Raw genomic sequence first — 72,089 nt, 5'->3', positions numbered from 1 at the left:
TACTAATGTCAATTTTTACTTCAAAAGCAATACTACTGCACCCGCCTCGGATATCTAAGCAAGATTCGTGCACCGTCTACCTCCACCCAGCAGAGCACTATCCACCTGCTGGCCTGACCCGACCAGGGGAAATCAGCAGTCGCTTTTTCCTGTCCTCCCTTTTATCTTTCACTTTTCTATCCCTTTATCACAACTCTCCTTCTACCTTCTTGGATTTTTCCTTCTTCCAGGTGGCGAGGGTTAACCTTAAGTGGCTAACCACCCTGCGTTACGTTATATTTGACTATAGTAGCAGTGCACAACTGGCATGGGCGGGACTTTTTTTTTCAATTTCCTGTCCTGTTCCCTTGTTGGGCTCCACGGTGGACAGTTGGCACTGTAGCTGAACAGCACATATACTCTATGGCCTCTAATGCTTCATAACCTGATCGCCCTGATAAAAGGAGGTGGTCCGAAGTCTTAGCATAGTTCCTGCAAAGAGCCAAAAAAAGCTTGTCATTCACTGCGAAATCCAGTAAAAACCAGCCCGAATAGAGTCAAAATGTGACAGAGTCCTTAGGCTTAAGAGGGCTCACCAGCTACGAGGAAACTCAGATTTGAATATTTTCTCTCGATAGATGGCAGCACTTAGTACCACAAAAACGAGGGGACTTCTATTTCCCCTCCAGGTCTGTAAATTCTACCGCGACAGCTCCTTGACTGCGCCACGAAAGTATTAGTTCTTCCGCGAACAAAAAGTAGGGCCGAGAACTTCCTGTGTATATCCTGTCAAAGCTGGGAGACGGAAGCCCAAAAGAATACCCGGCCTCATGAGGTGGTGGTCATAGAATGGACCTTTTCCAGTAACCCACCACTCAGCTGCCACAAGGAAAAGTACTTTTTCCGGTTTGGGTCCCCCCTAAGGTCCCTAGCATATTTTCTGCGAAACTACAGTTACAATATCTGATATGCGCTCCTAATTGGGCCCAAGATGTTAAACTGATTTTTGGAGCGCGGCGGAGCTCTCGGGGCTTGCCCCACCACCGCCACGTGTCGACCCGGTACTGCACTATCTCCGGGACCAGCCCAGCAAAAGGAAAAGAAAAAACCTTTACAATGGTAGGGTGGGGTATACAGCCTGTAGTTAGAAGCAGTGCTGGTTTCGCCTAGCCAGAACGGATAATTGTGAGTCATCTTCTGACACACCTTGGGCACACCTCCCCTTCGGCACTCCGCCCAGCTATTCCGTATCTCGCGTATTCCTCCATCGCCACTCGCGATACAAGCCAGGTGACCGTGTACGATCGAGTGTGGACGCCGATTGGAGGACGCGACCTCAGTGAAACCTTTTTCCGCTCTCATTGTTTGCGCTTTCCAGTCTTTATTTTGCATTGTATTTCCTGTTGTTGACCGTACGTTTTGTTTAAGCATCCGGCCGATGTTTCTTTGACAGAAGTAATGCCGCAAAACTGTTTACTACTTGTTTGTTCGAGTTAAAAACCGTTGGCGCGCGGGAATATCACTGTTATGCGAGATGCAATCAGTGTTATCTGGAAAGATTGCAGCCAGGCGCAACTATTTCGACATTATTCTGGGTGGTTGCAGTTGTTTTTAGCGCCTTATCTTGAAGGTTCCTCGTCGATGACCACCGAACACTTCTTGCTATCGGCGTCTCCGAATTCTTCAGTTTATTTATAGGCGATACTCACTTCAGTAACTAGGTTACTGCTGAAATACTTCGTTTCCCGTCCACTGCTCATAATTTCACAACGAAACAAATCAAACTTGGGTAAAAGGGTGAGATGTGTGGTTCGCAAAAGCACTGAAATCGTCCGGTTGCTGTTCGTGGTGATATTGAACAAAAATTTCGTAATTGCACAAGCGACTTCCAACTATTGTGGACAAAGTTGGTATTCGTAGTTTATTTTGAAAAAATAATAAAAATTGCAGTTTAATAGAAAAAAAGATGGGCGCTGCAACCACGCCAACCGCGTGCGCTCTTTGTGTACACAAAAACGTCAGCGCACCTGAATTTTGATGACGTCACGGGTTTGAAAGCGAAAATTTCATACTTAGTATGGTTTCCGGGAAAGTATCATTATGCGCCCTGCTTTTTTATTGTTTTTATATATTTTATATATTATATAATTTTATGCATTATATATTTTATATTTGTATTTATATAGCGCCCCTTCCGAGCGTTTTTTTATTTAAATATGCGACTTTTGGAAGCGTAGTGTAGGAGGTGCGTCTAGGTGTGGCGCATACCAAGGCGTATCTAATCGGGAAAATGAAGACGGTTGGGGAATGCTTAACACATGCGATACCGGCTCAGAAGCAAAACTGGATGATTTCGCCAGCCAGGCCATGGATGTTTGACATCACTTTATTTACACGACGGAGATGTCTATTCTGGAGTGGGGTGCTCGGAAGTCCGCGAGCTCCTTTCTGCAGACAAGGTACACCCACGCTTACCCGCGTACAGCGCACGACACCTGCACTGATAATGCGAACATTCTGGCAGAGGTATGCCTGGTGGGGGGAGAAATGGGGTAACAGAACGACACTCGACCAAAGATTCGATAGAGAACCGATGATTCGATGCCGATCCAACACATTCTGTTTTCACTAGCTTGGAGCCAGAGGCGAACGTTGGCTTCGACCGGTTTTCATGACGTCGCAGTTGCAGTGCAGCAGAGGCTAAGCAGGAAAAGGAATGGTCCTTTCTCACCTTGATGTGGGCTGTTGCACTGCCACAGATAGTTGTCCGCGAGTATAGCGTGAAATCGCAGGTGATTGGCAAGTGCCTCAGTAAAAGGAGGTCAATCGCTACGTCCTGACAGTCAGTCGACGCCATTGGCCCTATTTACATGAACACGATAGCGTCGGGTCGATTCGGGGGCCATATTGAGCATGGTCAATCCAACTGAACCAGTGCGTGTTTACATGAACTTGATTTTAGCGATTCGAGACCGGTTCAGCTCTAGCGACACCAAGCGTCGAGCAAGCAGTAGCAGCCTCCAAGATTGAGGCACGCCATCGCTGTATCGGAGGTGCGACTGCGCACGTGAAAAAAAAAAATTCGCCTTTATACTCTCCCCTTTCAATAACCCTGCTTTCCGACTCGACAGCGTTCGCAAGCACATCGGGTCAGAGTCGAGTTGAGTCGCCTACCCCTGCGGCGGAGTTTACTGGACCCGGCCCGTCAACTCCCGACTCGGCGCGCGTTTACATGAACCCAGTAGCGGTTTTCGGCCCGATAACTCAACAACCAGGCGTGTTGGGTTCATGTAAGCGCCGCTATTTGGTCGAGGACCTCCTATGAGGAATATTTGCAGCTTCATTCTTGACTTGTATCGACGCCTGGGTTAGTGCGCCTCTGCGCTGGGCAAGGAACAATTCTGTTCTCCCACACTGTCCTGAATAAGGAGCCTCCTTCCTGTTTTGGCACTAACACTGCCTTATTGTGTGGCTGCGGGGAGGGGAAAGGGGGTGCTTTTGGGTGTGGTCTTGTATCCCACTTCCTTTCCGCACCAAGAGCTCCAGCAAAAAATAAAACCAGAAATTCTTTCCGAGTTCAGCCCAAGCAAGAAAAAGGGAAAGAGCTCTAGTGCTTCCATGTTCTGAGTAAGATCCTGAGCTCACGAACACAGACAACCAAGACGTTGGTGGTAGTGTGTAGTAGCGACGAAATATTCTGACGCCAGATGGAGCCACGTCGCGCTAGTTAAATATGGCGCGAATTTCAAATCCCCGCTGAAAAGGCACACACAACTTTCAGAGCCTGTAAAACGCAAACACTAAGCTCGATATGGATGAAAATTGGGTCTTGACAATGAAGAAAGAAAAAGGGAGGAAATGTTGGAGACGAAGTTCTAATATTTGACTTAGTTTCTCACGAGATCACATGAAAGACCGACATACCTAAAGGTGAAATTTTTGTGAATATTTACCTCTGATTTGTAAAAAAAATGAAGCTTGAAAGATAATATCTGTCCGCAACATTTCCACCAATCACTAAAGAAGAAAACTCTTCCAAAGATATCATGAAAATCGAGATATTTTAGACACGCTGCAGCATCAAAAAGTTCCCATGTATTTCCTATGGGCACTGTCACTGGTGAGCCCTCTTAAGGTACAAAGTCAGCAAAATAGCCACTGGAAATTCCTATTGGAACTTGAAAATGAGGCACAGTATACGAATTTCCCAAACATTCAATCTATTGGGTATGTCCTTGTAATCATCGGTGCATATAAAACTTCTCCACATCGCGGAAAAGGAAATGCTAGATGGTCTTGCTGATCAAAACGTGGTCAGTGACCAGAGAATCTTTATCCGTAAAGATGACAACAGAATTCCTTGAAAGCATTTGACCCTCACATTCTATGCAAACACACTACCTGAAATAATAGATGTGGGATGCCTGAAAATCCAAGTCCGACCACACATACCCAACCTTTGCAGGTGCTTCAACTGTCAAAGATACGGCCATGGGCCAAACATCTGCCGCGGTTACAAAACCTGCACGAAATGTGCCTCGAAAGAGCACACAACTGATAATTGCGGTGCAGCGGTTTCCCTCTGTGCCCACTGTGAAGGAGGCCGCCTTCCTTACTCCAGGTGTTGTCCAAGAGAGAAAAACGAAAAAAGAAATAAGACTGAAAAGAAAGAATAACTTTCAGAGAAGCGAGAAAAAACTTGGCGCTCGCAAATCCACTTGCATTCACGGCACAGACAAACTTCGCGAATGTGGTGCGCAGGGGCGGAGCACCACACCAGGCTTCGGCCACTGTCCAGGCAAAGCCTCTGGAAGGCTTGAAAAAGAGGCTGCCGGCCCCTCAGCTGGCTGCCCGCAAGGCTTCGCCCTAGTCGGGAGAGGCCTCGAATCCGTGCACCCACAGGTTCCCCTCGGCCCTCGAGAGCCTCTAGTGCAGCAATGGACACAACGAAGAACTCTCCCCCCCCCCCCCCCCCCCCTGCGGAGGCGGCACAGTTCTCTTTAGCAAAATATAAAAGAGAGGACTCCAGTAAGAGGGCCCTCAAAACCTGGAACGTAGATTTTTAATTGCACACCAAAAAGTATCCACCATGGCGTAACTAATTAGATGGAATTGTCGGGTACTCTTGAAAAACTTCAGTGGATGTGACATCTTTTAAACTTTTTCCCTTGCGGCATTACGCCTTCAGGAAACTAAGCTAGGTTCTGAACATACAAAGATTTTTAAGAAATATAAATTCTTCCGGTGTGACCGAGAGCAAGAGAGTAGGCTCTCTGGAGGTGTTGCTATTATCATACAGTCTGGTGTTGCAATCCGTGAAATTAAGTTAAAAACGAAATATTAAGCTGTTGCAGTCACTGTTGTTCATTTTAAAACCAGCACGATATGTTCCATATACCTCAAGAGGTCGCATTTTAGATTTTATTCTGTGCAATAATGTCTGTCTACTGAATTCATGAAAGCGCACGTACTGTTCCACAAGCACTAGAAAAATGAGCTGTGTAGCTGTCTGCTATTACTCATCTTATATTTGATGTTCTGGATAACCCACATGGAAGTGATCATTTGCCTATCACTATTAGCCTGACATCCTCCCTGTTAATCATCCCGGACTAGGCACTTTTCCATGAAATTGCCAGTCTGGAAAAGCTTCGGATGATCTAGGCGTTGAACTGAATAAAATTTTCATAACCTGTATGGTTACAGCTGCATGCATATCTATTCCTCATTTCTAGGGCGCGCTGAGACATAAGATGTGGTACTCTCAAGATTGTAAATAAGCAAAAAGGAAACAAAAAAGCATGGGGAATTTTTTGTACATGCCCAACACATGAAAACCTTGTAAATTTCAAAAAGGCAAGAGCCAAAGCGATCGGCATATCCGTCAAAGCGCTGAACATGGAGGAAAAAAAACTTAGGAGGCAGCGCGACGCCAAGCGGCCAGCCTTCGCAAGCCAAGCGCTCGTGAAGCCGCTCCCTCCCCCGTTTTTTCGCTCTCCCAGTCAGTCCTTAGTATTTTGGCGTTGGTATGTTTTAGCGCGCGCGTCTGCGCAGCCCGTGGAGCGGCCGTCTACAGCAAGGAGGTTGATCTACAGTCTGCCGCGTATGCGCGCCCCCAGCGGCGCTAGATATCACCGCATGCTATCACGTGGCGTTGTCACGGGGGGACCGACTCTGTTCTTTTCAATGCATTTTTACTTTTTGCGACTAGGCTTCAAGTCCGTCGCCGGATGCCCCATCCTCACTTTTTTTCCCTCCATGGCGCTGAAAAACATCATGACAAAACTATATATCACCTATAAACAGTTCAATCACATCGAACAAAATGCAGGAGCAAGTCCATAAAATAAATGGCAGCTACAACCCCTTCACGATCCCTTTTCTCACGGCCCCAGTACACAAGTAATGAAAAATGCGCAGATTTAGAGTATTGGATTGGAAAACATTTATTCGCCGGGCGAAAGTGGTAAGTCTTGGTCGCGCTAGATGGCCGTGAGCCCGTGGGTGACTGCGACCTTGTTGGCTCTCTCCACTGCACGGAGTTTGGTCTCCGGGTCGGAACTGAGCAGCACGGCCTCCGCCTGCTCGGAAGTTAGGAGCTGAATTAGGTACGTGGGGGGGGGGGGGGGGGTTCCTCCGTACAGCTCCACAGGATGTGGTCTAGCGTGTCTCTGTCGCCGCACTTGTTACATTGGGGGGAGTATTGCCCGGGGTACATGAGTGAAAGTACAGTCGGGTTGGGGCGGGAATGGGCTGCAGACGACGCCAGGTGTCCCCTGGGTCTTTGTGGGCGATTTAAGCGGTGGAGGGAAGGTGCGTCTTACGACGCGAAAGTGGTGTGTTATGCCGATCGTGAAACGAGTTCAGGCCAACCTTCGAGAAACTCGGGTCAGAGGAGCCCACTGCCCGGCCGACAAAACCTCGGGCATAATCGTGGGCTGCCTCGTTCCCCGGTTTGCTCGATCTCCTTTGCGGGGGAGTGGTGGGTGCTTCTGAGGATTTAGAGGGAAATAGGAGAGAGGCGGCCCTCGCAAAGTTGCGTATGGCTGCTTTTGAATCGCTGAATATTATGTCAGCTGAGGTGTTGGCTATGGCTAACGCAATTGCCGCTTCTTCCGCCGTCTCGGAGGAGTTGGTGTATATCGTGGCGGCTGTTAGGGGCGAACCGGTCCCGGTCTCTGCGCCTATCGCGCACGCTGTATGCGGCGTTGCATATTCCACCGCGTCAACGTAAGCGGCCGCGGGGTAGGTCTTGTATTTGGCGTGTAAGGCTCGGGCTGTCGCCTTGCGCCTTCCCTCGTGGTGCGCAGGGTGTATGTGCTTGAGTAAGAGTTTAACAGTGAGCATTCTGTGTACTTCGGGGAGGAGCTGCTCCGAGTCTTCGATTAGGGGTTGAGCGCTGATCCTCATACGGTTCAGGATGGCCCTACCACCCTTGGATTGCGTGACCCGTGCGTATTGGCAGATGAGGTGCGCCACGCACAGTTCGGGTAGTGCGTTCTGTGTACGCCAATGGCTAGCAATCTGTCGGTAGGCGTGTTGTGAGGAATACTGACGCGGTCTTGTAAGCTTGACGGATGAGGCATTCTATATTGATCTTCTCCGCTTTATAGAGGTGCAGGTACGCTAGAGTGTACACGAACCTACTGAGGACGAGTGCATGGATCAGTCGGCAGAGGCCGTTCTCCCTCATGCCACGTATCTTATTGGCCATTCGTTATATGAGCCTGGTGGTTTGATTGACTATAGTGGTCAGTTTGCCTATTGTTTCGGTATTCTTGCGGTTGCTCTGAATGAGCATCCCGAGAATTCTTATGGTGGGTACTTCCTTGATAGGGTGTCCTCCTAAAGTTATGTGTAGTGAGGTGGGGGTGCCTGGTCTCTGAGGCTGCCTCTAGGTCTGTCTCTGAGTACCAGCAGTCCCGATTTGGGATGCGAGCACTCGAGCCCCGTGCCCGAGGCATTCGACTCGATGACGTTCACTTCCTCCTGCAGCATCTCGTCTACTTGGCCGTCGCTCCCCGTGGACATCCACAAGGTGATGTCGTCCGCGTATAAGCTTGTTGTAGACCCTCGGTTGCGGCCAGTTTTGGTGGTAGCAGGATTATAGGGAGAGTTTGAAAACAAACGGCGAGAGGACCGAACCTTGCGGCGTGCCTCTGCTTCCTAGAGGGATAGGATCCCAGGTGAGGCCTCCGAGTGATAGCTCGGCCGTTCTCTCCGAGAAGAAAAAGCAAACTTAGTTGAACATTCTCTATCTTTGGTCGATTAGCGAGAGGTTTGTGAGAATGGCTTCGTACGAGACGTTGTCAAAGGTCTTTTTAAGGTCTAAAACCAAGATGGCCCTCGTGCCTTTCCTGTATGCGGGGTAGGACATCCCTCGAGAGTTGGAGCATGGCGTCTTGTGTGGATCGGTTCACTCTGAATCCTACCATCGTGTATGGGATGAGGTCGTGGTCTTATGCGTAGATTTTTTACTGTTGAGAATAACGTGCTGCATGAGCTTTCACACACGCGATGTTAAGTATATAGGTCGCAGGTTTTCTATAGACAGTTTCTTGCCGGGTTTCGGGATGAATGTGACCCTGGCGTGCCTCTATACCTGTGGGATCTCGCCTTCCCTCCAGTACGAATTCATCAAGCCTGTCAGTGCCGTCACCGACGTCGGGTCTAGGTTTGTGAGCGTCTTATTGGTTACGCCCTCTGGCCCTGCCGCTGAAGTGGTGCGGAGTCGGCCGAGTGCGAACCACACTTTGGCGTCCGTGATGTCCGTGTCTATAGTCTCGTTGGGGAGTCCCTCGTACGCGGGAAGAGGATCTGTGTGCGACGCGTTAAGGTATCGGTTGCGCAGGTCTGCAAGCAGCTGCAAGCTGATCACGTTGGTTGGACTTTGTCTGCGTCGGATCTAGCAGGTGTCGCAGCAGGAGCCATGTTTTCTTTCTGCCCGGTTGTCCGCTTAGACTCGGATATCTGTCCCCATTTTTGTTGCTCCAGTTCTAGCATGTACGCTTCGATCTGGCTTTATAGCTGCGCTGATCGGCGTCTGAGCTGTCTGTTGTGACGCTGGGTCTTCAAGCGTTTGAGTATTCTGGCATTCACCTCCCACATGTGCAGGAGTTTCATGTCCGTGGTTTGATGTGGGTGTATAGTTTGTGTGTCTACCGTGGTGGCTGAGACGTCCTCTTTGAGCGTGCGAGTCCACTCAGCGAGGTCGGCTATGTGCGTGGGTGCGGTTTGTTCGCGGAGGTGTCTGAATCTGTCCGAGTCCGTGATTCTGGTGCGCGTTGGTGGGGGTTTGTGTGGCGTGGTATTGAAAATCGTGGAGACGATGCAGTGGTCACCGCCTAGCGTGCGTCCAGTGTTTGACCATAGCGCTTCGCGCACGTTTTTGGCGAGGGTGAGGTCCAGCGATGTGTCCGTACTAACACTATTGCCAAGCAACTATTGCGGCAGAGCGCTACACGGAGGAGCTAACGAGAGCGGTCGCGCATCGAGGCACCCTAGAGCTGTCACAGACTGCGCCTGGCTGGAACAAACACTCGGTACGGCGTATACGTGGTTGCTCCTCCGTGGCCTCCTCGACCCGTCCAAGACCAAAGAGGAAACCTCCAAAGCGGCCGCCAAGCTCTTACATAACGAAGCGAAGGACACTACCGCACTGCTCCATGTCCTGGAGGCATGCTACATAGTGATGGGTCCCAGACCGCAGCAAAAAGACTGCCCCAATAAAAGTGAATGCACCCCCTAGACGACGACACCAGGGAATCAGGGGTCCGAGCAGTGCTCGCCAGCCTGACAAGGAGCACAGCACTCGGGGCAGACGGCATTACGCAGAAGATGCCCCAGAACCTTGAGGATGGCTAAGTAACCACCCTTGAACAATATTGTAATGAAGCGCGGGGGACTGGCGCATTCCTGCAAGAATGGTGCCACGCTGGCATAGCCTAATTCCTAAACCAGACATGCCACTGGTCCTCCAGAACCTTCGTCCCATATCCCTGACGTCCTGCGTTTGAAAACTGATGGAACACGTTGCGCTCAACTGGCTCCACCCACATTCAGTAACTAACGTCTCCTTCACTGACACAAAGTTTGGGTTCCGGCCGCATCTCTCGACTCAAGACGTGCACCTTCAGCTGAAAAAGGAAGTGGTCAATCACAACGTGAGGACAGACGCCCCTGCTGTGCTGACCTTAGACCTGAAGGGGGCCTTCGACAAAGACGTACGTAGCGAGGTCACTCTTTCGCCAGCGACGTACGACTTCGTGAGGATCTTGCTCTCAGATCGACCCGCTACCATGGGCTTCGCAGACGTGCGCTCAGAACCTATCCGTCTCACAGGTCCGGGCACCCCACAGGGCTCGGTGCTGTGGCCAACGTTGTTAAACGTGGCGATGGCTGGAAATCCACCGCTGCTGTCAAGAATTCCTTATGTGCTCTATGCCGTTTGCCGACGACATGAGGATATCGATGACAAAAGGCTCGGCGGCCACACCACTATAGCCTTCAAGAAGCCGTAGAGGTGACGCGACTGAAAGCCGGCCTACGTGAGCCCCCGAGAAGTCGGAACTGCTCGTTATCCGCGCACGCGCGATGACCCGAGTAGTTGACTTCGATATCGACCACCACCTCGAAGGCGCTCCCATCCCTTGCAAGAGTGGCAGATCGGGCTAGTTGGTATTTTTCCATAATGCGATACAGCGCGAATAAAGACGGGGACTAAGCGAGACAAGACACCACAGCGCTGACTTCAACTGAATTTTTATTGCGGAAAGGGGATATTTATACAGGAAATGGAAGGGAACGCATGATGCCGCTACTGCTGGAATTGATACGCGGGATAAGATATTTAAAGGCGAAAAGAAGAGGCTGCAACAGCGCACAAGGGTGACTGCTAATAACAAACAACCACGCAGTGCAAGTCAAAGAGTCCCTAAAGTGGACATGCTGAGGATGCTAGGCCTGTACCGACAATCCAACGGCTTAGCGATCTACACTGCGTGTACAGCTGCTCCACAAATAGTTTGTAAGTGGCACACTTGATCCGCAGCATCCCCAATCGAAAATTACAGACCGATCAGCTTAATATATATTCGTTGCCTACAAGGTATTTACTACGGTAATCGCTAATATAGTCACGGCAACCTTCGACTTTAATCAACCAAATGATCAGGCAGGCTTTCGTAAAGGATAATCCCCAATAGATCATTTTCACACTATCTTCAGGTGATAGAAAAATGCGCAGAATATAACCAAACTCTATATATGACCTTCATTGATTACAAGAAAGCATTCGACTCACTGGAAACCTCAGCAGTCATACAGGGATTGCGTAACCAGCGTGCAGAAGAGCCTTATGTCAAAATACTGGAAGATATATATAGCAACTGCACAGCTACCACAGTCCTCCATAAAGTGAGCAAAAAAAATCCGATAAGGAAGGGCGTAAAGCAAGGAGACACGATCTCGCCAATGCTATTCAGCGCCTGTTTACAGGAGGTTTTCCGAGGTCTGAATTGTCAACAGTCGGGATTATGAATAAATGGAGATTACCTAAAGAATCTGCGATTCATTGATGACATTGCTGAGTCATTCAGGAAGTGAACTGCAAATCATAATCAATGAGTTAGACAGGTGGAGCAGAACGCTTGGTCTAAAAATTAACATGCAGAAAACCAAAGTAATGTTCAACAGACTGGCAAGGGAAGCGCAGTTCACAATTGGCAGCGAGGGGCTGGAAGTGGAAAAGGAATACGTCTACTTAGGACAGGGAGCGACAGTTGATCTGGATCATGAGAGGGAAATAGCTAGAAGGATAAGAATGGGGCAGAGCGCATATGGCAGGTTCTCATCGATCATGAACGGCAGTTTGCCAACATCCCTGAAGAGAAAAGTGCACAACAGCCGTATCTTACCGGTACTCGCCTACGGGGCAGAAACGTGGAGGCTAACGAAAAGGGTTCAGCTTAAGGACAACGCAGCGAGCCATGGAAACAAAAATGGTAGGTGTTAACTCAAGAGACCGGAAGCGGGCAGAGTGGGTGAGAGAACAGACACGTGTTAATGGCATCCTAGTAGAAATCAAGAGGAAGAAATGGGCTTGGGCCGGGCATGTAATGCGAAGGAAAGATAACGACTGGCCCTTAAGGGTAACGGAGTGCATTCCGAGAGAAAGTAAGCGTAGCAGGGGGTGGCAGAAGGTTAGGTGGGCGGATGAGATAAATAAGTTTGCAGGCAAAGGGTCGGATGCAGCTGGCAAAGAGACAATGGAGGGCATTTGATTTGCTCTGCAGTGGGTGTAGTCAGGCTGATGATGATGACGATGATGGTGATCTCCAACAGACGCGGGGGTTTAAGGAAAATGACACCATGCGAATCGTGCAGGCGTTCCTGATCAGCCGTGTGACATTTCACGCACCTTATCAACGACTAAATTGAAGCGAGCTGAATGGCCTGAGTGCCCTCCTGCGATCGGTGCTCAAGATAGCCCTGGGACTGCCCTCGTGCATCTCGTTCCGTCGCCTGCTCCAGCTAGGCCAACACGATGCGGCAGAATAGCTGGTGGAAGCACAATTAACCGGCCAGCTCACGTGCTTTCGAAACATGAGAATGGGCCGGACCGTTGTACGCCGACTAGGCGACCCGGAGCCGACCACTTTGTTGCAGCAGAGGTACTACACTACCGTGCCTAAACTAGCAGCTAAGATCACAGTCGTGCCGGTCCCGCGTGAGCTCCGCACCGGCCGTATGACAGCCAGCGTTAGGCCACTACTGCGCGAAATACCAGTCCGGCACAGACGCTATTGAACTAGCGAACTGGCGGTACGAACGCCACTGGCTGCGTTAAGGTTATGGGCATGAACTCGAGCACGATGGCTGAGGAGACCGCCACAGCAGCAGAACTCGCTTCCTTACACCACACGGACACACATGTAGAACACCACGCCGGCCCGACACACACAATGATTACAAACTCCCAGTCTGCATGCCGCGCCTTCGCAAAAACTGCGTTATCTTGAGAGGATGCGCGCGCGTTCTCACCAATAGATTCCGTTACATTCTCCACCGTTACTACGGCATCTCTTTCTTCCTTTCTTCTTTCATTCCCTCCTTTATCGCTTCCCTTACAGCGCGGTTTGAGTGTCCACCGAGATATGTGAGGCAGTCACTGTGTCATTTTCTTCAAAACCAATTTTCATTTTCGCATCGTTTGGACACTGGTCACGCCTCCCATCCCGGCAACGAGAGCGCGCACGCGCTCACCCGAGCAGCAGCCTTTCGGGTGCCATCGACGGAAGCAGAGAAGGCAGCAAAGAGGGCGCCTACGCGGCTGTGCGCACTTACACCCACATCACAGAATATTACCGTACACAATGAACAATGCCACCACCACAGCCTGCAGTGATCAAGGCAGAAGTTGTAGCATGGCGTCAACTTCAATATCACAAACACTTGTTCTTCTCCCTCTACCCAGAAAAATTCCCGAGCTGCCACACCGATCTACACTTTACCCTTCAATTTGGGTATGCACAATACTACCGGCCGGTGCCCCACCCATAACCGTCCCCACCCCTTCCTCTTGGGCAGATGCCCTGTCCAGCACGGAGTCCACCGACCAGCTCTGGCTGCTTCAACGTGCCGAGAATATAGCGGTCGTCAACGGCGCCATGGACTGACAGCTCTTCTTCCCGAGACCGCTATGACCAGCGCGAACCCGCAAAACCAGCGACAGCTGCTCTAACGGGCCTGCAGGATCACGGACTGAGGGCTGCACTCAGGAAGACAAAGAAGCAAACTGTACTCAATAAAAGTTTTTCCTCCAGGTCGTTCACACAAGTCCACAGTCCTGCCACCGGCATGCTTCATTTCGGCCCCGATCCTTCCACCGGCAGCCTGGGGTCAACTAGAACCACTAAACTACCGCCGCCGTCCCAACCTGCTTGGACGAACAGCACTCACCAGCGCGACCCTCCTGTTTTCGCGGGCCTTCGTGGTGACAGCGTTGATGACTGGCTGCAGCAATACGGCTGAGTAAGCTCTTTCAACTCCATGGACGCTTCAGCGAAGCTTATCAGTGTCTCATTTTATTTGTCCAACGTGGCCAAGACGGATTTTCAACCATGAAGACGCTATACCTATCTCTGGTCCCACTGCACATTGCAGATTCACCAGATCTTTGGAGAAAAAAAAGGCAGCCCTTACCACCCCAAATGCATTATACGGATTCAACGTTATGCCTTTTGGTTTGTGCGACGCTCCCGTACGTTCGAGTGCGTGATTAATATTGATTAATACTCCGTGGCCTCAAACTGCAAACTTGCTTTTGCTTCCTGGGCGACATAGCCACCTTTTCGTCAACATTTTTGACAGCCTGAAACGTCGGGATGACGTTTTCGCCGCGTTTACAAGCGCTATCCTTCAGCTGAATACGAAGCACAACCTTTGTTCGTAAAGTTTCGAGACTGATTTATTTTCTTCTCTATAAATGATTCCCCAAAACAAATATTGGTGCAGTTGGTGCGTATGTGTAGCGCCATCTTTTCGGGCTAACTAAGCTATTTATGTTAATTGCTGTGGAAGCTGCTAGATGGCACTACATGTAGAAAAATACGTTCTCACTAGTCGCCTGCGCACTCTACTGCGAGTAAATGGGGAGAGATGTGTAGCGGCGCTGGCATCGCCAGCGGCGGTGATGAAGATGAAGTTGGCGCGACCTGCCTCGCGCAAAGCAGAAGCTCTCGCTCGTGCAACAGAGAACGATTTCGGCAACTGGCCTAGCCAGCAACGTCAACAGCGACTGCACGGTCTCTTTCAGGCCCTTCAGCCATTCCCGCCCTCTCGCACTCTTTATATGCCGACGACATCACCCTGTGGACCTCCACGGGTAATGTCGGCACAATTGAAGAGACACTACAAGCGGGGGCAGATGTGGTGACCTCCTAGGCCCATCAGGTCGGCCTAGCATGCTCTCCTACAAAATCGGAACTTCTGGTCATTCGCCCCCATCGGGGAAGACTGGACAAAACTCCCCCACCTGGCATCGATGTCACCTTTGATGCCACTCGCATACCAGAGGTAGACAAAGTTCGCATCCTGGGGATGGTTCTCCAGAACAATGGCAAGAACACTGCCACAACCACCAAGCTCACTGCTACCGTTCAACAAACCGTTCTACTTATCAGACGAATCGCTAACAAACGCCGAGGCATGCGGGAACACGACCTCCACCGCCTGATCCAGGCTTTCGTCCTTAGCCGGGTAGTATACTCCCTGCCCTATCTCTTCCTCTCCTGAGTAGAGAACAAAGTTAACTGCCTCATCCGTCAGGCGTACAAGACGGCCCTCAACCTCCCTCAGCACATGTCGAATGAACGCCTTCTTAAGATGGGCGTACACAACACTCTCGCCGAGCTCACCGAGGCCCATCGATCTGCCCAACTTGATCGGCTCTCCTCCACCCCAGCCGGCCGTCACATTCTTGACGCCATTGGCCTACACCCCCTGGCTATTATACCCACACCTTCTCCCTCCCACACCGCACAGGGAACCTCATCACCATTCACCCCCTCCCCAAGAACATGCATCCCGAGCATCACGCGGCTCGTCGTGCTGCTCGGGCTGCAGCCCTACACAAACACTATGGCGCACAGCCGGAGAGCGTCTACGTCGAAGCAGCTTCTTACACCTCCTCTTCCACCTTTGCCCTGGCGGTAGTGTCCAATTCATATACCCCTATTACGGCAGGCACTGTCATTGCCTCCACTCCTGCGGAAGCGGAGGAGGCAGCCGTAGCCTTAGCCATCGCTACTACATCGGCAACCCACATTTTCAGCGACTCAAAGACCGCGGTCCGTAACTTTGCGAAAGGCCGCATCTCCGAACCCGCTTTCCGGCTTCTAATCCGGTCTCCCGCCCCTACCCGACCTATTCAGCTTCTCTGGGTTCCGGCCCACGCCGGCCGGCCACCCAGGTAACGAGGCGGCTCATTCTTTAGCTTGAGGTTTCGTCAGCCGAGCAGGAGCCGCCGACGCCTGGGGAGACGCTCGAGATCGAATGGTCGCGTATCACGAGATCACTCTACACTACCGTGAGCAACGGCTAACGTATCCCCCTTCGCACAAGTTTCTCACTAAATTGCAGCAGGTGACGTGGCGACAGCTACAATCCCGCACCTTCCTCTCCCCTGCCCACTTAGCCCTGGTTCACCCGGGACTGTTCACGCCAGTATGCACCCTCTGCGGCGCTCCGAAAGCGGATTTTGCACACATTCTTTATTCTTGCTCTGAGCTCCTTCCACCAGCCGATTGGCAACTCACAGACCTCGAGCAATGGGAGGCTGCAGTGTCCAGTTCTGACCCGGCTGCCCAACGGCAGCTAGTGGACTGGGCTTTGGAAGTCGCTGAGAAGCATCACCTCCCGGCCACGACACGCATCCAAGAGCAATCCCATCACTAGGATGTAACAATTAAGGCTTGCTCTACTTTATAAAGTTTTTCACCACCACCACCACTCCACCTTCTCAGCAGCCGCGGCTACCGGCACGTCCAATAAATGTTATTCACCCTCCACATCTGGTGACACCGGACGACAGCCCCGACGCACGCAACGCCGCTCTTACCGGCTCTGCGCTCCTGCCCGTCCTGTCCCTCCACTTGGCCTTGCCTCTGCACGCTCACTGTTCGCACCCGGCTTTCGGCAGCTTTTCATCGCCATGTACGCACCTCCCATCACATCCGGTGAGCTCCTTCAGCCGTATCACCGTCATTTCCTTCCTCGGCTGCCCGGCCTGCCCACGTTTTATGCCAGGGACCCCGTTTTGTGGCTGGCGCTGCTGGACTCACACTTTCATGTCCACAACGTTTCCAGCCAGCTGCTGCGCTATCAGCACGCCAGCCGCGAACTACCACCCGGTCTCCTGGCACAGCTGCGGTTGCCGTCTCGTGGCCACGAGATATACGCCGGCTTCAAGAAGTGCCTGACGGCGTATTTTGGCTTGGAGCTCCCGCCGACTCTCTGAGCTCCTGTTCAGGACTCAGAAACTGCGGCGCCACTCGAACCACCACCCCTGGCCGCATTCCCTAACCGAGCTGTTTCGGCTTTCCCTCCGCCCACTCCTACATCGGCGCCCCACCCCCCACCGGTCTCTCCACTATCGTCGCCACCGTATGTGCCCCCACTCACGGTTCGGCAAGTTCCACGTGAGGACGCGCCAGTCTCTTGCCAACCTTCGCAACCAGTTGCCACAAACTACACCCCGAACTCTCTCAAGTTTGCTTCACCGGCCCCTATGGACGGCCATCCACCTGTGATCTCCCGTCCCACGGCGCCTCCTGCACAGCCCTGCTTCCCAGCTGTGGCGTCCAACCAATGTTGTTCACCCTCCATAGATGGACGTCCACCTCGAACAGCGTGTAAACATAAAATTCCCTGTGAAGCTTGGCAAGACAGACAACCAGACGTATGAGGTCCTTCGTGACGCTTACGGCAACGAGACATTATCGCGGGCGCGAGTTTTCGAGTGGCTGAAGAGGTTCGTTTCGGGCAGAACATCGGTGGAAGACGAAACAAGGCAGGGGCGCCATTCAACCTCACGGAATTAAAACAACGTGGCTCGGGTCAGGGAAATCGTACAGCAAGGCCGCACCATTACAGTCCGCATGCTATCGCGTGCTTTCGACATTAGTAAGACAACTTGCCACCAAATCTTGAGTGAGAACTTGGGGAAACGAAAGCTGAATGCCAGACTTGTGCCGCACTTCTTCACACAGGACCAGAAGGATACGCGGGCTTCAGTGAGCGCTGATTTGCTCTCCGAGGCAGAGAAGGATGCTGAATTCGTCGACAGCATCATTGCTGAAGACGAAACATGGTGTTTTCAATACGATCCTCAAACAAGGAGGCAGAGCGCCGAATGGAGGTCCACAAGCTCTCCGGCGTCGAGAAAGGTGCGGCGACAGAAGACCAAAACAAAGAGGATGCAGATAGTTTTTTCGATGCCAGAGGTGTGATACATCACGAGTTCGTCCCACAAGTACAGACGGTGAATCAGGTGGTTTTTTATCCGCGTGCTCCAATACATGCGTGATGCACTGCGACGCCGTCGCCATGACTTATGGGTATCTGGACAATGAAACCTTCTCTACTATAACGCAAGGCCGCACACTGCTCTCAGCGCAATAAAATTTCTCGCCAAACACAGCATTACTGTTCTTCCCCATCCGCCATACTCGCCTGACAACTCCTCATGCGATTTTTTTTCTGTTTCCTCATGTAAAGAGAGCCCTGAAAAGTCGCTGGATGGGGAGCGTGGAGGCCATTCAGGATGCCACGACAAAGGAGCTGGCAGCCCTTCCAAAAGAAGCGTTTTTCAACTGTTTCCAAGACCTCAAGAAGCGCTGGAATCTGTGTATACACGGCAAGGGAGACTGTTTCAAAGGGGTGCTGCACAAATGATTTCAATGTTAAACGCATTTTTTAATGGAATCTGTCTTGGAACTTTACGAACAAATGTTGTATGTCGCTTTGCTTCCAAATGTATAATAGTGCATGGCAACGTCGTCCGCAAAGATGGGATACGGCCTGACTCCGATGAAATTGCGGATGCTGTTCGGCCCGTGCCGAGGAGCTTCGCAGTTTCCTGGGCCTAGCATTCTACTTTCGTCGATTCATCCGCAACTTCGTGTCCATAGACTCGCCTCTACACAGGCTTCTCACTGACAGAACAAATTTCGTCTGGTGTCGCTATTGCGAAGCCGCATTCGCAAAACTTCAACGCGCTCTGATGCTCGATTCAGTACTATACCAGTTTGGTGACCCTGCTTCGACATTTCGGCACACCGACGACAGCGGGCACGGTCTTGGCGCTGTGATTTTGCAGTGACAAGTTTCATGCACCGAAAAGGTGGTTGCCTATGCGAGCTGTACACTGACTCCAGCCGAGCAGAACTATACCCTCACGGAACAGAAGTTTCTCGCCGTGGTCTGGGCAGCTGAGCAGTACTGCAAAATACGTCGCCTCCTCTGTTCTCTACCAACACCGTAAACGGTGAACGTCTCCTCCTGCGGAGCTGAGCGGATACCGGCCAGTGGCATTAACATCGGCGACAGGTAAGCTCATGGAGCATATGGCGTTGCAGCGTCTGAACGAGCGGGCTGCGGAGGCTGATTTGTTTGACGAGCGGCAGACGGGTTTCCGTGGGATGCGGTGCACGGCTGATTCTATATCGGACGTTGTTACAGCGCTGGAGCATGCCAGGGCGGCAGGCCAGGTTGCGCTGCTGCTACTACTGGACGTCTCGGGCGCTTTTGACAACGTTCACCGCACACCAATTCTCGCGGTGCTTGAGGGGGCTGGTGTGAGCGGGAGCCTTTTGCGATACGTTCATGGCTTCCTGAGCGGGCGCACCATGCGCGTACGAGTAGGGGGTAAGCTCTCCAAGCCTCGCCCGGAGGACATGGGCGTGCCGCAGGGCTCTGTCCTATCACCATTTCTGTTTAATGTGGTCATGTCGGTGGTGCCGGCCTCCCTCCCCACGAGCGGCCGACACCATGTGTACATGTCCATATATGCAGACGACATAGCTCTGTGGTTCCGGGGACCACCGGGCGAGGCGTTCCGCGTGCGGGGGTGCCTTCAGGGAGCCCTGACCGCAATCGATGCCAGGTTGCGCGGCCTTGGTCTGTTGCTGAGCGCGGACAAATCGGTGGCCATGGCCTGCGTTTCGCGCTCGCGCGCGCACCTTGCGCCACTGTCACTGGACGGGACTCCGATTCCTTGGCGTAAATCAGTGCGGTACCTTGGTCTGGACATCGACTGGCGCCTTTCCTTCCGCCCCGCGGCGACCAAGGCCTGTCTGCAGATGAAGAGGATCACCGCCGCCGTGCACAAGCTCACCGCTCGGGGCCAGGGCATCTCCCAGCAAGCCGCGCTGCGGCTATACAATGCCGCAGCTTTGGGGGCGCTGCCGCTCGTCACGGTGCGCAAGCCGTGCTGGAAGAAACTCGAGCTTCAGCACCGCAAGTCCCTGCGCGTGTGCCTAGGCCTGCCCAAAAACTCGCAGTGCGCCGCAACGTTGGTCGAGGCAGGAGCGTGGCCACTTGAGCTCCAAGCAGCGCGCAGGGCATTGAATCACATCGACCGGCTTCACCGCGCACCGGACGGCGGTTCGCTGCTGCAGCGTATGCGCTCGCACCCGCGCTCACGAATGGGCGCGGCGCTGCTCGAGAATGAGCAATTGACCCAAGGCCCACCCCCCTACGGCTCCTGCGCGCCCTGGCCTGCTGCCTCGGAGGTACAGCGACAGATCGTCGGCATTGCAGGAAAGCGGAGCACATCCCTCTGTGCTGTGCAGCAGCTGGCCAGAGCCGTCATACACGAGGAGCTCCAGGACCATCTCCTCGTGTACACCGTCGGCTCAGTGGCCCGCGACAGCTGCTCCCTTGCTGCGGCGGCCACCATCCCCGCCCTGCGACTGCACAGCCAGCAACAGGCAGCCTTCCTGGGCTCCTCCACCACGGCGGAGTTGATGGGGATCCGGCTCGGGCGGGACCTGCTGCTCACCCTCGGCCCTCCGCCGCCCAGGAGTGCTCTGCTGTGTGACTCCCGCGCCGCCCTCAGCCGCCTGCAATCTAACGGCCGCGGCAGCCCACTAGTGGGGGAAATTCGCTCGCGCATCGAGTGCCTCGCGCAGAGAGGTTGTGCCGTGCGTGCACAGTGGGTGCCCGGTCACTGCGGCATCGCAGGCAACGAAGAAGCTGACGACCTCGTGACCGCTGCACACCAACTACCTGCCAGCGATCTGCCCCTTGCGCTGGAGGACGTGCGTGCGGCCATCCACGACCATTTCCGAAAGCAGCACCCCCACCTACGCATCGCGGGAGGTGAACGCATCGACAGTGTCACCGGCTGTCGCGCACTTACACGGTCACAACGTGCAATGATCCTCCGCGCGCGCATTGGCTGCGTGTGGACCGGGGAACGACGGGTGCGTCACGTAATCGCGACGAGTGATGTGTGTGACGAATGCGGTGCAGTGGAAACACTAGAACACCTGCTCCTTCACTGTACCGCGTTCGCCGATGCTCGTCGCGATATGCTCGCGGCCTATAGGGCGCAGGGCATACTACCAGACTCCATCAAGGCGCTATTGTGGCCGCAGGGCAGTGCGCGCACTCGTGAGCGAACTTTGGTGAGCCTCTGTGCATTCCTCGAACAAACGGTCTTGACGTCCCGTCTGTTCTCCGTCAGGTAGTTACACGCAGTGACCAAACGCTCCGCGAGTTCTACCTTGAACGATTAATAACTGGACGCCCCACTCCAGTTGTAACCAACACAGTGCTGTGCGCGTGTGTGATTTAATTCCTCTAAAATGAACTAATCACGCGCACAACCTGGACACATTTCTTATTGTGTGAACAGTGTACATATTACTACTCCCCCTATCCTCTCTTTCTGTCCCCTCAGCTCTTCCATTTCATTTCTTCATTCTGCCTGCTATCCTTTATTTCCGCTGCCCCAGCTCAGGTGCTTCAGTATCGATGGCAGATGCCGGGGCTAGCAAAAATCTAATCCTTCCTTTTTACTACTATTTTTAATAAACCACTACCACCACCTATCACCCCCGAAGCAATGGCCTCACAGGCAGCTTCTGTCGGACCCTTTCGGACAAGCTTTCCACGTATACATTCAACCTGACCGCACTAACAGGGACTCCTTGCTACCGTTTGTTACCTTTGCCTTTGCCTACAATACTGCGCTGCAACGAACAACCTGTTACTTCCCGTTTTCCTTGCATATGGCCGGACCCCAATCTTCGTGATGCAGATCTTTCTTTTCTGTCCGCTTCCTCTCTTCAGCACCCTCCCGCGAACAATTTACTTCCCGCGTCGCCTAGTGCCGCGAACTTGCCCGATTGAACACAGAAGCTTGCCACGCTCCCGGAAACGAAGTTGTGGCTTTGCCCACAGTGCAGTTTCTTTTTCACGTGGTGATAATGGTTTACTCTGGAAACCCTTGCGGACACCAGTGTTATGTGAAAAACTTCCGAGGCTCTATACTGGCCCCTATACAGTGCTTGAACAGACATAAAAGAGACAAGTTCCGCAGCATTAATAAAACGCACACAGAAGACAAGGAACAAACAAGACAGGACTGTGCTGCACTTCCAAGTGATTTTATTTGAAAAAGCTCGACGTTTAATTACATTCAGTTATCATGAGGTGAAACCTAACCACAATCATCCAAAAAAGCCATTTCATTCGCCAGCAAGACAGTCAAGGCGTGCTAACGCAATTGTCACCGGCTTTCCTAATAAAAAAAGCTTCGATAATTTCACGCTGAAGCTTGTCCTTGGCGTGCCCCAGACTCTGCGCCTTCTTAAACATAGGTTTGCATTTGCACGACCGTCAGTGTACGGCAAGATGGCCGCTGACACCATCCTTTACTAGATTGAAGTGTTCTAGCGCTCTTTCATTAAAACAACGCCCTGTTTGGCCAATGTACACTTTTTTACACGTAAGAGGAATGCTATAAACGACCTTCGTTACACATTTTGTGAACTTTGTGACGTGCTTAATACTGCACGGAGCCTTCTTCTTTCTAGTTGTCATTGGACAAATTTTTGACAGCTTGCATGGTGCGGAAAATACAACGTTAACGTTGTATCGGCTGGCGATCTTCTTCAGATTGTGAGATATCTTATGTAGGTACGGTATTACCTGAGTGTTATTCTGTTTCTTTCCTTTATCATCCGTACCTTTACTCCTCTTTCTTTTCTGCATTAGGCTCTCACAAACAGCTGAAATACCATCATCAGGGAAGCCGGACATGCGTAGCGGCTCGACTTGCTGATTGACACTATCGGTCATTTGATGCGGGCAGGTTTTTTCTAGGGCAGCTTTGATGCAGTTCATGGCAATTCCGCGTTTAATTATCTTTGAATGGGCGCTGTTAAAACGGAGAAGGGACTTTTGGTGACCTATGGTTATATTTCCTACATATGTGGTTCGTTCTGAAAGTAATTCTGAGGTCTAAAAACTGTATGTTGTGAGCGCAGGGAAGTTCGTGCGTGAATTTTAAACCTCTTGCTGCAGCTTTAAAAGCCGTGATAATTTCTGCAACTACATCGACAAGGGATGAAATATGCGAATCGTCAAGAATCACCAAGTATTCATCGACATATCTAAAAATTCTTTTAACATGAAGGCCCTTTAGTGAATTGTTAACGCGCTTATCAACAAAACAAAGACAGATGTCACAAAGTATGTGAGCTACTGAAGAACCTATGCAAATGCCAGCCTTTTGGGTATAAAAACGATCATTAAAACTGGTAGCCGTTGTTTGAAGATAAAATTCTAAAAGCGTTAAAAAGTTATTACTGCTGACACCTGATAAATTACGAAAAGACATCTCCCGCCTCTTCAATAAACTGTCTCACTGATTTAAACAGTTCATCGTGCGGTACGGCGTAATAAAGTTCCTCAACGTCTACGGAGAAACCGATGGTATCAGAAGTAATCAGGTTTTGCTCTTGGCTGAGTTCTTCGAAGATCTCGTGCGATGCTCAAACCAGGAAAGGATCTTCAAACTTCAAGCTTGTTAACTGCCTTTGCAGGTATTGTCCAACAGCAGATTGCCAACCGTGCTTTTCTGAGAGGATGACTCGAAACGGAAATTCCGGCTTGTGTCTTTTACAGGAGAAGAATGGTTCTATACTTCCATTTTCAGCTTACTTGACTATCCTTGCGACGGAATCGAGACGCATTTCTTGTAGAAGGCGAACTGCAGTGGTCTTCTGGGATTTCTTTTTGAATTTCGTTTCGTTGAAGTTGTTCTGTATAGCTTGAATAGCCTTTTCTTGGTACATGCCTTTGGGCAAAACTACAAATCCTCCCTCTTTATCGGATTGAAGTACCATTAGGTCATGCTCTTTTAAATATGTGACAACTTACTTTCTGATGTGGAGGAGGGCGATTTGAACTGCGACTCACATTTTTTATCACGGATTCGCCTCCTTTCCAGGTGGCTCGGTCTTTGTCGCGCTCCTTTGTTCTTCCTGCGATGCTACGTGCCATAGCCAGGAGTTCGTGCTTTTTTGACACAAGCTCAAAACAAAACTTTGGCCCCTTTTCCAGGATCCCGCGAATCTTGTCAGACAGTTGGGCACCGCCAAGTACGGTGACCTTCCTAGGAGCAATGTGGGTTCTTTTTCTTGGTGGAAGAAGATGACGGGCCTTCTGCCATTAAGAACTCTGCGCTCTGTGCGGCCAACTTCTTGTAGTCGGCATATTTCCTAGAGCTTGCGCAAGTATCGCTTGCTGTGCGCGGGTCTTGGACGAGTACATGTTGCCAATCTTAGTAGAGTCCAACTTGGCGCCCGTATTCACACTTGAGGATCTTGCACAGTCGTCTCGCATGGCCGAAGGACGGCGACACAACTCCCAAAGGGCCTGAACCTCTAGGGGAACCAAGCCTTGCTTGATGCAGAAAGACAGAATGCGGCACTGGCAAGTGGTGACTGCAATTAGATTCACACATGTGAGAACTGGAGAGTGTTTGGCTTGGACAGATAAAAAAGAGCCCAGTGTACAAGAAATACTTTGAAGTAACACGGTGGTCTGGGCTGGTTGTTTGCTATTCATAATAGAGACAAGTTTCGCAGCATGAATAAAGCGCACATAGAAGACAAGAAACAAACAAGACAGGACTGTGCTGTACTTCCAACTGATTTTATTTGAAAAAGCTCGACGTTTGAATACATTCAGTTATCATGAGGTGAAACCTAATCACAATCATCCAAAAAAGCCATTTCATTCTCCAGCAATGACAGTGAAGGCGTGCTGACGCAATTGACACCGGCTTTCCTAATAAAAAAGGCTTCGATAATTTCACGCTGAAGCTTGTCCTTGGCGTGACCCAGAAACTGCGCCTTCTTAAACATAGGTTTGCATTTGCACGACCGGCAGTGTACGGCAAGATGGCCGCTGATACCATCCTTTACTAGATTAAAGTGTTCTAGCGCTCTTTCATTAAAACAACGCCCTGTTTGGCCAATGTACACTTTTTTACACGTAAGAGGAATGCTATAAACGACCTTTGTTACACATTTTGTGAACTTTGTGACGTGCTTAATACTGCACGGCGCCTTCTTCTTTCTAGTTGTCATTGGACAAATTTTTGACAGCTTGCATGGTGCGGAAAATGCAACGTTAACGTTGTATCGGCTGGCGATCTTCTTCAGATTGTGAGATATCTTAGGTACGGTATTACCTGAGTGTTATTCTGTTTCTTTCCTTTATCATCCGTTCCTTTACTCCTCTTTCTTTTCTTCATTAGGCTCTCACAAACAGCTGAAATACTATTACCATCATCAGGGAAGCCGGACATGCGTAGCCGTTCGACTTGCTGATTGACACTATCGGTCATTTGAAGCGGGCAGGTTCTATCTAGGGCAGCATTGATGCAGTTCATAGCGATTCCGCGTTTAATTATCTTTGAAAGAGCGCTGTTAAAAGGGAGAAGGGACTTTTGTGACCTAGGGTTATATTTCCCACATATGTGCTTCGTTCTGAAAGTAATTCTGAGGTCTAAAAACTGTATGTTTTGCGCGCAGGGAAGTTCGTACGTAGTTCTTAGCATTCCTCTTACGTGTAAAAAAGTACATTGGCCAAACAGGGCGTTATTTTAATTAAAGAGCGCTAGAACACTTCAATCTTATAAAGGATGGTATCGGTGGCCATCTTGCCGTACACTGCCGGTCGTGCAAATGCAAACCTACGTTTCAGAAGGCGCAGTTTCTGGGTCACGCCAAGAACAAGCTTCAGCGTGAAATTATCGAAGCCTTTTTTATTAGGAAAGCCGGTGACAATTGCGTCAGCACGCCTTCACTGTCATTGCTGGAGAATGAAATGGCTTTTTTGGATGATTGTGATTAGGTTTCACCTCATGAAAACTGAATGTATTTATACGTCGAGCTTTTTGCTAATAAAATCAGTTGGAAGTGCAGCACAGCCCTGTCTTGTTTTTTTTTCTTGTCTTCTGTGTGTGTTTTATTGATGCTGCGAAACTTGTCTCCTTTATGAATAGCAACCAACTAGCCCAAACCACCGTGTTACTTCAACTTGAACAGACGTCCCCCGTTGACTACATAGTGTCTCACCCGCTTGTTACTGACCGTCGCTGTCGTGGCATCGAGATAGACAAGGTGTCGCGCCTGCAGCCCTTTGCCTGTCGCCCGTCATCACTCTTACTCGCGATCAGAATTGCCGCTTTATCCGGGGAGAAATTAGTGTAAGCATTGTGCGTCAACTCAATCTTCATTTGTCTATATTCATCACCTCCCGTCTTCGTCGCGAACGCCATTCCTTCGAGTGGCAGTAAGCCTGCTCAGGCGTCCTCATTCTCACGATATCTATAAATTCGTCATTATCATCAGTTCTTAATCCTCAACTTGCAACCTTACATCCCCGCCCTGCTTTTGAGCCACCAATCTTGCAGTCGCTTTTTGCTAACTTCTGCGGCCGGTCCATTCACGTTAACTTTGTTATCTCTAAACCCTAAGGCCTCAGGGATAGTGAATGAGCCTGCATCGACATCCGGATAAATAGTGCCACGTTCCTGCATAACATGTTCAATTTGTCTACATATTTAATTCGCTCTGAGCATGCGTGATATTCTTAGTTACGCGGTCACAGCGCGAAAACAACAGGAAAGGGAGAAAAGGACACACAGTTCGTTACCAGGGGCCACGTTACCTTGAACAACTAACTCGCCCGTTCTTCCACTCTCATTGTGTTAGAACGATTCCTTCATTTGCTTTTCCCTTTTATTTAAGTTCTACAGTCTACTTCATTCCACTAAATTAATCCAATTCTTACCATGTGCGTTTTACAGGGTCAGCTCTTAAGCGCCCGTTCCTGGCTTTCGCGACGTTATCGTCGTCGTCGTAGTAGTAATTGTAGTAGTAGTAGTAGTAGCTGTTGTGTACGGCTAGCCACATGGCGCACGGCCGCTCCATCTGCCATGCCTCCTTCGTGCATGCAAGTCGGCAGGTTCAAAGGGACCTCCTACGAGCAATGCGCGAGCTGAGACACCCGAGCCTTGCGGCGCCATCGAAGAGGACAGTCCTCCCTCTGACCATCTGCGCGGCACGGCACCGGAAGCGCTTTCTTCTATACTCGTTCACGTCTCTCTTCCACTTCCTCTTCCTTGCTCTTGCAATAAACGCAGTCTCTACCCAGCAACCGAGTTGAGAGGTTCCTTGCTAACGGGGCTCCCACGCTCCGAACTTAACACTGGCGACGAGAACTAGGATTTAGACCGTACGCAGTGCGAGATCACGCCGATGGCTACCGGAGTACTGCACAGTGCCGTTGAGCCTTATAATGGCAAGAATTGGTCATCGTGGATTCAGCACCTCACCTTCTACTTCGTGGCGAACGACGTCTCCGATGGAGCAAAGAAATGCGCGCTCCTACTGACGCTGTGCGGGACTGACACCTTCGAAACTGCCTGCGCACTGGTCGCACCGAAGACTCCCGGAGAGGTCAGCTATCAAGACCTGGTCACACTTCTACAGAAGCACTTCGATCCTAGACCATCCGAGCTGTACAGCCGGTACGTTTTCCAGCGACGCGACCAACTGCCGGAACAATCGATCAGCAGCTACATCGCAGCCCTCAGAGGTTTCACAGCTGACTGCAACTTTGGAATGCTTACGACAACGTCTGCAACATCGCCGCCGCCGGCAGAAGGCCATACACCCGCTCTAACGAACCGCACGATGCTGTCCCAGCACGTCATTCTTTGCGACAGATTCGTCTGCGGGATCCGCGACGAAAACCTTCAACAGAGACTGTTCGCGGAGAAGAACTTGACTTTTCAACGTGTTTTGGACCTGGCCCTGCCATCGGAAAGTGCGTTGAGGCAACAAAAATTGTTGCGTGCCCAAGAGTCTCACAGGAAATACTATGACAGGAACAGCAAGAAGCGGCATTTACGAGTTGGAGATCGTGATTTCATTCTTTTGCCAAGCAGTAAAAATAAACTGCTAATGCAGTGGAAAGGTCCATTTGTGGTTTCTAGCAAAAAGAACGGTGTGGATTACTGGATTGGGCCATACTAAGAAGCTCTTCCACATCAATATGCTTAAGCGATACGAAGAGCGTGCGCCCCAAGAGACCATTTTCGTTGTAATCGAAAAAGGTTACTCAGGCTCGGAAAACGTAGGCAATGTTTGCAGGAGTCATTTGCAAGGTGCCGGAGGGTGATACCCAATGTGCAGTTCTACTATCCGGTGTGCGCAATGGTAACCTGTGCAAATACAGTGTGGTAGTGTTTTGTGGGGTGTTTTTCTTTCTTCTTCCTTCGTTCTCCGGTTATGGGTTGCTCACTGTGTATGTACATACTCACGTTTACGGTACAGACGTGTTTAAAGTTTGTGTCGGATATTTTGTACTGTTTTTATTTTCCCTTTTGCCAGATGTAAAATGCTTGACCCCATGTTCCCCCTGTGTGCGTTTCCATGTGCCTCGATGTGTCACTGTGTAAAGTGCCTTCGGTGGCTTCAATGGCGTCTAACTTGTCTGTTTACCACATGACCATAAGTGCTGTGTGCACCAACGGCAGTTTTTTCTAGGTGAAAAAAACTTTTTCGAAGGGGGACATATGTGATGTGCGCACAAAATCGGCGAGAGATTTTTGAACGCGGTGCGTACACAGTGGTGCGTCGATAGCGGAGCGCTGCGCGTGCGAAGGGTGTGTGCGAGGCGACGGCGGCGAGGAGCGAAGCGAGCACGAGGAGCGGTGAGCTGACATGTCAGAAAACCGAGGTGTAAAGGAGACAGCGCAGCGGAGATCGGGTCATTAAAGCGTGGAGGTGGCAGCCGTCGGACGTTGGGTCCGTGCTGCCGTGGGCCTCCCTTGGATCACCGACGCAAGCCTCCTGCGTTCCTTGCATGCGTGGAGGTGGCAGCCGATGGACTGAGGGTCCGGGCTGCCTAAAGACACTCTCTGATAGCCTACTTTAAGCCTCCGGCGTTTCGTGATGCCGTCGACGGGACCAGGATAAACTTGTTCTTTCTGCTGCTGCCAAGTTCTTCGGGCTGTTGACGGTAGGCCACCGGCGTCTTCCTGCAGTTCCCTCCGCTCCTACTACCACCTGGCTTCCTTCGACGCGTCGCACTACATCCATACGCGTCCGCCCCATCTCCAAGGCATACCCGCTTCACCTGGGACGCTCAGTACTTTGTAAACTCTTTCTTTTATGCGTTGCATATTGCAATCCCTCAGTTCAGCCCTTGGGCGCGGCCGGGCAGCAGCCAAACCACGTGACGTGACGTCACGACAGCCGGAGGAAAAGCTGGGCCCCAACCAACACCACCTAGACCTAGAGTCAGGTGGTGGCTGCGGCCGCGCGCGACCGCGCCAGTTGGGGTCCAGCTTTTCCTCCGTGACGTCACGCGCCGGCGCAGCGCCCCTAGCGGGAGGAGCGGGAGTCAGGTGGTGGCAGCGGCCGCGCGCGAGTTGGGGCAACACCACCTAGACCTAGCGGGAGTCAGGTGGTGGCAGCGGCCGCGCGCGAGTTGGGGCAACACCACCTAGACCTAGCGGGAGTCAGGTGGTGGCAGCGGCCGCGCGCGAGTTGGGGCAACACCACCTAGACCTAGCGGGAGTCAGGTGGTGGCAGCGGCCGCGCGCGAGTTGGGGCAACACCACCTAGACCTGTTGCCCCAACTCGCGCGCGGCCGCTGCCACCACCTGACTCTCGCTCCTCCCGCTAGGGGCGCTGCGCTATGATTGACGTCACGGCATATGTATAAAAGAGCTGCGCTCCTTCGCCGGGACAGTCTTATACCCCTGTCACACGGGCATTTCGAGGGCCCTCGAACCGATAGTCTATCGACTCAAAGGCGATCGAGCGCTGCTACACGGGCAGTTTCAATGGCGATCGAGTCAATAGCCTATCGAGTCAACGGAGCAGCACGGAACTCCATCGAGATATGCAACGCATTCTTGGCTTAACCAAGCTAAGCCTGGCCATTTTTATTCTGTAGTGTTGTACGCGTGTTGAGTCTGTGTTTTTCTTGTTTTCGTTTCGTAACGGCTGTTTTCCTTTAAATTATAAATAGGGCTTCGTTTTTTTCTCTCTGATCTCTTTGTTGTTTCGTTCCAACCTGCACGCGATAGCGTTCCCCTTCGGCAGTCGGGGACGCGTTACCAATTCTCGACAATAACAAAGCAGACTGTGCTCAAGTTAGGTTGTTGGGGAAAGGAAATGACTCAGTATCAGCCTCACATCTCGGAGGACCCCTGAACCGCTCTGTAAGGGAAGGGATAAAGGAGGGACTGAGAGAAGAAAAGAAGAGGTGCCGTAGTGGAAGGCTCTGGAATAATTTCTGCCACCTGGGGATCTTTAACCTGCACTGACATCGCACAGCACAGGGGCACCTTTGCGTTTTGCCTCTATCGAAGCGATGGCCGCATTTCGATGGAGGCGAAACGCAAAGATGCCCGTGTGCTGTGCGATGTCAGTGCACGTTAAAGGTTCAAGGAAACTATTATTTTTGGAACCATTCAGGCTTTCAGTTGGCAACATACTAAACATTTCTGCAGTTGACAGCGTAGGGCGCTGGTGGGCTCACTCGTGGTAGAATGTAGCAGCCAGTTCATTTGCGCACATGGAGGAAGGAAAGCATACCTGCCAACTCTTCCGATTTTTCTGTAAAATGTATGAATTTTGACCCGCCTTTCTGTTTTACGAATCTAGCTTAAAATTTTGCGGGAAATAAATTTTATTAGCAATTTATGATTCTGCAAAAAAACACCGTTGCCGGTGGTAAACTTGCACCGTCACGAGAGAGGGATATATATACTATCTGTGAAATTAGGAGCAGCAGCTGGAACATTTCACAGTAAACCATCGTTAATTCAACCCAACTAAATAAATGTTTATTCCTGCTCCTCAACCAGGGTTAATTAAGATAACCTGGACTGCCGCCACTGTCCCGCCTAATGTCTAAGACTATGGCGTCGGGAGCTCGTTTATTCGGACGCCCAGGAGCTGGCATCAGTCAATTCGAACGGCTCCCAAAGTGGTGCCGTATCAAGCGATGACATGCTGAACCGATCGCCCAGATATTTGTCCCCAAGACTGAACTGCATGTCACATTGCTATCAGTGCCCCTTCGACATGCACGCAGCTGCAGGTGTTTTGAATATCAGCAGGCCTCTTGTGGTAGGCCGATAGTCTGGCCGCATAGTTTCGTTTTCGCACTCCCTCCTTTATCCCTTCCCTTACAGCGCGGTTCAAGTGTCCAACGATATATGGGACAGATACTGCGCCATTTTCTTTCCCCAAAAACCAATTATTATTAATATTATTATTCGTCGCCAGCCTGAAGCGGCGGCGGCTATCGCATGCGTTTATCAGTCAGTCAGCCAAGCTACCCGCTGTGCAGAACAATGATTGCGTTGTCACGGACATTTTTTGCTTGTTTATTTATCTAAAACGTCTTAATTGTCACTGCGGCAATACTCTAAAACAAATGCGCGCTGCCCTCGATTCAGTCTGCGTGATATACTTGCGTTCTTTCAGCGCACCGAAATTCCAAGCTCGTCGATAATAATAATAATTGGTTTTTTTGGGGAAAGGAAATGGCGCAGTATCTGTCTCATATATCGTTGGACTCCTGAACCGCGCCTTAAGGGAAGGGATAAAGGAGGGAGTGAAAGAAGAAAGGAAAAAGAGGTGCCGTAGTGGAGGGCTCCGGAATAATTTCGACCACCTGGGGATCTTTAACGTGCACTGACATCGCACAGCACACGGGCGCCTTAGCGTTTTTCCTCCATAAAAACGCAGCCGCCGCGGTCGGGTTCGAACCCGGGAACTCCGGATCAGTAGTCGAGCGCCCTAACCACTGAGCCATCGCGGCGGGGCAGCTCGTCAAGTGCAGTTCGCTGTTTCTGCGTGTCTTCACGTGCGACGCCACACGTGAAAAAGCTCCAGCGCTATCGCGTCTTGTACTGGCCGCAACATTAAAAAAATTGTGTGCTGGCTTGGCTGCACCCTCCCCCCTCCCCCCCCCCCCCTCATCGCGAAGGTTTTACGAATTAAAAGCATTGAGGTTGGCAGGTATGGGAAAGAACTCAGGAGAGAGTGTTACGTCACATTTTTTTTAAAGCCAGGTCCCCCCTGCTCCCTTCCTACTTGGCCGTCATCTCATCGCGCTTGCAGCAGGCATTGTAGCAGACAACGATGCTGCGCCTATAAAAACTATTGGCTGCGGCAATAGTTCTTGCAAAAGCGCGTGACTTCCAGCCCACTTTATGGCGTAAAGCTCTCATAGCGAGGTCCTCTCCCCAGTCTTCCTTCCTCCATGTTCGCGCATCATGTTGGTTGCATCAAAAGGTTGCGTCATGTCTGTCAACCCTGAAGAGGGCTGAAGTATCTTCTGGGTTGAAGGACAAAACCTTGGAGCAGGTCCAACGAGGTCATGCTTTGTTGGAAGGTGGGAATTTCGTCGTTGCTGATTCACTTCGCTAGCCTGATGAATTTGTAAAAAATTCTAAGAACCATTGGGATACTAAAGCCAGCATGAAAAAAAATGTTCCAGTGAACGTGTTCTTCAGAATTTTAGTCAAGCACGCTTGGCAGAACTTGTTTGAGAGGCAGTGTCAGCACTAATAAAATGATTTGTCACTATTTTTTATTAACTCCTATCTTGTTTCTTTTCTTCCTAGCTACACATGGCTGAACCTTATCTCGTTAGGTACAAACTCTTCTTTGTGACTCCTTTATTCCGACAAGCTGCTCCCAGGTTGATCCAGGTTTATAGTTCTGATACAGAGGTGCTCCAAAATGGATATTTTTCTGCTTCAAAAATTTTTCAAGAACTTTAAATAGCTGCACCAGCACGGGTAGTGTATTTGCGTGTACATGTACACATTGCGCACTTATCTACTTCAAATACCGTATTTACTCGAATGTAACGCGAGTTTTTTTACTGAAAGTAGAAAGGAAATGTCATCCCCCCCCCCCCCCCGCGTTACAATCGAATACTAGGTTTAAAAACGCTATGAAGAGCACCAAACACACACTATTAAAATCATTTCATATGTCAAACGTGTACGTTGATCGTACTGGTCATTCCAAATCACGCACTCCAACTCGCCGGTCAACCAGTACGCGAACCACAGGTCACAACTAATAGGACAAAGCGGCAACCTAATCGCAAACGCAAAAAAAACGACGCCAGCTAGAGGCACTGGCGCGATGAGAGGGCGCCACCTCTTGACGAATGCTCGCAACCTGTAGCGAGGTTGTGCGGCCTCCGTGACCGCAAAATGAAACAGCCATCTCTGAGGCACCGAGTGCTCGAAATCGCCGCCAAGATGCCAGCCTTCCTCTATGGTTGTGATCATCTTTAACGGGGGTTTTGAAGACGGACTTCGCTACAGTTTTGGAGATTACCGATTGGTTTTTTATTAGTTTTCCGCTTTGAAAAATAAATTTCATTTTTGAGCGTTAGGTCGTCTTTATTAGTTGGACAATAGGTGAAGCATATTAACAAAGCCTAATAAAATAAGAAAAAAGGGGAAAATGCAAGTTTAAAAACTACACATTTTGACAGATTTTCCTGTCTGGTTGGGATTGAAGACTTATAATTAACTGCACATCTCCAACCAAAAATTTAATTTTAACCCCAACGTTTCGAAGCTCACTCGGCTCCTTCATCAGGGGTTACTGAGGGCAGTAGCTAGCGTTTTTGAAAGTATGAAGCTGAGAGGTAGGGGTGGTCAAAGGAACGACAGCTGTGACGCAAAAGGCGCGGGGGAGGGGGTTTAGGTTGTTAGTCACGCTGGCACACTGCAGGGAGGGGGTGAATGCCGACATTTTTTCGCTGAGTTGAAGAGCGAATTCCCTGGGTATATATTGGGGGGCACGTTTCCTTTTGTGGGGTTGATATTGTTCGGGGTGGTTTGGATATGCCAGGATTCCGGAAGGAGCCTTTTGTGGTAATTTGTTTCGGTTCCGAGGATGCGGGTTTCTTGGAAGTTGATTCTATGGTCGGAGGCGGGGTAGTCGAACATTCCGAACAAATCTTCCAGAGTGGTCTCCTACTGGTCCAGGAGTCCACGTGCTTGTGCCTCACATAAGGCCCGATCCACCAGCCATTTTTGGCCGGCGGGCCGTAAAGCAGCCTCCCAGGAAGAATGAGTGGGATTGGGGATGGGGGTACTGCCTGTGGGGAAGGACATTCCCAAAGGTAGTGGAAAAGTGTGGATCTGGGCACGCCACAGGTGTTACAACGAGGAGGAAAGGTGGGTTGAAAGCGCGAGAGACGTTAGGGTGAAATAAAGCACCCCGTCTGTAATTGACACCATGTGGCGCTGGATAAGGACGACAAAGTACTGTGGGGTGGTGGTAATGTCATGCGGCTGAGATTGTAGAATGCGGTGATTTGATGGTATCTATAAAGGACCGATGGGGCCTCTTCCGCTGGGTTGGGTGCTGATCATCCGGGGTCCGGGAGGAGAGTTCTCGAGCCAGCACATGAACGCGCTCATTACCGAGGATCGAGGCATGCCGAGGGATCCACGACAGATCGAGTAACCGTTCGGTGGAGAGAGGTGGCTGTGGGAAGAATACGGTGTGTGGCCGGCGTCGCCACGCCGTATAGGTAGTGGCGGTATGCGGCCTGGCGGTATGCGGCCTCTCCAGTGTGCGGAACGCACTCAACGTTACAGATTCCAAGCAGCGTCTAGTTGCCCGATACACCACAGCTTTCGCTCTCTAACCAGGTTTTGCAGTAGTTGAACCAATGCTATTTTTTTGTTTTCGATAGGAAGAAATCGCCCAGCAATTGGTTCTATCGTCTGTGGGGGTTTAACGTCCCAAAGGGACAGAGGCTGTGAGGAACGCCGTAGTGATTGACTCCGGAAATTTCGATCACCTGGGGTTCTTTAACCTGAACTGACATCGCCCAGTACACGGGCCTCTAGAATAAATAAAAGTAATTGGTTCTTGGGGAAAGGAAATGGAGAAGTATCTGTCTCATATGTCGTTGGACACCTCAACCGCGCCGTAAGGGAAAGGATAAAGGAGGGTGTGAAAGAAGAAAGGAAGAAAGAGGGGCCGTAGTGGAGGGCTCCGGAATAATTTCGACCACCTGGGGATCTTTAACCTGCACTGACATCGCACAGCACAGGGGCACCTTTGCGTTTTGCCTCTATCGAAGCGATGGCCGCATTTCGATGGAGGCGAAACGCAAAGATGCCCGTGTGCTGTGCGATGTCAGTGCACGTTAAAGGTTCAAGGAAACTATTATTTTTGGAACCATTCAGGCTTTCAGTTGGCAACATACTAAACATTTCTGCAGTTGACAGCGTAGGGCGCTGGTGGGCTCACTCGTGGTAGAATGTAGCAGCCAGTTCATTTGCGCACATGGAGGAAGGAAAGCATACCTGCCAACTCTTCCGATTTTTCTGTAAAATGTATGAATTTTGACCCGCCTTACTGTTTTACGAATCTAGCTTAAAATTTTGCGGGAAATAAATTTTATTAGCAATTTATGATTCTGCAAAAAAACACCGTTGCCGGTGGTAAACTTGCACCGTCACGAGAGAGGGATATATATACTATCTGTGAAATTAGGAGCAGCAGCTGGAACATTTCACAGTAAACCATCGTTAATTCAACCCAACTAAATAAATGTTTATTCCTGCTCCTCAACCAGGGTTAATTAAGATAACCTGGACTGCCGCCACTGTCCCGCCTAATGTCTAAGACTATGGCGTCGGGAGCTCGTTTATTCGGACGCCCAGGAGCTGGCATCAGTCAATTCGAACGGCTCCCAAAGTGGTGCCGTATCAAGCGATGACATGCTGAACCGATCGCCCAGATATTTGTCCCCAAGACTGAACTGCATGTCACATTGCTATCAGTGCCCCTTCGACATGCACGCAGCTGCAGGTGTTTTGAATATCAGCAGGCCTCTTGTGGTAGGCCGATAGTCTGGCCGCATAGTTTCGTTTTCGCACTCCCTCCTTTATCCCTTCCCTTACAGCGCGGTTCAAGTGTCCAACGATATATGGGACAGATACTGCGCCATTTTCTTTCCCCAAAAACCAATTATTATTAATATTATTATTCGTCGCCAGCCTGAAGCGGCGGCGGCTATCGCATGCGTTTATCAGTCAGTCAGCCAAGCTACCCGCTGTGCAGAACAATGATTGCGTTGTCACGGACATTTTTTGCTTGTTTATTTATCTAAAACGTCTTAATTGTCACTGCGGCAATACTCTAAAACAAATGCGCGCTGCCCTCGATTCAGTCTGCGTGATATACTTGCGTTCTTTCAGCGCACCGAAATTCCAAGCTCGTCGATAATAATAATAATTGGTTTTTTTGGGGAAAGGAAATGGCGCAGTATCTGTCTCATATATCGTTGGACTCCTGAACCGCGCCTTAAGGGAAGGGATAAAGGAGGGAGTGAAAGAAGAAAGGAAAAAGAGGTGCCGTAGTGGAGGGCTCCGGAATAATTTCGACCACCTGGGGATCTTTAACGTGCACTGACATCGCACAGCACACGGGCGCCTTAGCGTTTTTCCTCCATAAAAACGCAGCCGCCGCGGTCGGGTTCGAACCCGGGAACTCCGGATCAGTAGTCGAGCGCCCTAACCACTGAGCCATCGCGGCGGGGCAGCTCGTCAAGTGCAGTTCGCTGTTTCTGCGTGTCTTCACGTGCGACGCCACACGTGAAAAAGCTCCAGCGCTATCGCGTCTTGTACTGGCCGCAACATTAAAAAAATTGTGTGCTGGCTTGGCTGCACCCTCCCCCCTCCCCCCCCCCTCATCGCGAAGGTTTTACGAATTAAAAGCATTGAGGTTGGCAGGTATGGGAAAGAACTCAGGAGAGAGTGTTACGTCACATTTTTTTTAAAGCCAGGTCCCCCCTGCTCCCTTCCTACTTGGCCGTCATCTCATCGCGCTTGCAGCAGGCATTGTAGCAGACAACGATGCTGCGCCTATAAAAACTATTGGCTGCGGCAATAGTTCTTGCAAAAGCGCGTGACTTCCAGCCCACTTTATGGCGTAAAGCTCTCATAGCGAGGTCCTCTCCCCAGTCTTCCTTCCTCCATGTTCGCGCATCATGTTGGTTGCATCAAAAGGTTGCGTCATGTCTGTCAACCCTGAAGAGGGCTGAAGTATCTTCTGGGTTGAAGGACAAAACCTTGGAGCAGGTCCAACGAGGTCATGCTTTGTTGGAAGGTGGAATTTCGTCGTTGCTGATTCACTTCGCTAGCCTGATGAATTTGTAAAAAATTCTAAGAACCATTGGGATACTAAAGCCAGCATGAAAAAAAATGTTCCAGTGAACGTGTTCTTCAGAATTTTAGTCAAGCACGCTTGGCAGAACTTGTTTGAGAGGCAGTGTCAGCACTAATAAAATGATTTGTCACTATTTTTTATTAACTCCTATCTTGTTTCTTTTCTTCCTAGCTACACATGGCTGAACCTTATCTCGTTAGGTACAAACTCTTCTTTGTGACTCCTTTATTCCGACAAGCTGCTCCCAGGTGATCCAGGTTTATAGTTCTGATACAGAGGTGCTCCAAAAATGATATTTTTCTGCTTCAAAAATTTTTCAAGAACTTTAAATAGCTGCACCAGCACGGGTAGTGTATTTGCGTGTACATGTACACATTGCGCACTTATCTACTTCAAATACCGTATTTACTCGAATGTAACGCGAGTTTTTTTACTGAAAGTAGAAAGGAAATGTCATCCCCCCCCCCCCCCCCGCGTTACAATCGAATACTAGGTTTAAAAACGCTATGAAGAGCACCAAACACACACTATTAAAATCATTTCATATGTCAAACGTGTACGTTGATCGTACTGGTCATTCCAAATCACGCACTCCAACTCGCCGGTCAACCAGTACGCGAACCACAGGTCACAACTAATAGGACAAAGCGGCAACCTAATCGCAAACGCAAAAAAAACGACGCCAGCTAGAGGCACTGGCGCGATGAGAGGGCGCCACCTCTTGACGAATGCTCGCAACCTGTAGCGAGGTTGTGCGGCCTCCGTGACCGCAAAATGAAACAGCCATCTCTGAGGCACCGAGTGCTCGAAATCGCCGCCAAGATGCCAGCCTTCCTCTATGGTTGTGATCATCTTTAACGGGGGTTTTGAAGACGGACTTCGCTACAGTTTTGGAGATTACCGATTGGTTTTTTATTAGTTTTCCGCTTTGAAAAATAAATTTCATTTTTGAGCGTTAGGTCGTCTTTATTAGTTGGACAATAGGTGAAGCATATTAACAAAGCCTAATAAAATAAGAAAAAAGGGGAAAATGCAAGTTTAAAAACTACACATTTTGACAGATTTTCCTGTCTGGTTGGGATTGAAGACTTATAATTAACTGCACATCTCCAACCAAAAATTTAATTTTAACCCCAACGTTTCGAAGCTCACTCGGCTCCTTCATCAGGGGTTACTGAGGGCAGTAGCTAGCGTTTTTGAAAGTATGAAGCTGAGAGGTAGGGGTGGTCAAAGGAACGACAGCTGTGACGCAAAAGGCGCGGGGGAGGGGGTTTAGGTTGTTAGTCACGCTGGCACACTGCAGGGAGGGGGTGAATGCCGACATTTTTTCGCTGAGTTGAAGAGCGAATTCCCTGGGTATATATTGGGGGGCACGTTTCCTTTTGTGGGGTTGATATTGTTCGGGGTGGTTTGGATATGCCAGGATTCCGGAAGGAGCCTTTTGTGGTAATTTGTTTCGGTTCCGAGGATGCGGGTTTCTTGGAAGTTGATTCTATGGTCGGAGGCGGGGTAGTCGAACATTCCGAACAAATCTTCCAGAGTGGTCTCCTACTGGTCCAGGAGTCCACGTGCTTGTGCCTCACATAAGGCCCGATCCACCAGCCATTTTTGGCCGGCGGGCCGTAAAGCAGCCTCCCAGGAAGAATGAGTGGGATTGGGGATGGGGGTACTGCCTGTGGGGAAGGACATTCCCAAAGGTAGTGGAAAAGTGTGGATCTGGGCACGCCACAGGTGTTACAACGAGGAGGAAAGGTGGGTTGAAAGCGCGAGAGACGTTAGGGTGAAATAAAGCACCCCGTCTGTAATTGACACCATGTGGCGCTGGATAAGGACGACAAAGTACTGTGGGGTGGTGGTAATGTCATGCGGCTGAGATTGTAGAATGCGGTGATTTGATGGTATCTATAAAGGACCGATGGGGCCTCTTCCGCTGGGTTGGGTGCTGATCATCCGGGGTCCGGGAGGAGAGTTCTCGAGCCAGCACATGAACGCGCTCATTACCGAGGATCGAGGCATGCCGAGGGATCCACGACAGATCGAGTAACCGTTCGGTGGAGAGAGGTGGCTGTGGGAAGAATACGGTGTGTGGCCGGCGTCGCCACGCCGTATAGGTAGTGGCGGTATGCGGCCTGGCGGTATGCGGCCTCTCCAGTGTGCGGAACGCACTCAACGTTACAGATTCCAAGCAGCGTCTAGTTGCCCGATACACCACAGCTTTCGCTCTCTAACCAGGTTTTGCAGTAGTTGAACCAATGCTATTTTTTTTGTTTTCGATAGGAAGAAATCGCCCAGCAATTGGTTCTATCGTCTGTGGGGGTTTAACGTCCCAAAGGGACAGAGGCTGTGAGGAACGCCGTAGTGATTGACTCCGGAAATTTCGATCACCTGGGGTTCTTTAACCTGAACTGACATCGCCCAGTACACGGGCCTCTAGAATAAATAAAAGTAATTGGTTTTTGGGGAAAGGAAATGGAGAAGTATCTGTCTCATATGTCGTTGGACACCTCAACCGCGCCGTAAGGGAAAGGATAAAGGAGGGTGTGAAAGAAGAAAGGAAGAAAAAGGGGCCGTAGTGGAGGGCTCCGGAATAATTTCGACCACCTGGGGATCTTTAACGTGCACTGACATCGTACAGCACACGGGCGCCTTAGCGTTTTTCCTCTATAAAAACGCCGCCGCCACCCCCCCCCCCCCCCCGGCGGCTTTGTTCATCGATTCGAGACGCCTCGCAGCCTTTCTTCTCCCGATAAGAGCCTCCTCGGCACAGCGCATATTTTGCCTATCGGGCCAGAAACACGTGCGCTGGTGACGTAGGCCGGGAGATGTCTATTACTGGAAATTGATTTCAAAAGATATTGGGAACACTGAAATACTGCACACTAGCAGAGAGCCCCGACTATCAACTGATTTTTTTTTAGTAACGCATGCCACTCATATTAGCAAAGTCGCCCCGCTTAATATCTTGCAAACGTGTCCACTGCTTACACTTTTATCTTGAGATAAATCATTTCATGAATCTGATCTCAAGCCCCGTGAGTGTGATAAAAGGGCTGTTTTCATGTTCCTATATTTGTTATCAGTGATATGAAATGCCTCCCAGATAGCTCTGCTAGGTTTCTTTTTCTTCGCTCTAGACAGCATGCCACTTTGTTCAAATTGTGGCATACTGACATACCTTTTGCAATGGTCTGCAAGATTCCTGGAGGCCCTAATCTCCTGGAAATTGCGATAACGTTCCCGCAGCCTTTCACTAATGCAGTGTCCTCTATGTCCGAGGTATGCTCCAATGAAATGTGCAGGGAATGCGCATAGGCCTGAACACTTCAATATCATTGTAGAAAAACACATGGTTGCGGCAGTGTTTTCAGCTCAATACAAGCCGAGGCCTTCCAGCAAGAGAATTGACAGGAGCGTAGAAATAAAACAAGAAAATAACTGTGGCGTTGAGCAGACCTGAAATTTGGACACGTGTGGTTAAGAAACGGTGTACAACACTCCTTTAACTTGGCACACCAGCCAATAATCCTCACCGTAACTGGATGCCACCTTTAGCCTTTCAATGTAGACGCACAAGTACTAGCTTCATGTAACATTGATAACCAGGGACGTTACTTATACTATTAGTGCAGAGCTAACATATAACAAATTAGGTAGCTGCAAACTTGCAACACTTGCGTGGCCATGTGGCAAAATAACGTCTCGTGGTGGAGATCTTATAGCAACGGGACAAGCTTTTTCTGGCTGCAACTTTAAAACAGAGTTGAAATTCTTGCTTTTAAAGCAACATGCACAAACTGCTTTTAACACGTATTACACTGAAAAGTTATTATTATTACATTGAATCTCATTACAATTAAAATTGCGTTACATACAATTTTCAACTAACAAATTGACGCTACCAAACAATATAGTACGTTGTGGATGCTACTTGGAAATATATTTGCAATTTTTGACATACATATGCATTAAAATGCATAACGAAGGACTGAAATTCAATGAAATTTCCCTATACTGACGACTGCAGTCCAGCTTATACATCTATGGAGTGCTGTGTCTGTCCTCATCTTCCAGACCCTGTTTTTTTGATCTGGTGTTTTCAACATGAGTATAGAGGAACGCTCTAGGATTGCGTGAGCTTTCACAAAATCGAAGTTCAGCAGAAATAGTGCGCCGCGGTGGCTCAGTGGTTATGGCGCTCGACTACTGATCCGGAGTTCCCGGGTTCGATCCCGACCGCGGCGGCTGCGTTTTTATGGAGGAAAAACGCTACGGCGCTCGTGTGCTGTGCGATGCCAGTGCACGTTAAAGGTCCCCAGGTGGTCGAAATTATTCCGGAGCCCTCCACTACGGCACCTCCTTTCTTCTTTCACTCCCTTCCTTATCCCTTCCCTTACGGCGCGGTTCAGGTGTCCAACGATATATGAGACAGATACTGCGCCATTTTCCTTTCCACAAAAACCAGTTATTAGTAATAATAATAATAATAATAGCGCTCAAGATGTAATTGCAAAAACATAATTGCTTTAAGAGTAGACATCAACTCCACCAAAGATTACATGAAAATAACCTGAACCAAGCATGGAAATTCACTACCTTAAATTCTCATTACCAACAAAGAAACACTGCAGTGAGAATGCAGTCACATTTATACTCTGCATAACGTAGGTGCGAGATACAAAAATTTTCCATCACCGGGCATGCTCCAATTACTGTATGTCACTGCCAGCTGGCACGTACCAGGGCATGGCACAACCTGCAAGGCAGCTGTAGCAGAACACCTTAATAATTCAGCAGAGTGTAGGTCATGCCACAGTGATCACACAAACAGTCTGTCTCTGCAAGACCCTGCTGCGCACGGAGGACCCGGCCGTGCAGACAATCGCCACCGGCCGGGCTGCCAGTTTTATGGACTGTTACGTTTGGAGACGCCAACATGCCACGAATATTCAAACCACTGGGAGTCATCGATCGACAGAGGTTCAAAGGGCCGTCGACGTGGTTGCGGCGCCACGAATGCAGGTGGCGGCGTCTACAAGCAACCTCCCCCCCACCCCCTTTGCTGTTTACGGGGTGAAACGGCCGTCCGCTGCCTAAGAACGGCTTTGGGAAACCTGTCGTTATTCTCAACGCCGGACACACCCGGGACATAGCGACGTCTTTCTCCCGGAGGGGACGGCGGGGGAGATGGTGAGCGGCGCCGGGCTGCAAATGAGCCGTGGCAAATGCGGCCGTGCTTGACTAAGCCAATGACGCCGGAATCCTCGTGCTTCGAAAACAACCTCGTCTCAGACTAAGTGCTTTTCCCTATACGTGGAACCTTCTGCAAACTGCAGTGGCAACCTTTAGTTCCCACGCTACCGCTGTGGAGTGCAGGTGACTGACCTTCGACGCTGCCATGGGACCCCCTTCGGGCTATTCATCACTATTGCCTGGACAGCTCGGACCCTAATCTGCCAGAAGTGGCAAGAGTGTGTTGTTGGGGGCGTCCTGGAAGGCGGACCCTAAAGACTGGACACGTGATCTACATCACAGTGATTCGACGCATTTTTAGTGAACTAAATTCCCCAACTAGGGGCCTGGGGACAGCGGACCCTATTTAAGCAGCGATCTGGCGTGTGATCAGGCAGCTCCCGATTCACTCTTTCGAACTATGTAAAAATGTAAATAAACCCTTTCAGTCTCTTCTTCACCTCGAAGACCCTCTCATCTCTTCATCACCCAACAACAGCAGTCTCCCGATCCGGAACCCGGGGACACCGACCTTAGCGAGAGACGGCACAGGCGAACCAGGGGCCCGCATCTAACAACTGGTGGCAGCGGTGGGATCAGAGCGTAATCCCCCAACACCGGTTTCCTGTTACGGGACAGAAGCCCCACACCTAACAACTGGTGGCAGCGGTGGGATCGAAGCGCAATCCCCCCAACACCGGTGGCCTGCTATAGGGTTGGAGCCCCACATCTAACAACTGATGGCAGCGGTGGGATCGAAGCGCTATCCCCCAACACCGGTGGCCTGCAATGGGGTTGGAGCCCCACATCTAACAACTGGTGGCAGCGGTGGGATCGAAGCGCAATCCCCCCAACACCGGTGGCCTGCTATGGGGTTGGAGCCCCACATCTAACAACTGGTGGCAGCGGTGGGATCGAAGTGCAATCCCCCCAACACCGGTGGCCTGCTATGGGGTTGGAGCCCCACACCTAACAACTGGTGGCAGCGGTGGGATCGAAGCGCAATCCCCCCAACACCGGTGGCCTGCTATGGGGTTGGAGCCCCACATCTAACAACTGGTGGCAGCGGTGGGATCGAAGCGCAATCCCCCCAACACCGGTGGCCTGCTATGGGGTTGGAGCCCCACATCTAACTGGTGGCAGCGGTGGGATCGAAGCGCAATCCCCCCAACACCGGTGGCTTGCTATGGGGTTGGAGCCCCACACCTAACAACTGGTGGCCGCGGTGGGATCGAAGCGCAATCCCCACAACACCGGTGGCCTGCTAAGGGGTTGGAGCCCCACACCTAACAACTGGTGGCAGCGGTGGGATCGAAGCGCAATCCCCCCAACACCGGTGGCCTGCTATGGGGTTGGAGCCCCACATCTAACAACTGGTGGCAGCGGTGGGATCGAAGCGCAATCCCCTCAACACCGGTGGCTTGCTATGGGGTTGGAGCCCCACATCTAACAACTGGTGGCAGCCGTGGGATCGAAGCGCAATCCCCCCAACACCGGTGGCCTGCTATGGGGTTGGAGCCCCACACCTAACAACTGGTGGCAGCGGTGGGATCGAAGCGCAATCCCCCCAACACCGGTGGCCTGCTATGGGGTTGGAGCCCCACATCTAACAACTGGTGGCAGCGGTGGGATCGAAGCGCAATACCCCCAACACCGGTGGCCTGCTATGGGGTTGGAGCCCCACATCTAACAACTGGTGGCAGCGGTGGGATCGAAGCGCAATCCCCCCAACACCGGTGGCCTGCTATGGGGTTGGAGCCCCACATCTAACAACTGGTGGCAGCGGTGGGATCGACCATGCGGCGTGGTGTTGCTTCCGTGAGTGAGTGCTTGAACTTTGCTTGAGATTCGCCAGGCTTCAAATGTTTGGGTTAATACTTTCAACTGCTCGGAATCGAGGGAAGTTGTTCAGTGAGACAAGTGTGTGTACCTCACGTCAACAGTTGTTCAGCAAGTCAAGGCTCAGAGCAGCAAACATGGATCTAATGAAGTTGCCAAGGACAGATTTGCTGTCATTGTGCGAAGAGTTGGGTGTAGACGTAGGGGTTAAGATAAAAAACTCGGACATTTGCAAATTGCTCTTGGAAACCGCCGAGGAAGTAATAATTATTGATACGTGGAAACTCTTCAATGCAGAGCGAAAGAAAAAAGATGAGCGAAAGTAAGAGGAAAATGACCGAAAGAGGAAAATGACCGAAAGAAAGAGGAAAATGAGCTCCAACGGCTAGCGGCCAAGAAGGAACGGGAGCTCAGAAGGTTACAGCTCGCGTATGAAATAAAGAAACTGGAAGATGAGATCTCGAGAGCCAAGACTCCAGAGAGAGCGAGTCAGGCCGGATCGTTTCAGTTGGACAGACGTGACGACGTAAAACAGTATTGTGAAACAGCGCACAACCATCATGAAGATTGCGGAGCTGTAATGTTGAAACGCTGTATCGAAAGCCACGGGGAGACAGAGGAGGAAAGCTCCATTGCAGGCGAGCAGGGCGTTTCAGGGGTAAGTGCTCAGGCCGATAAGCGGTCGGTGGAGGACTGCCTTCAGGAAAGCGAACTGCCCAACTCGGGGGCAGCGGAAGGTCCGTCTGACAGCAGTGTAGAGCTGACACTCACCTGCGAAGGCAAAGCGGCCAGTTTGCAATTGGATAATGGTCTCCGAGCAGAAAAACTATATGAATCTAGTTGTGGTCAGGAGGCGCAAACAGAAGTGTCTAGACGTAAAAAAAGGTATAGGGCAAGGACCAAGAAAAAGCGGTTGAAATGTCAAGCCCTAAACTTAGCTGCACAGATAGGTGCTAATGTTAGCATACATGAAAATGCGGCAGAAGGAAAAGAAAACCCTTCCCGCATTGGACCTTGTAATCTTGCAGCTACAGTTACTGGTCAGAGGGCACGCGCAGGTGCTTCTAAAGGCGACCGCAGTAATGGAAATGGAAGAGCGCGTCCACATAGCAGAACAGGGGTGAGGCTTTTCAAAGGGCATCGGCCAGCGGGAAGACAGACACTCCCGACCTAATAGTAAGGCGGTAAGGAAGAAAGGAAATCTACCCTAAAGATCAAGAGGCGCTAGATCGCGGGACACCAGGCGCATGCGAGCGCAGGGGTCGAGCAACAGAGACCGCGCACGCAAGCATGTTCAGCGCGCGCTCTGAAGGATGCGTCCTGCACTTTCCGCACTCTATTCGAGGAAGCGCGCAGGGCGAAAGGGTAGGCGGGCTTGCTTGGGGCGAGAACAGAGAGCAGCTTCTCGCTCCGGTCGCTGTCCGTCGCCCGAATCGGTTATCGGCACTGCACAGGCTACCGGGGCCTTCTGAGCTTGTCGAGGGGCTGTGGAGATGACAGTAGCGATCAGGAATGTCTTTTTTCAGTTGCCCTTTGTCACGAGTTTACAGTCGTACAATCAGTCAGAGCGCGATCCCGGCGGGCGCGGCTGAGAGTCTAATCCTTTCGACGCAGGGGTGGTGAGCCATGTTTCACCCCGCGTAGCCATTCGAAGTAGCTGCTTTTTTATTATTATTCCTCTTTCGGTTGTGTGCGTGTAAAATCGAGGAAGGAAATGCTACTTTGTTTTAGATTAAAAATTTGGATTTGATCAAGTGTTACAGTTTTCTTAACACTTAAATAAAGGTAATTGTGCGATTGGGTTAGAAAGGACGTGTGTTAATGTGAGATGCTACCAAGTGATAAAGGCACTTACAGGAGTGCAGCGAACACAGTTCCTGAACAGACGATGAGCTCTTTGCGTAGGTAGAACCGCTGAGAGCTAGCAAGTCTTTTTTGCGTTTGAAAATTTCGCACAGGTTTGCTTTTATATATTTAGTACATTCAGACATGTAAGACTTGGTCGAGATACCAAGTGCTTTTCGCTACATAACGGCAGTGTTGCTAATGTCAGGCGAAGGCAAAGAAAGCACGAAAATTTGTGCCCATTTGAGTACTTGTGTTTAGCGGCGCTAGGTTAGCTAGCCAATTTTGGTATTCAAAGATTAAGCGAACGAAGTGAGGCTACAGACTTCTGCGGAGAACAGCTGTAGCAGCTTTCTGTACAAGTGATGGCGACGAGGCGCATGACTGACTCATTGAGTTTAAGAGAAGTCTCTCGCCAGTACGGGAAGGAGTATGGATTGCGATGCGCAGTCGCGTCTTTGTGAGTTCAACTCTAACAGTTGGTTATTAGACTCGAGCGTAAAGCTTCTTTGAAAAGAGCCAGTGGATTAATTTGAGCGTAAGCCAAATTTTAAGCAATCTATCGTTATCCTGGTGGTATAGGGGGATCAGAGCTTTGAGTGATAAGGAATAGAGTTTCTAATCAAGAATTTGTAGGCTTTGACACACCACCGCGTATTGTACAACTTAGCAGTCTGTCTTTGGCGACATCAGATGAGACGCGGACGCTCTCTTGACCCTAAATTCGGGCAAAATTGAGGTGCTAGTTGTTTGTTTATTCCAGTTTTGCTTCCAAATTTTCCGCCCCTCTTCAAGTCGTGTACGGCGAATCGGTCCTTGGCAGCAAATTTGGCAGACATGGAAGCTGTTCTTAGTAGCCGAGATTATTGCTGTCAGCTACAAAATTTTGTGCTTACGTTCATGTCGACAATGCAGTCGTTTTGCATAACAGCCTGGCGGCTCTCGGGTGAATTTCGTGCACTGCCTGGGGAGTGGCGCCATGTTGAGTGGCTGGTTTCGACTAATGCCTCCGTTGTCCGAGGTTTAGGACTCCGCTTTGTGCTTGCAGACAAGATGAAGAAGGGCCTCCCACGCTACAACTCAAGTCATCTCTCCTCGACCAGTGATTGTGTCCACTGGCCGATCGAGATTGTCCTGGCCGCGGAGGAGCTGTTACGTTTGGAGACGCCAACATGCCACGAATATTCAAGCCACTGGGAGTCATCAATCGACAGAGGCTTCAAAGGGCCGTCGACGTGGTTGCGGCGCCACGAATGCAGGTGGCGGCGTCTACAAGCAACCTCCCCCCCACCCCCTTTGCTGTTTACGGGGTGAAACGGCCGTCCGCTGCCTCAGAACGGCTTTGGGAAACCTGTCGTTATTCTCAACGCCGGACCCGCCCGGGACATAGCGACGTCTTTCTCCCCGAGGGGACGGCGGGGGAGCTGGCGAGCGGCGCCGGGCTGCAAATGAGCCGTGGCAAATGCGGCCGGGCTTGACTAAGCCAACGACGCCGGAATCCTCGTGCTTCGAAAACAACCTCGTCTCAGACTAAGTGCTTCTCTCTATGCGTGGAACCTTCTGCAAACTGCAGTGGCAACCTTTAGTTCCCACGCTACCGCTGTGGAGTGCAGGTGACTGACCTTCGACGCTGCCATGGGACCCCCTTCGGGCTATTCATCACTGTTGCCTGGACAGCGCGGACCCTAATCTGTCAGAAGTGGCAAGAGTGCGTTGTTGGGGGCGTCCTGGAAGGCGGACCCTAAAGACTGGACACGTGATCTACATCACAGTGATTCGACGCGTTTTTAATGAACTAAATTCCCCAACTAGGGACCTGGGGACAGCGGACCCTATTTAAGCAGCGATCTGGCGTGTGATCAGGCAGCTCCCGATTCACTCTTTCGAACTATGTAAAAATGTAAATAAACCCTTTCAGTCTCTTCTCCACCTCGAAGACCCTCTCATCTCTTCGTCACCCCACAACAGCAGTCTCCCGATCCGGAACAAGGGGACACCGACCTTGGCGAGAGACGGCACAGGCGAACCAGGGGCCCGCATCTAACAACTGTTGGCAGCGGTGGGATCAGAGCGTAATCCCCCAACACCGGTTTCCTGCTACGGGACAGAAGCCCCACACCTAACAACTGGTGGCAGTAGTGGGATCGAAGCGCAATCCTCCCAACACCGGTGGCCTGGTATGGGGTTGGAGCCCCACATCTAACAGGACCTTAGGGACATAAATACTTGAGTGCAGTGGGGTCGTGCGGAGACCCAAGGGCGTGCCCCGACTTCCTCTCCAATAGTTTTTCTCTCTCTCTGCAGAGTAAAATCACCGCACTATACATTACACTGCATTTTATCATATCGTAGCTATCATTTTGTACTTTCTAGACAGACCATCTGTCAAGACCATTTAAAAAATGATTTAACTGGCTAAATAAATTAAGAGGCCAAACTACGTGCCATGTGTTTTTCATCAGTGAACAACGTGACACCACAAGCATAAATATGCATAGCGTAATACGACGTAAATCTTCGTCTTACGTAAAACAAAACGTAAACAAGAGATGGCAGCATTGGCAATGTAACTTATTCCGGAGCACACCACTACGGCACCTCTTCCTTCCTTTCTGTATTCACTCCCTGCTTTATCCCTTTTCTTACGGCGCGGTTCAGGTGTCCAACGATATGAGACATACTGCGCCATTTCCTTTCCTCAAAAACCAATTATTATTATAATTATCAATGCAACGCTTCCCTTAGAAACAAGAAAGGACGCATATAGGAAAACAAGACGCTCTTAACTCTCAGCCCACAACGTCGGCTGTAAGCTGACTTACTGCTTCCTTTTACAAAGATTCTCGTAATCATTTGCCGCAGGATTTCAGCCGTCATCACAGCGGCGATGCTCAGAAAACTTTCCATTTTTGCATTGTACAGCTGTTTGAAGTTTTTTTTCTATATTTATACGGGCAAACAGGCAAGCGGTTCACTGCCGGTGCACTTGGTGTCAGCCTGAAGCCTCAGGCAGCAAATGCGTGACACAACCACCTCGTCCCTTCAGAACTATGCAGTCGACACGAGGCACCTGTCTATTAACCGTGATCAACAGGTGCTCGGCTTCGCTTAGATGATTAGTCGATTAGTTGATTTTCAGGGTCTTCCGTCAATCGAGCCTATGTTACGCAAGCGGTTGCGAAAGTTGAGGAAACACTGCGCCGGTCTACGGCAAGTGGCGCTCCTAACTTCTTCGGAGATGCACCCAGAACGAGGTGTTATTTCTCGCGAAAGAACACGTGTGAGGAGGGTGAAAAAAAAGAAACGTCTTCGTACGGGTCACTTGCTGATCGCAGTTTCCCGAGCTGAGGCGAGTTAGCCTCCGCTAAGAATGCCCGGTCCTAGCTAGCGGAGCAACTAGCGCGACCTCCGCTCATGGAGCTACAAGGAAAAAAAAGACGCCGTGCACAAGTCGCCGGGGGCTGCGAGAAGCAAGACGCAAAGTTGAGGCGACGTCCTCACCCCGTGTTGATATTGACGAGACCCGGGAACGACACAACTTCCGTGCCGAAGGATGACAAGGCGGGTGAGCCTTGAGTGAACCCGGATTTGGGAGTGAGTCTGAACGGAGTGTTGGTTATCTCTCAACGGATTGTTGCTGCCGCCGATCAGATCATTCACGGTCACCGTTTCTTTGCACGAAGCGCATCCGTCGGCCGCGCCGGTCGTAGTCCACGGGCCACGGCGGAAGCTGTGGCCAGCAGTTAGAGAACAATATGGCAGAGGTAGCAACAGCGCTACGCATTTGTGCTAGATGTACGTACTTTACAGAGAAGTTTGTCCAGTTGCTATTTACTTATCATAATGATGATGACATAGGAATATCACCCTTAGCCAAAAAAAAAAAATGACCAACGAGAACAGTAATCAGGCAAATGAGGCATCTGCGTTACATGTACACAACATTGCGCTAACTTTTGAAAGACCTGTTATAATATTTATATTTAATGTCGGTTAAACTCTACAGTTGTAGCCGCGGTAGATGCATGTTGAAGTTTCAAATCCGATACAGAGACGATATTAGTGTTGGTCAATATTTTTCAACCAGTGTCATTGGTGCCGGTGATGATAGTGATCGCTATGAGTAACGAACTTCCGTCATTTTTGCCGCTGTGTTTGTAGCTGTGCCGGTGCAGTCATGACCTCGCGTGGCGCCCTTCTTTTTTCTGGCTTCATCAGCGGCCTGAAATTAGTGGTAAAATTTTCAAGCAGCCTGGGACAAAAAGCGCAGAGGCCCTACCAAGACCGAAAATACTTCTGAGCCACTCCACTGAAGCAGAAGCAAGAACGCGGCCCCAAAGGCACGCATTCGTATTTGGCCTGACTACGCAAATATCAACTGCCATTTTTTTTCAGTACAGATGGTACGTCAGCAACATGAAACAGCTCCAAATTTACAGCCATGTTGTCTCACGAAAATAGACGTCACTTGAATGCAGCGCGATTTCTCTGTTCGACAGAGAACCCAATAAAGCGCTAATGAATTCTTTACCTAGTGAATAGAATACATGCGACCGCCTTTCCTGGGGCATAGTTGGGGTCAAAAAGCTCACAACTACTACGCAGCAGATAACCAGGATGCCCAGCTGCTTCTGCAACAATCACCAGGGCATAAAGGAGAGGGACACAATTCGCCAGGTGCAAGATTTTGTCGTCTCACGAGCAATGTACGGGGCTGCCTACATCCCCTTTATCCAGTCAGAAATAGCAAAGCTGAAATCACTAATCACGGCACTTGGTCTCCCAAAGACAGCATCAGCATTGCGCATCATGTCTCTCGGCATCCACAACTCTCTCCCAAGAAATCTGGGAGGCGCAGACTGTCACAGCTCCATCGCCTGGCCTTCACTCGAACAGGCCAGACACTTCTGAGAAAGATACACCTCACAGTACTGTGTACATGGTCGACCAAAGGAGGGAACTTCTATTCATCCGCAATATCTATATATGTCCATCAAATAGCCAGAAATATGCTTCCAACATTTAACGCGGAGCGAAGAAACGCCAGAGCCGAGAGCCTGCGCAAGAAATGGGATAGCCACAGGGACACGCTCTACGTGGATGCAGCCTGTCCAATCCAAGGGCGGATGACTATTGCCATAACGAACGCCGAGGGCAAGCTGATCAGCTGCGCACGTCCAACCCCGCTCACGCAGAGGAGCCAGCCATTGCGCTAGCGCTAGTTACTAACCCAAACGCCACTGTACAGATTCCCTAAATTCGTGCAAAAATATATACAATGGACTAATCCATCAACCAGGGGCCGTATTACGTAACTGTCAAAAATTCTGTCAAAAGTTATTGACAGGGATGTCAAAATGACGAACCGATGAAACGTCACTGCTTGACGCGACGAGGAATCAGCCAAGTACAGCAGGGTGGCGCCCCGAAACCATTTATTTCCCTCCATAATTTATTTGCATGGCGAGGGACCGTCTGCTAAATTTTTGCAGAGTTAAGAAATATGCAGTGATCAAAATAACTAATATTTTAGTTTGCCAAAACAGCGTGTTTAATGTTGAAAAAAATTAAAACAAAGATTTCGAGGCTGTGCAATTAAATTTGCTAGTAACTTTTGCTCCCGCGGGGAAGCGCTGATGGCGGTAAAACGTCAAGCCGCTTCGCACGCATAGAGGATAGTTTTTTATTGCCAAAGCAATACTACGCCAGGTCTAACCGCCCGTCGCGTATGCCGTGCTCCCCCCCCCCCCCCCCCCCCCCCCCAGAGCCGGCGCTGCGCTTGGCAGGTACTGTGACGTCAGCTCTCTCCGTTGCTATGACGACGCGTGACGTCAGCTTGCTCCCCGCCGCAGCTAGAAATGACCCGCTCGTCGCGTGTGCCGTGGCCCCCGAGCCGGCGCCGCGCCTAGCAGGTGGTCTCTCCGTTGATATGACGGTCTCCTCGCCTTGCGCTCGCTCCTTGGCGGCTTCACTGGGATATATAGCGGTGCGCTACGCTTTGGTTGATCAGTCTCGCCATGGAAGTTACCAACGAACAGTGTATATCTGAATCTAGTTGCTCTACTGCTTCGGAACATTTAAGTTCTAAGGCGAAATCTAAGCAATGTTTCGCAATTAGACCAGGTTGAACCAGAGCTAAACCACAGCCAATTTTTTTCCTTCATGTTTGCACGAAAGCAGCCGATTCCAAGCCAACTCAATCCTGCTACAGACACACTGCTGAATTAAAATCTGGAGCAGTGGGAGGCCATTCTGCACAGCGAGAACACCGACCAGCAAAGAGGACTGGTTCGCAGGGCCCACGCTGCGGCGCAGACCAATGGGCTGCCGGAATAGGCAGACCACCCAGGGCTCCAGCAATTTCAATTGTTCAAATAAACTTTTCAATCAATCAATCAATGAGGTTAAGCCTTTGTACGCTTTTGCACCACCATAGTCCTCATATTTGCCAGAGTCGCGAGGGCGCTCGAGTCCCGCTCAAATTTGAGGTGCGAACGTTGGCTATGCAAAAACAAAACACACTACGTGGCTCAGGAACAGACACGAGTGCTTGTAGACTTCTTAGAAATGCTGTACCTACCCTTTTGTCTCTTTCTCTGCTCTCACTCCTTTCTCTCTTCAATGCTGCAAGTGTAATCTAGCCGCACTGCCTACGGTCTGTAGGACCGTAGGCATTGCGGTAATAAAGCTTGCACCGACATCACAGCAGCCATCATTTTGTGAACCAGGAGCACTGCAAGAAGTGCTTCTTCTGGCCTGCACGGCCAAGCTATGTGTGAATCACCATTATGGCGCACGTTATGTCATGTCATGCATGTATACAATGGCCGCTTTTCAACACAAGTGTGGCCTCTACTGCTATACATAAGAAATAACCTTAATTGTTATCTAAGTGAACTTCGTGGTGCGTATGCAGAAATGGGTGAAACATGTCAGTTGCGTAAAATCCATTTCTGCACCAATATACGCAACTCCTAATAGCATAGAGGGAGAGGTCTGAAGGTCGTAATGCAATTATCAGTTCAAAAAGTTAAGAACAGGTTACACGGTGACCTTTCAAGTGGCACAACGGCTGAGACCACCTGGAGTGCGCGCACAATGTGTCGCTCACAAATCGAAACCTGACTTTTCTTTACTTCTAAAATTTTATTCAGAAAACGAGCTCCGCCAGCCTTGCTTAGCAGATATCAACCAAGCATAAGAGACACAAAACTACACACAAATAACTGTACAGTAAAAAACTGCAGAAAATTAAAAAATTGAGATCATGCCAGATCCATTATGGACAAAAAGGCTAGCACTCAACAGCAAATGAACTAAAGAAACAAGACAATTCGGTGGTCTAAATGTGGCCAGTAACATACCAGGTGTTTCAGGGAAGGTGATCACTAGTGAATAAAAACAGCGTTTTTGAGGTAAACAGAAGCTTTTCCGGCATAGTAATGCCAGCGTTGGAGGACATCAAAAAACAGGCAAATCATTAAATTGGCTAAGTGAATAACTAAATTCTAATCGTTAACTTTCTAACCTTTAGCAATAGGCACCTGATTGCAAATAGAGATTTGTAGCCAGCCATTAATAAAGCCATATCAGTTTTTAGAATTTCAAAAATGCCATTACTCTCACCGCTGTGGCAAGACAAAATTTGGCTACATCGTGCTAAAATATGTGCACTTTCGAAAAGTATGCAGGCAAAGCAACCCCTCCAGAGGTTGCAACGAGTAAAAATTGCCGAATTTTGTTGTGCCAAAGTGGCGAGAGTAATGGCAGTTTCGAAATTCTAAAGACTGATATGGGTATTACTAACGGCCGACAACATATATCTAATTGCAATGAGGTGCCTATTGGTAATATTTAAAAAGTTAAGTATTCTAATTAAGTTGATCACTTAGCTAGTTAAGATGATTCGCCTGTTTTTTTTACCTCTGCCAACACTCATATTACTATGCCGCAAATTTCTTCTCGTTACCTCAAAAACCTTATTTTAAAAAAATAGTTATCACCTTCTCTGAAACACCTATTGCATTAAAGATGGCAGCGAACAATATTAACATCCAACATGAAAACTTAAAAAAAAAATCAGCTGGGGTCATTAAGCTACAACCCAACATAGAACCAAATAATAGAGCGAGTCCGGAATCCAAAAATTGCAGATTTCAGCACCCGACTGCAAACGATGACCACTTTTGGACTCGCACCTAGCTAGCGGTCGGAGTGGATTACTGCCAGCTCTACCTTAGAAAGGTGCCATATATCGACCGGGTGCTGTCTGCAGAGTGAGTTATAAGGCACACGACATTAAGGGTCAGATAGAGAAATTATTCACCTGATGCTTGGCAAGAAAAATTAAACACACAGCAGCATCATCAAAAAATACTAGGAACAATTAAGACATGTAAAAGCTGCCATTGCCTAGCAGCAATAGGACGCAACCATCGAAATTTTGCTTTGCCCCGGGATGCTATAAAATGCCCTAAACTACTACACAGTTTCTTGAACGGCGCATCAATTCGCCAAGGGTTCAGAGTCTAAAACGTTATAGTTCGCCTGAATTTCGCGGACACTCACGGACTGACCGCAAGATTGGTACCCTGATTATGAGACCAAGTGTTAGGGAACGTCCTAAAAACACGCAACCTGAAAAGCCACTCCTTTTAAGCGCCGCTCCCCCTTGTACTACGAGGACACAATACTGGTCTCCGCCAGTGCTAGGAAAGAAAAAAAATTTAAAAACCACCCGCATTCTCTTTTGCGTGGTATAGAAAGCTAATAGAGATTTAGCTTAGCGGAGACTTACTAGCGCAGGTGTATACCAGCTTACAAGACTCCGCCTGCGCATGCACAGTGGCCCTGCCTGGCTCCACCGTGGCAATGCTGGTGAGCAGGAGGTGTCCGGTAAGCCAGTATACGTCTACGCTAAGACGTCTCCGCTATGCTAAATCTCTCTCATAACAAATGCCGACTCTTAAGATGACTGCCCTGGTTGCAGTTACTCCATGAAAGCCATCCTCTAAAAACAATCCTATGAAGGAAGAAGCCGAGTAGGGAAAGCACCAGCCCGTCGCCCAGGTGCTGGCTGCTAACTGCAGGTGCCGCAGGCTTGGTCATAGAGCATTGCCGCCCGCGGTAATTCCTTCCTCCCAATGCCATACGGCCCGGGCTGAGCATTCGTCGTTCTCAGGGAACACCGGATACACCAGGATGTACCACGTCCCGTAGTCCATCATAACCGCCCTCCCCAGGTTGGCGATTGCCGCAAACACAGGCTCGCCTGCGTATGGCCACCCCGGTAATTGTAGCCGCCCAGATCGCGGCCAGAATCCCGTTCCCGTACCCCATGGCCTGGTCTCTTCTTGTCAAGGGGGCAAAGTGGGCCCTCGTGGCAGTGAGGGCCCTTGCGGTGGCCACGGGAACTGCGGGGGCAGAGGCAGCTCCGGATGCGGCAGGGTTCCCTCTCGCGAATTTGACAGTTCCGGTCGCGGAAGGAACTGCTGCTGAGGCATCATTGCCTCTTGCTCTGGCTGAATTTGCTGACGAGCAAAAGAGAGTTCCGGTCGAGAATGCTGTTCCAGTGTAAGAGGCAGCTGCGGCTCCTGGTGTGGTGAAGGATGGCCGTAGCTCCTGCTGGTCGGTTCCACCGGCGTGTCGTGCGTAAGTCGCGGCGAGCAAAGATAAGGCAGCGATGGCAGCGGTTCGTTCAACAGCTGTGTGTCCGCGGCCGTGCTGACCTCGTCCGAGTAGCCCTGGCTCTGATGTCCGTAGAGGTCGTAACAGCCTCTGGACCCTGGGATGCATCACACCAAGGGAGAGGTGGTAAATTGAGCGGTGTAGATCAAACACAATTAACTGGAATAGCTGTTAAAAATTTGCATGAGAACGCAATGACGAGAACAAAGCCTCCCGCTCTGCTGCGTCGTAAGCAGCGGTTGGAGCGGTAGCGGTAAAAACTAAAAAAAAAAGAAACGTGACAACAAATGGAGTTCATCGCCTGACGAGGTGCGCTTCCGCAATCTGTTCTTTACAAAATTACCTTTAGAACAGAATGAACCGAAATATTAATGCGAGAGCATTATACTACTCATCGGCAATGAAACCCGGAGTTGTTGCCCATATGAAATGGCCCCAAAAACCTCAATGATGACATCAGCACACCTGCATAGCAACCATAACAGAGTCAACAGAGGATCCATTGTATACATAGGGACCAATGGCCAATACGGTGATGGCCAGTAGGAGAAAGGCTTTTAGCCTAAATGCTTTTGATCCGAAGGGTTTCACTCTAAAGTCTTTCAACCTAAAGACATTTACCGTAGAAATCTTCAACATAAAGGTATTTGAGGTATTTGTACTCGTTACTAAATAGGAAACAAAAAGTCAACTATAGTCCCCCACAATTATAGACAAATGCTTACGCATTCAAAGCACTGCAGTAGTCTTAAGTCCTATCTCAAGTTTTTACTTTGGACCAAAGCTCACGCTTTACAGAGGTAATCTTGAGTTACTTCTGCCAGTTTTCCTTTATACGGCATCAGTTGCTTATGGCGCTCCTTGTGCTTGATGGCAGAAGGAGCCAGAAGAAGCTACAAGGAGGCAAAAATGTTTAAAGTTCTTTCGCAGTACTTGCATCTTGGCAACCGATCTCAACTAAAGTCAAATGACCCTTCTCTGTACTTGGGTGCCTATGCTTAACCTGCGCATATGCGAACCTATGCCGCCGCCAAAAGTCGTGACACACGCCACCTCAGTAATGCAGATCAGCGCACACCTCTATAACAGGCCAAAAGAACGGAGGGAAGATTGTGGTAGAAAAACTAGTCACTCTGTATACGCAATTCCTTATGACCTCGAGCGTACCAGAAGTTTGCAAAAGCGATAACATTATCTTATGTGATAAGAAAGGAGATGCCAAGGACTTGAAAAATTACAGACCTATCAGCTTACTCTCCGTTGCCTGCAATGTATTTACTAAGGTAATCGCAAATAGAATCCGGACAACCTTGCACTTCAACCAGCCTATAGATCAGGCAGGCTTTTGTAAAGGATACTCAACTGTAGAACATATTCACACTATCAATCAGATGATAGAGAAACCCGCAGAATATGATCGACCGCTATATGTATATATAGAATAGATAGGAGAGAGGCCCTCGTCACTCACGCTATTACACAGTGTGTACCACACAAGTCGCGATCGTTCTTGCAAGAACTACTGGAAGTCTTTGGCCGATGGCCCAGCCTTTGGTGCAGCAGCGGCGCATGGTATGCATAATCGGCGTGTCCATATAAGTTGACTGCGCTGCGGGCCGTCTCGAGAATAGACATTTTTCGTGTGCCGTATACGTATTAGCGGGGACGTATACAGGTTTACCGGATGCTTGTAGCGTAGTAACTGTCATGCGGCCAGGAGGTGCCACTGCGCTTGCGCAGGAGGCTTCGGTAAACTGTTACACGTCTCCGCTAATACATCTCTGCTTGTAAAAAAACATATATTGGATGTATGCAAAAAACGTCATAGACGTTTTTCAGTGCACCTTCTCCAGTGCACGTAACTAGTCGAAAAAGCAAACCATTTTCGAGCCACAGCACCAAGGCTAATAGTACTGTATGAATTCCAAAAACTGAAATGGCTATAACTAATGACCGGTTACAGATCTCAAATTGCAATTGGGCTCCTAACTCTGATAGTTAAAAAGTTCATTATAAAATTTATTTAACCACCTTACTACTTAAGACGACTCCCAGATTTTCTGGTGCCGCCAACACTGGTATTACTATGCCACAAAAGGCATATTTTTCCTCCACAAACCAATTTTTGAAAATTTTTGGAACACCCGGTATAGAGCCGGCCGAAATAATTGTGGCGCCGATTCGCTTGCAGCATGCAGAGCTTAACGCGCCTCATAGACACACGGGCTATGAGGGAGGGGATGCCGTAGTTGACGGCGACGAATTTTTTTAGACAACCTCGGATTCTTTAAGGCGCACATAAATTGCAAAACACATCAGATGCTTTCGATTGTTGTTGCATCTCACCTCCACCAGCATGAGGACGCGTCGTGGAAGGGATTCTTTCCCGTTACCTTGGGATGAGAAGCGGAACGCCAAAGCCACTCAACGAACATGATGGGTTTCTTCGGCTATCACTCTAAATACGAAATGATTAAAAAAACAATAAGTTGCCCTCAACGCACTCTCTTTTGTAAAGGGAGAGCCTTAGAGGACAGCTTACTTCTTTTTTACTCCCATACAGACGTAATCGTGCATAGATTTTAGGTTCAGGAGGGTAACTCCCATCACGGACACTCACATGAATACACCGGTTTCGGCTTCCTCTCCTGCTCCATATTCAGGTAAATCGAAGGTGAAGGTGGTGTGGCGAAGCGTTCTGTTTTCAGCTCCCATTCCACCAGAGGATGCAGCTGCGGCTCCATGTGACCCAGCTGCCTTCCCGGACTGCCAATGAACGATGGCAATGGAGTATGCACCAACAAAGACTGGCTGGATGATGACAGCCTGCTGCTAGGCCTTGACTCCGAACCCTGCAGAACAGGAACAAGTAGGAACAGGTGGAGTTAATGTATAGGTTCCTAGACTTTGCACGTAGGTCAAACATATTTTCTTTCCCAAGCATCGAATCCATCAGGGAAACCCTCAAACCCTCAGGCAGGAGGCGGACTTGGTACAGTGGTTAGAGCAAGTGCACTTTCTATCCGCTTGATTCTGGCTGTCGAACTTGCTTTAGTCTAAACAGATTACTGTTTCGCTGAACAATGGAGCTTGCTAGCATTGCGTCGGCTGCACCAAGGCCCGTCTAGATGAGATACGAACTAAATACTAGCCAAGTGGATGGGTGGCGCCATCTCTTGCAAACACCACAAATCACAATTTCTTTCAAGAAATAGCAAACACTTGTGATGGAATTGCGCTTTATTGACAAGAAAAATTCTTTTCACGGACCATGAGCACTCGGTCAAAATAAAATGCCGCAAAGCACCAGAACACTAGCTGCACGAATGGGCTGTCACATGGATGCTTTTCAATCGGGTGATCGTGCTTAGCCAATACAGTTGTGAGCGGTGCAGGGAAAACAAACGCCCAAATGTAGGAGCCTGTACAATAAATCTTGGAACAATTGACAGTCAGCGTCCACTGGCGGCGTATTTACAAAACTTCTCCGCTACAGCTCAAAGTTCCCAATTTTATATACAACGGTGTAGACTACCATGCTACGTGGACCAATAGAGTAGGTATATCAATTAGTCCACGTGGTGACGTTCTCGTGTACGGATGCAATACTGTTGTAACTGCACATACGTCTACTGCGTCACTTTTGTTGTGCACATTTTCACCTAACATTCTACACCGTTTTTAATATAGGCTTTTTGAGTTAGAAAGATTTTTTTGGCATAACATTGTCAGCGATGCAGTACGTCAGAATACAGCTAAGACGTGCTAACTAGCCGAATGGTTAACTAGTATTGAATGGTTAACATATTGACTGTTGCTGTTAGGCTCATTAATTCAAAGGCGTGTAGTCCACCGTAATATCCATATCAGTTTTAAGAATAATGAAAAAACGGCTACCATCGCCACTGTGGCCTAAAAAATTTTAGCTCTTTCGAAGTGTTACGTGCACTAGACAGGTTGTTTTGCCTGCAAGCTTCTCAAAAGCGCATGTATTTCACGCAATGTAGCCAACATTAGTTGGGGAGGCAGAGCCGAGAGTAACAGCGCTTTCATAATTCTAGAAACTGATAATCATATTACTTACGGTGGGCTACACACTTTGCAATAATTAACAAGCCGAACTGCGACTCTTAAACAAGTAAACATTCAATATTGCCACCAGCGCTGAGGGGGACAACGAGGATTTCGGAGATTCTTTTAATATGCTTCGAGCTCTTCTGTTTTCACCAGAATTCTGTCTGTTATTTAACTTTAAATATTCTTCTGTCATTTTTATTGATAAATTTTTCAAAATTCATGCTTGGTGGTAAAATTTTGTCGTAATCTCCTAAGGAAATTTCTTTGTTTATGCCACTACACCTTGGCCAATCCCCCCGCCGTGTGAGTATGTGCCATATCTACTGAGGAAAAGAAGTGCGCGGCTCGTGCTCTCTTCTCGGCCGCTCTTGCAGACCGCTGCGGTGCCTAATTCTTCGGGCTTAGTCCTTGATCTACTTGCAAGGCTGTTTACCTATGCAAAGAGCCAACGTGACAGTATTAGTTAACCAGGCTAATAGTTAGCACGTCTTAGCTGTATTCTAGGGTACTACAACGCTGACATTACTAAGGCGAGATACTCTTCTGACTCAAAAAGCATATTGAAAAAATATAGTGTAATGGCTTAGGCGAACCATCCTGTATAACAGTGTGCTGTGCAATGTCAGTGCACATTAAAGAACCCCAGGTGGTCGAAATTTTCGGAGCCCTTCAATACGGCGTCTCTCATAGCCTGAGTCGCTTTGGGACGTTAAACCCCCATAAACCATAAAACCAAACCATACTGTATAACAACTGCGTAGCTTTCTGGGTGGATGTTAGGAGGCGGAGGCTGTCTGTGCGCAGTAGTGTTTTGCGTTATGTGACGTCTGTGGACTCTGCGGAAACTACGACAGCCAAGGGGACGACAGTCAAGTCCACAAAAATCAAACAAGCAATCCAAATCACCACGCGTTTCAAACGGCTCTGTGCATTCTGAACAGAGGAAGGAGACTGCACAGTGTGAGCGGAGCAGTGGACTCATGGTCCGCAAGAGAGGCCTGCCGTCATGCTCGACATTGCTCTCTTGAAGGGTACGCGATAGCTCAATTTTGCCGGAAGTCTTCTGCAAGAGCAGCATAAGGTCACGTGTTTTGATCTTTTCCTACAAGGTAGTGTAGATATTTGTATAATATCCAGAGGTCAACCATCATCATCAGCTAATCTAAGCCCACTGCAAGAAAAAAAAAAATTCGGGGACACAGCTCTGCTATATGGGGCTTTTTGCATTTCACTTCGAAAAATACTGTCACTGTTCCTTATATCATTTTTTTAATTCTCTGGATGTGTCTCCTCAGTCTACGTGTGTGAACCCTCTTCAGTAGCATGTGTAACTGGCTCCCTGAGTCAGTGGATACCTCTATTGTGCTTTGAGGTATGTGGCCGTGGTGTCCACCTTCAGGAAACTGCTCTCGCGCAATATTTTGGGCTTAGCAATGGTGAAGCTGTAGCCTTATACCCCTGTCACACGGGCACTTTCGATCCTCATTGAGTCAATGCTCATCGAACTCAATGCAGATCGACGGTTGTCACACGGCCACTTTCAAGCGCAATCGAGCTCGATCCTGCTTGACTCGATGCCGATTCCTCAACAGTGCTTGAGGTTCCAAGCACAATCGAGAACTCTCGCTCTCATGAAGCTATAAAAATAAACACAAGTTAACAAAACCAAACCACAATTGTTGTTGTGATTGATTAAAATGTAATACAGAACATTTTTCAGGTACTATGCCTGCTTATATGCAAACATTTGGAAATAATCTCTACACCACGCTCTAAGCTTCGCCGTCAGTGCAAACAAAGATGGCGTCCTCCTGCTCGGCGGCGCGGAAACTGTGGAGCGAGCGCGAGACAGCCGCTCTCATCGACTGCTGGCAGGACCGCCTAAATGATTTGCGGCGCCAGAAGAGAAACGCCGCAGTCTATGCAGAAATCGCGGAGGCGTTGCAGGCCCTTGGGTTGCATTGCACAGCAGCAGAGGTGCGCCACAAAAACCAAAAACCTGGCGCAGATACGCAATGTACCGATTTGGCTACGGATTTGGCTGCCGCTGCCCCCGACTGCACAGTGTTGCCAGACATCGCCTTGTTATGGCTGTCGGCGGAACATTTGGCGCCACCTAACACACATGAGGGAAACTTCTCAATGAGCATTGAAAATGCCCGTGTAGCACCGGATGTTTCGAGCGTGCTCAAAAATCTCGATGCAGATCGAGCTCAATGAGGATCGAAAGTGCCCATGTGACAGGGGTATTACTTGTTTTATTGCAGTTTTTTAAATTCCTGATTTACCTCAAGACACACAAGGCCCCCCTTAAACCAAGTCGGACGAATTTTTCTTACTGGTCCAAAGGTAGCGCGCCTGGCTCACGACCTAAGTTCAGCGCTTCGAGTACCGGCTCGACCATTTTCCTTTTCAGCGCACTGTACTAATCTTTTTTACTCGCGACTGTACCAGCAGTATGACACGCAGCTATTCATTGGTCGTGTAATCAATGAACGAACTAAGATGATCTGTACCTATAAAAAGCCCCATTCTATTGAAAAATAGGCTGCTTTAACTGGAAAAGGAGTCTTCGTTAGATAAGAAAGATAAAAAGTGAAATTCAGATGTCGCCGACATCGGCCATTTTTCAAACGACGTCAGCACTTTTTGTTTTCGAGGTCTCTCGTCTGTATGCTACACACTCGTTCACATCTAGCAGGCGATCGTGAAGTTTTGTTTATCACTGCCATTAACAGTTCGAATAGCTTGGCGAAAAAAAAAGTTTCATTCTTTAATCCACTTATCTCAATGCGTCATGTGCTGCATTTGCTCCAACAAACTTCAGTATAGCGACAAAGAAGCAAATAAACTATTGTCACTAAGAACCCAAAATGCGCCAAGTGGCTCCCAGTGTCCCTTTAATATTCTTTTCAAGCTCAGTGCCAAGAGGTACCGCACGTTGTGATCATTGAGTGGGAATTTGCTGCGAATTTCTTACGGCTCGTACCTGTACACAAACCAAGCGTTAAGCTTTTCGCTTAGCTATCTACAAAGCACCGTTCTTCACGTCATACTTAAAATGTAATGGTATATATCTAATGGTATTGTTATTTCTGTGTTTGTGCACTTTTCCTTTTCTTACCCTGATGTTTTTTTTTTCGCCAAGTACTATCTCCCAAGGAGAGTGACAGCTCTCCGCTCTCTCAACTGAAATATTCTGGAAAATCCAATGGGCACTAAAACTCCACTGAATGTCTGGAGGACGTCTCAAATGTACCCAGGAAGTCCAAGGGAGTTTAAGTGCCCAATTGGAACACCACATATCAGTGAAGATCTTTGAATCAGTCTCGGAGCTTTGCTTACCTCCCAAGTAGTCAGCTCCTTCTTATCCATAAACATGAAATATGGATATCTCTTCCTGCAAATTGGGGGAACAAACAAAAAAGAGCGAGAACACCGTCAAAGACACTCACAGGAACATTCGACCGGAGACTGCAGTTTCTCAATGACAATACACACACTCGAGCATGCCTCTATACTCCGAAGCTGGCGCACACTGAGCGTGGCGTACACTGGCTATGTCTTTTTTTCTGATAAAAGAGACAGACGGTGTCATCGCTGCCTCGCATCTCGCTAGTTGCGTAGATGTTCCCAAACCGTTTCAGTCAAACACAGCCGTTGGTTCCGCGTTTTAGAAATCCCTCAGTATTTAACCCTACAGGACAACTTTTGTCATATTCACGCTTAGATTACGGTTATTTACTCGACGGCAAAAGCGGTGTGGTGTTTGCAGTGTAGTCTAGTGCTGGCAACTATGACCAGAGTGTGGTGCTTGCAAATGGGCCAGGTTCTCATAAGCCAAGTGACCGTGCAGCAAGCAGTCACGGTAGCGGCCATAGTCATGTAAATGGAATAAGTTCATTAAAATAGAGCTTTCAGTATCAGCTAATGATCGTCTCTTCGTGTGTACGCGACACGCGCTTTCAGCCCAAATGGCATGACAGGAAAGGCAGGTCAGATCCATGGTCACACAGAAGCTAGATGCGTATTTGGGGCTCCGACCAACCAGCGCGAACATAAGCGGACATGTCTGCTACGTTATCCAAATGCTCCACCCATGCGAGAGCCGTAGTCAGTAGAAAACCGCTTGAGCCCTCGCTGGTACCGGGATTCAAACCCTGTGCATCCCGCCTACGAGGGAATTCCCTGTGGTCAGGAGGTCAGGACTCGCTGCAACTGCGCCTCGCATACAAAGACCAAAACCTGAAGCGTTGATTGCAGCTAATCACATTTTGACTTTCTCTACATATGCTTCGCGCTGCTACTAAAGACGAGAGTTAGGTTTTACACACTCTACACATTAATACGCCTATATGAAAGTAAGAAGGGAGTAAGCGGTTTTTTACCGCACCAATCTTTTTGCAAATGGGAGTGCCCTAGAGGACAAAAATTTGTTGCGCGATAAAGTGTCTCCTCCATTTTCACTCCCTTTTCTTTAGAGTCTTAAGGCAGTAGTTTCAACTTTGTGTAGCATGAGATACTCGGCTCCATAACGTGGGTTGGCGCGCTATCATTTAACGGGGTCTTAGACGATAATACAGCTAATGCCGATATCCTCGTACCTATGAAATACTTTTTCTCGGTTATTTTATGTCTGTGCATGAAGAGAAGGCTAGCCAAGCACTTGGGCTTCCGAACCCAAAGCTTGCTTGAGCTTACATTTCACGCTGGCTACGCTAAAGACGCTTTAAAGCGAGAGCTAAGACAAAAAGGTTAGGCAAGACCACACACCGTTCATTATTACCAAATAGAGAACAAGACGATTGCTCATGACACGGTCCTTTATGCTGTGGTATACGCCTATCATAAAGTGAACGGTGGAGGACAAAGGCTCTGGGTGCTTGCCAACGTTTCGACAAGAAGACTTGTCTTCACCCAGACGAAGGCAAGTCCTTTTGTCGAAACATTGGCAAGCACCGTAACGCTTTCCCGTCCGTTGTTCACTTCGTGATTATCAAGAACCATCTGCCCAACCACTGTCGACCATGGACTTGTATACACCAGGAGGTCAAGCCGGCTCTTCCTGAATCACAAGTAACGTTACTGCAGCCGCTGGTCGCAATATAGCAGGGGGTCTCCACAACACCCTCCCCCGAAAAAAGAAAGCGAGGAACTTACTTCAACGCCTCGTACACGTGCCGTACACGCAGCGCCTTTATCGGGCTTTCATGGATCGCCTGCGCCACCAGTTGCACCAGCTTGCCCTGCCCGGAGGCCTGCGGACGATGGTGCCAGCAGGGAGCAGCTCGGCCAGGGGACCCGGATGTAGCTGGGGCATGGTGCACGTGTCGCCGTGGCTGGACATGGTGCGGGTGCGGCGGGAACGCTTGGCGGGCTCTGAAAAAACCCCATTCTATTGAAAAATAGGCTGGTTTAACTGGAAAAGGAGTCTTTGTTAGATAAGAAAGATAAAAAGTGAAATTCAGATGTCGCCGACATCGGCCATTTTTCAAACGACGTCAGCACTTTTTGTTTTTGAGGTCTCTCGACTGTATGCTACACACTCGTTCACATCTAGCAGGCGATCGTGAAGTTTTGTTTATCACTGCCATTAACAGTTCGAATAGATTGGCGAAAAAAAAAGTTTCATTCTTTAATCCACTTATCTCAATGCGTCATGTGCTGCATTTGCTCCAACAAACTTCAGTATAGCGACAAAGAAGCAAATAAACTATTGTCACTAAGAACCCAAAATGCGCCAAGTGGCTCCCAGTGTCCCTTTAATATTCTTTTCAAGCTCAGTGCCAAGAGGTACCGCACGTTGTGATCATTGAGTGGGAATTTGCTGCGAATTTCTTACGGCTCGTACCTGTACACAAACCAAGCGTTAAGCTTTTCGCTTAGCTATCTACAAAGCACCGTTCTTCACGTCATACTTAAAATGTAATGGTATATATCTAATGGTATTGTTATTTCTGTGTTTGTGCACTTTTCCTTTTCTTACCCTGATGTTGTTTTTTTTTTCGCCAAGTACTATCTCCCAAGGAGAGTGACAGCTCTCCGCTCTCTCAACTGAAATATTCTGGAAAATCCAATGGGCACTAAAACTCCACTGAATGTCTGGAGGACGTCTCAAATGTACCCAGGAAGTCCAAGGGAGTTTAAGTGCCCAATTGGAACACCACATATCAGTGAAGATCTTTGAATCAGTCTCGGAGCTTTGCTTACCTCCCAAGTAGTCAGCTCCTTCTTATCCATAAACATGAAATATGGATATCTCTTCCTGCAAATTGGGGGAACAAACAAAAAAGAGCGAGAACACCGTCAAAGACACTCACAGGAACATTCGACCGGAGACTGCAGTTTCTCAATGACAATACACACACTCGAGCATGCCTCTATACTCCGAAGCTGGCGCACACTGAGCGTGGCGTACACTGGCTATGTCTTTTTTTCTGATAAAAGAGACAGACGGTGTCATCGCTGCCTCGCATCTCGCTAGTTGCGTAGATGTTCCCAAACCGTTTCAGTCAAACACAGCCGTTGGTTCCGCGTTTTAGAAATCCCTCAGTATTTAACCCTACAGGACAACTTTTGTCATATTCACGCTTAGATTACGGTTATTTACTCGACGGCAAAAGCGGTGTGGTGTTTGCAGTGTAGTCTAGTGCTGGCAACTATGACCAGAGTGTGGTGCTTGCAAATGGGCCAGGTTCTCATAAGCCAAGTGACCGTGCAGCAAGCAGTCACGGTAGCGGCCATAGTCATGTAACTGGAATAAGTTCATTAAAATAGAGCTTTCAGTATCAGCTAATGATCGTCTCTTCGTGTGTACGTGACACGCGCTTTCAGCCCAAATGGCATGACAGGAAAGGCAGGTCAGATCCATGGTCACACAGAAGCTAGATGCGTATTTGGGGCTCCGACCAACCAGCGCGAACATAAGCGGACATGTCTGCTACGTTATCCAAATGCTCCACCCATGCGAGAGCCGTAGTCAGTAGAAAACCGCTTGAGCCCTCGCTGGTACCGGGATTCAAACCCTGTGCATCCCGCCTACGAGGGAATTCCCTGTGGTCAGGAGGTCAGGACTCGCTAAAACTGCGCCTCGCATACAAAGACCAAAACCTGAAGCGTTGATTGCAGCTAATCACATTTTGACTTTCTCTACATATGCTTCGCGCTGCTACTAAAGACGAGAGTTAGGTTTTACACACTCTACACATTAATACGCCTATATGAAAGTAAGAAGGGAGTAAGCGGTTTTTTACCGCACCAATCTTTTTGCAAATGGGAGTGCCCTAGAGGACAAAAATTTGTTGCGCGATAAAGTGTCCCCTCCATTTTCACTCCCTTTTCTTTAGAGTCTTAAGGCAGTAGTTTTAACTTTGTGTAGCATGAGATACTCGGCTCCATAACGTGGGTTGGCGCGCTATCATTTAACGGGGTCTTAGACGATAATACAGCTAATGCCGATATCCTCGTACCTATGAAATACTTTTTCTCGGTTATTTTATGTCTGTGCATGAAGAGAAGGCTAGCCAAGCACTTGGGCTTCCGAACCCAAAGCTTGCTTGAGCTTACATTTCACGCTGGCTACGCTAAAGACGCTTTAAAGCGAGAGCTAAGACAAAAAGGTTAGGCAAGACCACACACCGTTCATTATTACCAAATAGAGAACAAGACGATTGCTCAAGACACGGTCCTTTATGCTGTGGTATACGCCTATCATAAAGTGAACGGTGGAGGACAAAGGCTCTGGGTGCTTGCCAACGTTTCGACAAGAAGACTTGTCTTCCCCAGACGAAGGCAAGTCCTTTTGTCGAAACATTGGCAAGCACCGTAACGCTTTCCCGTCCGTTGTTCACTTCGTGATTATCAAGAACCATCTGCCCAACCACTGTCGACCATGGACTTGTATACACCAGGAGGTCAAGCCGGCTCTTCCTGAATCACAAGTAACGTTACTGCAGCCGCTGGTCGCAATATAGCAGGGGGTCTCCACAACACCCTCCCCCGAAAAAAGAAAGCGAGGAACTTACTTCAACGCCTCGTACACGTGCCGTACACGCAGCGCCTTTATCGGGCTTTCATGGATCGCCTGCGCCACCAGTTGCACCAGCTTGCCCTGCCCGGAGGCCTGCGGACGATGGTGCCAGCAGGGAGCAGCTCGGCCAGGGGACCCGGATGTAGCTGGGGCATGGTGCACGTGTCGCCGTGGCTGGACATGGTGCGGGTGCGGCGGGAACGCTTGGCGGGCTCTGAAGAAGCTGTCCGGCCACGCCCGGCGATGCCGCGGTTAGGGTTCATTTCGAGGCTTAGCGAAAGTGTCTCCTCGCAAGCGAAAAGCAGCCAAGCATTGCGCGCCTTCTCTCTATCGAGAGAGCCCACCTTATTTATCACCATGGAAGGATTTCGAATGGGGCGACAGGGCGCGCATTTAAACAGCGTCTCACAAATCCGGCCTGGTCAAAAGGACGGATGTGGCAGAGTGCATAAACTGAAATGCTGCATCAACGGTACACACTAAAAGAGAAAGGAGTAAAAGCGAGTAACCTGTCCTTCACCACAACCCCCTTTATAAAATGAACAGCGCTAGTAGAGAGCTTACTTTTGCCTTGAACTACTGCACTTCCGAAATGCATTCTTGTTTTTGAGCCATCAGTATAATATTGTTTCGTTTCATATTTTTCTTGCAGTGCCAAGAATTCTTGCAGCATGTACTCCTTTAGCTTCTGCTTTTTTGTGTAAATGTGAAGTCACGTACTGCAGGGAGGCTGTACCATGGTGGGAAATTGTCATGTCTTGGTGCAATGTTAGGCAGAGCATAATTACAGCCAAAGTTAGCTCGGATGAGGCATTGGTCTCGTTTGACGTTGTCGCCCTGTTTGGCACCATTCGAGCACCTCTAGGAGAGAGCGCAGCAAGGATAGGGCTCAAAGCGGATGACCGACTTGCCGAAAGGGAGTGACTCAGCGTAGATGACCAACTTCTGCGTTAAGAAAGAATTTTTCAGGCAAGCCGCTGCAACCGCGCCGCGATGCGAGAGGCAATATAGGTGGCCGCTGCGAAGCAGACGATGGAGGTATCACCGGAAATTCGGTACACATTCATAAGTTGGAGCGGCGCAAACGAAAACTGGGTTCCTGATGCCGCAGAAGGACCCATAACTGTGGAGAAAAACTCATGGATGCCTGGCTACGCTCCTATTAAGTGATGACATCTTCCCGTCGCTCGGAAGCCGATTTACAGAAGATTTACAGGCGCGGCGCGCCTTGTAGTTGATGGACGTCTGGGGGCAGTGGCCAGCCGATGGAGAAGTTTAACTCCAAAGCGCTCCCGCACAACTTCCAGGTAAACAACACTGACGCCCAGCTACGAACTGGCGAGGGAGCACGCAGCAGTTTTCCGGACGGCTGCATCGTGATCCCCTGGTTGACAGGCTGATATAGTTCCCGCTGAACAAACTGTTTCTTTTGCTGCCTCTCCAGTGCATTGCATCACTGTTCGTGAAACATTTCTCTTTGTACTGTCGCATCAGTTTAGTTCTCTGCATGCATTGCATTCATTTTTTCTATGAGTACTGAGTAATTCGCCGGTACCATCTCTTGACTGTACAAAGCTTTGTTTTGATTGTGAACCTTTGATTCCGGCCAATTCTCTGGGTTCCGACAGCCGAAGGCTGCACACCAAAGTGGCATCCCTTTGCCATTTGGTGGCCACATTCCACTGAGCTTCTCATGTCGAGTTGAGGGCATCTCCTGAGTGACCGCAACAGCTACTCTCTCACTGGTTAAGTGCGACTGGGGCACAAACAACCACTGCCTATGCGACAAGAAGATCTAGTAACAAGCCCCAAGTTTTTGATGAATCGACCCATGTTATACCGTGTATGACTGTCTTGCCATCCTAAAGAAGTCTGCAGGAGAAAACCTTCTTGTATACTTTGTGGGGACCTGCCCTGCAGCCCCCTGTGTTTGCTTTCCCACGAGCCACCGTTCAGCAGCAGCCTCACCTCGAGGAGGAACACATTCCCTTGTCAGTTACATTAACTGGCAAAGGAGAGCGCCAGCGTCGCTGCGCGTGAGACTGCTTGAAGCCCGCGCGCGGGAGAGGGGGCATGGGGCTCTTCGGCTGGGATCGTTAGCGCGAGCGGACGTGTTGCTCGCGGCTCCGCTCTTCCCCGGTGGGGCGAGGAAGCGGCGGGGAGACTGGCTCCCGTACTCCTCCCATTCAGGGGTACGGAGTACCCCTTGCCCTAGCGCAGGCAAACATTTGCTCGGAACCTTGCTGGTGAGTAGGACGATCTCTATTCATTAGTATATCTTGTTGCTAGCTGGCATTATTGTTGCTGTAGCAATAAATGCCTGTTTGTGTCAGCCAATGTGTCGTTCCTTTGTTCCCTCAGAGCAAGGCCCGCCGTGGTTGGTGTGCGCTCGGTAGCGTACGCGATCACGGGGTGGGGTCCGGGCGGCTTTGAACCGTGTTAGCCGTGACTGAGTGGGGACAACGTATACATCTCCCCAAGTCAACTCCACAACTTATACAAACCAGACACAAAGTTCACCCTGTGATATGGGGCAAGCAACAGATTGTTTTCTTGACAGGCAATTGCAGTGAACAGGACCATAATTGGCATTCTCCGCTTAAAGCAAACCCACTTATTCTGGGTGATTTCTAAAATTGCGATCAAAATATTCGACAACATGCAAAGAAACCATGGCCTCATCCCGCTGACGAAAGCTAAAAAATTGCTGCTCAGAAGTGGAACCAAAGCTAGAGAAAAAAGCATCTTGGATAATCTCTGCCGCAATGACCACATGAACTTATGACTACGGGTGTCTGACGCCTTAACTGCAAGCTGAAAAGAGAGCAAACTATACAGGCCTCCAAACCAAGCCGCATCACTGTTCCTTATGTCAAAGGCAGCAGTGAAATGCCGGGCGCCTGTTACAAGAGCAGGAAATGCAGGTTTGTCACACATAATTTTAAAACCTCGGGAGCTTCAAGCCTCTGCCAACATGCACTAATGCAGAATTTCTTTCTCTGTGCTCTCGTGGAGCATTCCGACAACTTGGATCAACCAGCCGATTTTGAGAATTCGAGAGTCGCTAACTAATAGGCCAACCCCACTGGTGCGATATATTCAAGAGCCTTGCAGTATGCAAACACGCCAGGCAACGTAAACGCAGGCTGCCTTCCATCACCGTACACCACGAAGCTGAGATTAGCGCCTCTCGCACCCCATCCAGTCAAACATGATGATGCTAAGTCAGCCCCAAAAGGTGAGTTCTCTCTTCAAGTGACTTTGGACGGAGAGTTACGCTCCTTTCTTTCTAAACTGAATATGAACGCATTTCTGTCTTTAAGGCGGAGAGACTGCCTGTTGTTAGCTATCCTTCATATCCTTCTCTTCATAAGCACATCATTTTATGCTATACTTGCCAAATGGCTAGCTGTTTGTACACCATGAAGTTACTTTGAATGGCACTGAGACAAAAGTAGAAAGAAAGGAAATCAGAGATAACGCGACAGTGCAGAGCAGACGTTTAGAAGAAAAGCCGCGTGCGTTTTCGCACTAATTAAGAATTGGTCCACAGAATACTGAACGTCACACGTTCACCTCTGGAATGAAAACGACCAAAAACCCTATTTATATTTGACTTTGAGGTCTTAGCACGCATGAAATGTCATCATAACACGTAAGAATGTAAATTAATTATGCTTTAAATAAACTTCTAGAATATACTGGAAATCAGAGCCATGACCCATGGGTTGCAAGTCAGATATGCTATCCCTAGGCCAAAGAGGCACTTTCGTTCTACTTGGTTAAGAAAAGACTTCGACTGTCTCCTTGTGTTTCACGTGTTCTGGTGTGCTTTAAGTATGCTAATGAGTATGTGTGATTAGAAAGAGGACTTAATTACGAAAGACTGGAGCAAATAAGCATTAACGCTTTGGCGTCACACCCTTAAGTCATAGCTTAAGTGTCCCCCTAATTTTTTACCACGTTGCCTACTGTCACAAAATTCGGCGCATGCTCGAAACAAACCGGCGCTGCGCCTAAGCAATCACGCCCGCGCGCGGTAAAGTAAAACAAAAAAACAGCGGGGAAGAACCCCC

General features: G+C 49.5%; 1 protein-coding gene and 1 pseudogene across 1 annotated transcript; one reads left to right on the top strand and one right to left on the bottom strand.

The window, feature by feature from the left end:
• The first annotated feature begins 938 nt into the window (after nucleotides 1–938).
• LOC144116666 (U2 spliceosomal RNA) lies at nucleotides 939–1,074 on the top strand (annotated as a pseudogene).
• Nucleotides 1,075–53,346: 52,272 nt separating this feature from the next.
• LOC144128125 (uncharacterized) lies at nucleotides 53,347–68,276 on the bottom strand. The gene is made up of 6 exons (XM_077661245.1): nucleotides 68,094–68,276; nucleotides 66,668–66,738; nucleotides 65,145–65,363; nucleotides 63,330–63,384; nucleotides 58,528–58,759; nucleotides 53,347–56,004 (listed from the first exon to the last, which is right to left on the bottom strand). Exons 1-6 carry the CDS (start codon nucleotides 68,274–68,276, stop codon nucleotides 55,577–55,579), a joined length of 1,188 nt encoding a protein of 395 aa, XP_077517371.1. The 3' UTR covers nucleotides 53,347–55,576.
• Nucleotides 68,277–72,089: the final 3,813 nt, after the last annotated feature.

This window comes from Amblyomma americanum, chromosome 1, assembly GCF_052857255.1.
Source record: "Amblyomma americanum isolate KBUSLIRL-KWMA chromosome 1, ASM5285725v1, whole genome shotgun sequence".
NCBI classification, from domain to species: domain Eukaryota; kingdom Metazoa; phylum Arthropoda; class Arachnida; order Ixodida; family Ixodidae; genus Amblyomma; species Amblyomma americanum.
This window is presented reverse-complemented; position numbering and strand designations above follow the sequence as displayed.

Coding starts and splice junctions, on each gene's coding strand:
- LOC144128125 (XM_077661245.1), bottom strand. CDS start 68,276: ATGAACCCTAACCGCGGCATCGCCGGGCGTGGCCGGACAGCTTCTTCA. Junction 63,385..65,144: donor CACGTGTACGAGGCGTTGAA/GTAAGTTCCTCG, acceptor CCCAATTTGCAG/GAAGAGATATCCATATTTCA. Junction 56,005..58,527: donor GCCGAAACCGGTGTATTCAT/GTGAGTGTCCGT, acceptor GATGCATCCCAG/GGTCCAGAGGCTGTTACGAC.